The 72,089-nt window shown below is 47.0% G+C and overlaps 1 protein-coding gene across 1 annotated transcript; it reads left to right on the forward strand.

Annotated features, from left to right (window-relative positions):
- Window positions 1-27,608: 27,608 nt before the first annotated feature.
- Window positions 27,609-39,062, forward strand: LOC140389260 (extracellular calcium-sensing receptor-like). The gene is made up of 5 exons (XM_072473439.1): window positions 27,609-27,881; window positions 34,646-35,482; window positions 35,652-35,879; window positions 36,553-36,676; window positions 38,149-39,062. Exons 1-5 carry the CDS (start codon window positions 27,624-27,626, stop codon window positions 39,060-39,062), a joined length of 2,361 nt encoding a protein of 786 aa, XP_072329540.1. The 5' UTR covers window positions 27,609-27,623.
- Window positions 39,063-72,089: the final 33,027 nt, after the last annotated feature.

Below are 72,089 nucleotides of genomic sequence, written 5' to 3' on the forward strand. Positions count from 1 at the left end.
GGATTTACCTTCAAACAGCCGCTCCCAATCCACATTCCCCAGCTCCTGCCGAATTTTGGTATAGTTGGCCTTCCCCCAATTTTGCACTCATCCTTTAGGATCACTCTCGTCTTTGTCAATGAGTATTCTAAAACTTACGGAATTGTGATCACTATTCCCAAAGTAATCCCCGACTGAAACTTCAACCACCTGGCCGGGCTCATTCCCCAACACCAGGTCCAGTATGGCCCCTTCCCGAGTTGGACGGAGTTGACGAGAACAGTGTCTTGTTGCTTTGACAATTCATTTCTAGCTATAAAATGAAATTCCACACGGTGGAGCTGGCGAAGAGGCGGGCTGCCTTCAACCAGGTGAAGAGGGCACTGTACATTGGCAAGGTGCAGTGCGGCATTGTATATCCAGCGAAGCTGAGGGTGACTTACAAGCTCAGGGACTTTTATTTTGGAACGGCGGAAGCAGCGGAGGAGTTTGCGAAGGCAGAAGGACTGTGGCAGAACTGACAAATTGAGGAATGGCCATGTGCCGATGTAACCTCATGACTGTATTTTCTTCTTTTTTTTTGTATCACTGCGCGCGGGTGTAGAGATTAAAGGAGCCAATGTGGTATATATTTGGACAAGGGAAGGGACGGGACTTTCACTTGAAATGAGAGTTCTTTGGGGTGTAGGTGGATATGCGGGGTTTGTGTGCTAAAAGGGGATCTTTGGGCTTTCCTAGGGCCGGGCAAGGGGGAAAGGGACCCGGGCGGGGGCCTCCACGCTGGCCGGTTTAAGCCGGCCAGTGAACGGGAGTGAGGTGGGGGGAGGGGCTGCGGCCATTGGAGCCTGACAGAACGGGGTCCGAGTGGTCTAGCCGGGGTGGAAAGTTGGGGGGAGGGAACCGAGGTTGGGGGAGGGAACCGAGGTTGGTAGGAGGATTTTTTCAAGAGGCATTGGACGGGAGGAGCTGGAGACTTGGGGGGGGGGGGGGGTTACAACTTTGGGGTATCATGTACGGTACTCTCTTAGATGCTGGATGGCGTTGGTTGGGGGTGGGGTGGGGGGGGCGGATGGGTGGAGAGCCGTGTAGATTAAGGGTGACTACGGGTAATCCCTGATTCCTTTTTGTCATTTGTTTATGTAAACGGGCAGGTTGAGGTTTGGGGGTTGGTGGGCGAATGGGATCGTTGTTATTATGGGGATTGACATATCTTGTTGATTATTGTTTATTGTTGATGGGTGTAAATGTGGGAAAAAATGGGAAAAAGGAGGAGAATTAAAAAAAATTTTTTTTTAATGAAATTCCATTGCCAAAAAAAACAACCTAATGAGTCACACTTATTATCTGAAACCTTACAGACAATGTGCTGGCCATTCCATCACCATCCCCTGGTATGACCAGTTCTACCATCAGGGCAGATCCAGCAGAGGTGGCGCTGCAGTCATACAGAGTAAGGAGGGAGTGGTCTTGGGATTCCTCAATATTGATTCTGAAGCCCATAAAGTCTCATGGCATCAGATCAAACATGGGTAAGGAAACCTGCTACACTTATTACTTGCTGCCCCCCGGTAACTGATGAATCAGTGCTCCTCCATTTTGAACATCACTTGGAAGAGGCACTGAGGGTAGCAAGGGCACAGACTGTACTCTGGGGGAGAGACTTCAATGTCTGGCACCAAGAGTGGCTCGGTTGCACCACCACTGATCAGCCAGCCAAGTCCTAAAGGATATATATACCAGGCTGTGTCTGATGTAGGTGGTGAGATAAACAGTAAGGAGGATGAATTTACCTCAAACTCACCAATATTCCTATTAAAGATGCATCTGTGTAACAGCAATGTTGGTAGGTATTACCACCACACAGTCCTTGTGGAATCAAAGCCCAATTTTCACACAATGGCTACTCTTGATCAAGTCCTGTGCCACTACTTTGAATGGAATGGAATGGAATGAATTAAATTAATTGACTTAGCAGCTGGAAACTGGGCAGCCCCGAGCCATGTTAACCATCTGCAGCAGTTAAATTGCATTCAGCCGTATCAGGTCTGGCATATCCTTCACTCTGTCATTACCATCATTCCGGGGATCATCCATGCTTCAATGAGGAATGCAGGAGGGTAGGTGGAGGACCAGGCATACCAGTGCTACCAAGTGGCATATATTTAGTAAAAACTGCTCTCTAATGCTCAATTTGTGTTCGGCTAGAAGCCTGGCTCCAGACCTCATTATCACCTTGGTACCAACATGGACAAAATAGCTGAATCCAGAGGTCTGGTGAGAGCTACTGCCCTGAATATCAAGGCAGCATTTGACAGAGTGTGAATTAAGGGACCCAAGCTAAACTGAAGTCAATGAAACTCTGGATTAAAATTCTCCACTGGTTAGAGTGATCCAGAGCACAAAGGAAGGTGGTTATTGTTGAAGTCAGATTTAGAAAGAAGGTTTTTAGACAAAAGATACTCATTGGCTTAGATGCCTGTATAAGAGGCAATTTTTTAGGAATAGATAGTGTATAAACAATGCGTGTGATTTTAGAACCTAAAAATTACTAATATCAGAAAGGACAGACATACAATTAAAAGAAGTTACACAAAATGGCTGTTGGCTGAGTTAGCAATACTAAAGACACAAAATGGCCTTCAGCTGAATTAGTCACATTCCTGAACAACCATTAGCTGGGGTAAGTTGCAAACTTGTATAAATAACATAATTTAATTAGACAGCAGAGTTAGTCAGGAAGATAAGAATGATTGATATTAAGGCATTGAATGGGAAACAGACATGGGAGATTCTAGGGAGTACTTCACCAGCGAGTGATAACAGCTCCACAGGAAAAGGAGCATTATGTAATCTCGCCAGCCCAAGTTCACCGAAAGATCATTTTAACAGTTAGTATGAGTGACTTCTTCATGAAGTTGGGGGCTGCTAAGGTACCAACTCACTTTATGTAATTTCAAATTTAATTGCATATATAACTAATGTATGTAATGTATAACCAATATTATTGGACAAGGTCCAGCCAAAATGGGCTGTGTAGCTGTTTTGAAAAATGTATAAGAATGGATGTTTTCCTTTGTTCGGTGGAGAGACGGTCTGGGACTTTAACAGACGCCATCTCCCCGCCGACGAAATAAACCATTTGATGCGATGACCAGTAGCCCTGGGCGTTGAGTGATTACTTTGAGATCCTCTCCCTCTAACAGTTATGAATGTGGCGGCAAATCAGCTCAGTGCTAGGACATCACTGCAGGAGTTCCTCAGCGGAACGTCTGAGCCAGACCACCTTTAGCTGCTTCACCAATAATGGTCCCTCCATCTTAAGGCCAGAATTAAGGATGATTGCACACTGTTCAATATCATTTATTCTTCCTCAGCTACTGATACAGTGTGGCCTGCATTAAACAAGATCAGGACAACATTTAATTTTGGGTGGTTTATTAACAAAGTAACATTTGCTCCAAACAACTGCCAGGCAATGACCATCTCAACAAGAGAGGATCTAACCATCACCTTTGACGTTCAATAGCATTACTGCTGAACCCCCGATTAACAACATCTGGTGTCACCATTGACCAGAAACACAACTGGACCAACCATTTAGATAATTTGGATGCAAGAGCACGTCAGAGGTTGGGAATTCTTCAGCCAACAACTCACTCCACGGCTTCTCAAAAACTGTCCGCCATCAACAAGGCAAAAGTCAAGAGTGTGATGGAATACTCCCCAACTGCTCGGTGAGTGCAGATGGAACAACAATAAAGAAGATCGATACCATTCAGGCCAAAATCAGTCTGCCTGATCATCACCCACCTAGTGCCTTAAACATTCACTTTCTCCACCAACAGCTCACAGTGACAGCAGTGAGTGTGATGTACAAGATGCACTACAGCAACTCACCAAATCTCCTTCATTAGCACCTTCCAAACCTTGCAGCCTTTACCATCTGAATGGGCATGTGCAGCAGTTATGTGGGAACACCACCGCTTGCAAGACCCCCACTCCCCCTCTCCACCCCCCCCCCTCCTCTCTCTCTCTCTCTCTCCCCCCCCCCGGGTCCCGGGCGCTGTGTCACCGTGCCACCCCTTCCTTCGTGGGATTTTTGTAATGTCATCACTATTAGAATGTAGGAATCATTATCCTAATTTGCCTGTCAATTTGATTCACAATTTACAGTTAGTAATGTGGCCTCTTGTCCCACTGTGCACAAACCTCATCTCGCTTTCGGTTAATGAATCAACCAGTTTAACAAACGTATGTTCGTTACCTAATAATAGTATTGAAGCAGGGCAGTGGTAGGCGGCATGACATTTTTATAGTGAAGGGAAGCCAAATTTGGAAGAAATTTTGAAACTAATAATTAATTACAACCGAGGGGTTTGAAATAAAAGATTGCTTGGGCAGTCGATCAGATACCGTTAAGGAAATGTTTATTGGGTGCAGCTGGTTGAACCTTTGACATTGTGTAAACCATTTGGTTCATTCATGAGGTAGATTGCATTGCTGGAGCAGTCAAGGGGATGTCATATTGTCATAGAATCATAGAATTTACAGTGCAGAAGGAGGCCATGAATTGTAGTACAATTCATCCGAACAGTTTAGGTTGTGTTTAATTTGGTTTGAAATTCTATATAAATCAAAGGACTTCCAGTTTGGGGTTTCTCAACACATTACATGGTTTTCTCTTTGCATATTAACATGTAACTAATTTATGTACATAATGTACATAATTTATATATTTCAAATATAGAACCATCGTTTTATCTTTATATTTAAATGAATAAATGAACGCAGGTTCAAACATATGGTTACAATTATCCCCTGGTTAATAACAATTCCAATCCACGTTCTGTGAAAATTACCTTGTCATCGTAGAGATTGTCCATGCTGAAATGATCATTCATACCGCATGGAAAAGCCATCCGAAAGGGACATTTGAAAACAGCCTGCCTTTACATAACATATTTAATGTAATAGAATGATCAAGGCTCGTCAAAGGAGCATTACAAAGTAAAAATTGCCACCAAACCACGTAAGGAAATATTAGAGCAGATGACCAAAATATTGGACAATGACATAGGTGTAAAGACTGTCTTAACGCCAGAGAGTGAGGGAATGAGGCAGAGAGGTGTAGGGAGGGAATTCCACAGCTCAGGATCTAGGCATCTGAAGGTGTGGCCAGAAATAATGGAGTTAATGGATTCAGGAATGCTGAGGAGGTCAGAGCTTGCTGAGCTCAGAGGCCTCTGAGGGTTATGTGACTGGATGAGGCAGAGATAGGAAGGGCAGAGGATTGAGGGATTTAAAAACATGGATGAGGTTGCCCTTTCGGTGGATTGGTGGTCAATGAGCCTGTGGAATTCTATGATAAAGCACCTTTCAATGTCCTGCGTGCCCGTAATGTGTTTTATAAATACAAATCTTTCCTTATTTATTAAGTTTTGGATGATCTCAAGTCTCCAAGTGTAGAATTTCGCAGACCAGTCAGTTCATTGGAAGAGCTGGAATCACTATTATTCCGATCAGTGAATATTTTATGGGTCATACCACAGGGGACTGAACATCTGAAGCTGGATATTCACTTTGCAGAACTGATGCACTGGTCAATATTTGTTCCTCAACCTGCCACCTAAGTTCAACTCTCCCATCCTCCAGGTTATTTGGCCATTACCGCATCTCTGATTTGGGGGAAGCTTGCGCAAATTGGCTAAATAGGAATGCTCCATTGGTTGAAACATTCTTTGTGAAGCCCTGATATTGGGAAAGATGCTCTCTCAATGCAAGTTTATATTTTAGGCACTAGAACAGAACAGGCACGATGTGTAGATTTGTTATTATTTTTATTCTAATATATAGGTCTCTCACAGGTTTGGACGCTGCATTTGAAGATAATCATTTCCGGCAGATGGGACAAACCATGTTTCGTCAGTCAAGTGCGGGTAACGGACTATCTGGACCTCGGCATATCACAGAAAGTATAGAAACAAACTTATTCTCTTGAAACACTTCCAGTAGCAATGTAAGATCTGGAAGTTAAACTGATTATATTATTTGTAAACATTGAATACCATTGACATGACTGTGGTACAAGATATAAGGTTTGGACTGCAGTAATGGTTCCTGAAAATGACCAACAAAATTAGCTCATGTTTAATGTTTAAAGGGCTGTACAGTTGCTGTACCACAAGTGCTATGGCTATTTATCTCTAGGTGCGCAGGGTTAACTGGATCATAGGATTTAAATCACATTCCCCTGAACATATACAATTCAACTAAAGGCAATCAATGCGACCACCTGAGTGGCAGAAGCATTACATTATCCCTCCATCCCTCCTTCCCTTCCCCCCTCTCTTCCTCCCTCCCTCCCTCCCTCCATCCATCCAACCATCCCTCCATCCCTCCAGCCCACCATCCCTCCCGCCATCCCTCCATCCATCCATCCACCCATCCCTCCCGCTCTCCCTCCGTACCTCCCGCTCTCCCTCCGTCCCTCCATCCCTCCCTCCCTCCCTCCATCCCTCCATCCCTCCGTCCATCCCTCCATCCATCCCTCCCCATGGCAGCCAGTCATTGCACAGTCTCAGTGTTGCATCTCTCAATACCTACACCTATGGTGCATAGAGACTCCAATGCTGCAATTTTGTTGTCTCCAAACCATATCCAGCTTTACCATTTAATTTTGAATAATAATAGTACGTCAGCAGGTGTTACGTATAGCAAAGACTCAACACCTCAAGGATATCAAGCTATTTGGAACAAAGGTAGAAAAATAGCGTTGACGTCCAGATGAACCTCCATCTAAATGAATAGCACAGCAGGTTGGAAGAGTTAACTGTCCCAGTTATGTCCCTATAACTTTGATGCTGGGACAGAATTATGCATCGACAAAAATATGTCAAGGGCTGTGGACATCGATGGCTGGGCCAGCATTTATTGCCCATCCTTAATTACCTTGAGAAGGTGGTGATCAGCTGCCTCCTTGAGCCGTTGCAGTCCATGGGATGTACTGTGCTGTTGAAAATCATTGGCCGACTTCCGGGTGCGGCGATGACCAGCTGAGTCGCACATTTCGGCAGCTCCCTGTGAAACGGACTTTTGGGCTCTTGATAGGAGCCCCAACGGCAATTTTGACGGCTAAAAACACTGTGCGGTAAACCAGAAGGGAATCCCCCCTGGATACGGATGGAAAAAGGAGAGGGAAGTGGCCAGATTGCAGTGGATCCTTTAGAACAGCGGCAAGGAAGGCAAGCAAAAACCAAGATGGCATCGGAAGGTGGCAGTTTAACATGGGGCCCTGAACAACAAGAGTTCTTGAAATGCTGTGTGGAAGAGATCAAAAAGGAAATGAAGAAAGAGCTGTTGGCCCCGATACTACAGGCGATCGAAGGGCTAAAGGAGGAACAAAAGACCCAGGAGCGGGAGCTTCGGGTCGTGAAGGCAAAGGCAGCCGAGAATGAGGACGATATACAGGGCCTGGTGGTGAAGACGGAGACGCAGGAGGCACATCAGAAACGATGTGTGGAAAGGTTGGAGGCACTGGAAAACAACGCAAGGAGGAACAACCTGAGGATTCTTGGTCTTCCTGAAGGTGTGGAGGGAGCGGACGTCGGGGCATATGTGAGCACGATGCTGCACTCGTTAATGGGAGCGGAGGCCCCGGCAGGTCCGTTGGAGGTGGAGGGAGCATACCGAGTGATGGCGCGAGGACCGAGAGCAGGAGAAATTCCCAGAGCCATAGTGGTGAGATTCCTCCGTTTTAAGGATAGAGAAATGGTCCTTAGATGGGCGAAGAAAACTCGGAGTAGTAAATGGGAGAACGCGGTGATCCGCGTTTATCAAGACTGGAGTGCGGAGGTGGCGAGAAGGAGGGCGAGCTTTAATCGGGCCAAGGCGGTGCTTCATAAAAAGAAGATAAAATTTGGAATGCTGCAACCGGCAAGACTGTGGGTCACATATCGAGAGAGGCACCACTACTTTGAGACGGCGGATGAAGCGTGGACTTTTATTGTGGAAGAAAAACTGGAATGAGCGGGTTATTAAAAAGAACGTTCGAACAAAGTGGTGGGGCGAATGTGGGGGGCAAAGAGGGGTTTTATGTACTAATCCTGCGATGCGGTAACTTTTCTCTCTCCCACAGGTGGTGATGGGGGGAGGAGGGGAGGTGGAGGAGATGGGGCGTTGGCCATTGGGGGCGGGGCCAAGGGAGAAGCGCGGGCTTGGTTCCCGCGCTATGATAATCATGGCGGGAATAGAGAAGCAGGAAGGAGGGGGCGTCGCACGGTGCGAGCCGAGGTCACGGGGGGAAGCCGAGGTCAGCCAGAGTTTGCTGACTTCTGGGAGCAACATGGGGGGAGTAATTACGCTAGCGGGGGATCTAGCGGGGGGGGTGGGAGGGGGGAATTACTGGGTTGCTGCTGCTGGGGAGAGGGGGGAGCTGGTATGGGAGAGGATGGGCGGGGGGGCACCGCCTGGGGGAGATACAGCTGCGTGGGAACCGGGTGAGGAGCTGGAAAAAGGTGATGGCTAATCGACAAGGGGGGGGGGGGTAGGAAGCCCCCCAACTCGGCTGATCACGTGGAACGTGAGAGGGCTGAACGGGCCGATAAAGAGGGCACGGGTACTCGCACACCTTAAGAAACTTAAGGCAGATGTGGTTATGTTACAGGAAACGCACCTGAAACTGATAGACCAGGTTAGGCTACGCAAAGGATGGGTGGGGCAGGTGTTCCATTCGGGGCTAGATGCGAAAAACAGGGGGGTGGCTATATTAGTGGGGAAGCGGGTAATGTTCGAGGCAAAGACTATAGTGGCGGATAACGGGGGCAGATACGTGATGGTGAGTGGCAAACTACAGGGGGAGACGGTGGTTTTGGTAAACGTATATGCCCCGAACTGGGATGATGCCAATTTTATGAGGCGGATGCTAGGACGCATTCCGGACCTAGAGATGTGAAAGCTGATAATGGGGGGAGATTTTAATACGGTGTTGGAACCAGGGCTGGATAGGTCGAAGTCCAGGACTGGAAGGAGGCCGGCAGCAGCCAAGGTACTGAAAGATTTTATGGAGCAGATGGGAGGTGTAGACCCGTGGAGATTTAGCAGACCTAGGAGTAAGGAGTTCTCGTTTTTCTCCTATGTCCATAAAGTCTACTCGCGAATAGACTTTTTTGTGCTGGGTAGGGCATTGATCCCGAAGGTGAGGGGAACGGAGTATACGGCTATAGCCATTTCGGATCACGCTCCACACTGGGTGGACTTGGAGATAGGGGAGGAAACAGGAGGGCGCCCACCCTGGAGAATGGACATGGGACTAATGGCAGATGAGGGGGTGTGTCTAAGGGTGAGGGGGTGCATTGAAAAGTACTTGGAACTCAATGATAATGGGGAGGTCCAGGTGGGAGTGGTCTGGGAGGCGTTGAAGGTGGTGGTTAGAGGGGAGCTGATATCAATAAGGGCACATAAAGGGAAGCAGGAGAGTAAGGAACGGGAGCGGTTGCTGCAAGAACTTTTGAGGGTGGACAGACAATATGCGGAAGCACCGGAGGAGGGACTGTACAGGGAAAGGCAAAGGCTACATGTAGAATTTGACTTGCTGACTACAGGCACTGCAGAGGCACAATGGAGGAAGGCACAGGGTGTACAGTACGAATATGGGGAGAAGGCGAGCAGGTTGCTGGCACACCAATTGAGGAAAAGGGGAGCAGCGAGGGAAATAGGGGGAGTGAGGGATGAGGAAGGAGAGATGGAGCGGGGAGCGGAGAGAGTGAATGGAGTGTTCAAGACATTTTATAAAAAATTATATGAAGCTCAACCCCCGGATGGGAGGGAGAGAATGATGGGCTTCTTGGATCGGCTGGAATTTCCCAAGGTGGAAGAGCAGGAAAGGGTGGGACTGGGAGCACAGATCGAGGTAGAAGAAGTGGTGAAAGGAATTAGGAGCATGCAGGCGGGAAAGGCCCCGGGACCGGATGGATTCCCAGTCGAATTCTATAGAAAATATGTGGACTTGCTCGCCCCGGTACTGACGAGGACCTTTAATGAGGCAAAGGAAAGGGGACAACTGCCCCCGACTATGTCTGAAGCAACGATATCGCTTCTCTTAAAGAAGGAAAAGGACCCGCTACAATGCGGGTCCTATAGACCTATTTCCCTCCTAAATGTAGATGCCAAGGTCCTGGCCAAGGTAATGGCAATGAGAATAGAGGAATGTGTCCCGGGGGTGGTCCACGAGGACCAAACTGGGTTTGTGAAGGGGAGACAGCTGAACACGAATATACGGAGGTTGTTAGGGGTAATGATGATGGCCCCACCAGAGGGAGGAACGGAGATAGTAGTGGCGATGGATGCCGAGAAAGCATTTGATAGAGTGGAGTGGGATTATTTGTGGGAGGTGTTGAGGAGATTTGGTTTTGGAGAGGGGTATGTTAGATGGGTGCCGCTGTTGTATAGGGCCCCAGTGGCGAGCGTGGTCACGAATGGACGGGGATCTGCATATTTTCGGCTCCATAGAGGGACAAGGCAGGGATGCCCTCTGTCCCCATTATTGTTTGCACTGGCGATTGAGCCCCTGGCGATAGCGTTGAGGGGTTCCAAGAAGTGGAGGGGAGTACTTAGGGGAGGAGAAGAGCACCGGGTATCTTTGTATGCGGACGATTTGCTACTATACGTGGCGGACCCGGCAGAGGGGATGCCAGAAATAATGCGGATACTTGGGGAGTTTGGGGATTTTTCAGGGTATAAATTGAACATGGGGAAAAGTGAGTTGTTTGTGGTGCATCCAGGGGAGCAGAGTAGAGAAATAGAGGACCTACCGTTGAGGAAGGTAACAAGGGACTTTCGTTACCTGGGGATCCACATAGCTAAGAATTGGGGCACATTGCATAGGTTAAATTTAACGCGGTTGGTGGAACAGATGGAGGAGGATTTCAAGAGATGGGATATGGTATTCCTGTCAATGGCAGGGAGGGTGCAGGCGGTTAAGATGGTGGTCCTCCCGAGATTCCTCTTTGTGTTTCAGTGCCTCCCGGTGGTGATTACGAAGGCTTTTTTTAAAAGGATTGAAAAGAGCATCATGGGTTTTGTTTGGGCCGGGAAGACCCCGATAGTGAGGAAGGGATTCTTACAGCGTAGCAGGGATAGGGGGGGGCTGGCACTACCGAGCCTAAGTGAGTATTATTGGGCCGCTAATATTTCAATGGTGAGTAAGTGGATGGGAGAGGAGGAGGGAGCGGCGTGGAAGAGATTAGAGAGGGCGTCCTGTAGGGGGACTAGCCTACAGGCTATGGTGACAGCCCCATTGCCGTTCTCACCGAGGAACTACACCACAAGCCCGGTGGTGGTGGCTACACTGAAGATTTGGGGACAGTGGAGACGGCATAGGGGAAAGACTGGAGCCTTGGGGGGGTCCCCGATAAGAAACAACCATAGGTTTGCCCCGGGGGGAATGGATGGGGGATATGGAATGTGGCAAAGAGCAGGAATAACGCAACTGAAAGATCTGTTTGTGGATGGGAAGTTCGCGAGTCTGGGAGCGCTGACCGAGAAATATGGGTTGCCCCAAGGGAATGCATTCAGGTATATGCAACTGAGGGCTTTTGCGAGGCAACAGGTGAGGGAATTCCCGCAGCTCCCGACACAAGAGGTGCAGGACAGAGTGATCTCAAAGACATGGGTGGGGGATGGTAAGGTGTCAGATATATATAGGGAAATGAGGGACGAAGGGGAGACTATGGTAGATGAACTAAAAGGGAAATGGGAAGAAGAGCTGGGGGAGGAGATCGAGGAGGGGCTGTGGGCAGATGCCCTAAGCAGGGTAAACTCGTCGTCCTCGTGTGCCAGGCTAAGCCTGATTCAGTTTAAGGTATTACACAGGGCACATATGACTGGAGCACGGCTCAGTAAATTTTTTTGGGGTGGAGGATAGGTGTGCGAGGTGCTCGAGAAGTCCAGCGAATCATACCCATATGTTTTGGTCATGCCCGGCACTACAGGGGTTTTGGATGGGGGTGACAAAGGTGCTTTCAAAAGTAGTAGGAGTCCGGGTCGAACCAAGCTGGGGGTTGGCTATATTTGGGGTTGCACAAGAGCCGGGAGTGCAGGAGGCGAGAGAGGCCGATGTTTTGGCCTTTGCGTCCCTAGTAGCCCGGCGCAGGATATTGCTAATGTGGAAAGAAGCCAAGCCACCGGGGGTGGAGACCTGGATAAATGACATGGCGGGGTTTATAAAGCTAGAGCGGATTAAGTTCGTCCTAAGGGGGTCGGCTCAAGGGTTCACCAGGCGGTGGCAACCGTTCGTCGAATACCTCGCAGAAAGATAGACGGAAGGGGAAAAAGAAGGCAGCAGCAGCAGCCCAGGATCGGGGGGGGGGGGGGGGGGGGAGAGGGGGGGGGAGGAGGAACCAGAAGGACTCTCAGGGTTGTTAATATATACTGTATAGTATGTATAGGTCGTTGCTACAGATAATTATATATTGGACTGTTAAATAATATTTTTGGAGAGTGTTACTTGTGACAAGGCAGTTGCCAATTAGGGCTAGTTTTCATTTTTGTTATTTATTATTTATTCATTTTTTGTTTATAAAATAGGTCATTGTTATTTGTGTTGTTATAATATTGTGTAAAGGATGCACAATGGACTGTGTTGGTTGACCAAAAATTTTCAATAAAATATTTAATAAAAAAAAAAGAAAATCATTGGCCAATTATCCCCATTCGTTATAGCACCTGAAAGCTACAATAAAGATCGACGCAAAGTCAGACACAGTCTGGCAACTAAAGGTTGGATGTCAGGAACTGCATGCAGACAGAAGTTTTTTTAAATTTAAAAATGTTAATTATCTCAGTTACTGATTACCAACTTGTAGTTTATTCCAAGCGATTCTCTTCAGCCAAAAATGTCTGAGACATTGCATTGAGTGACGTTTGAAACTTTAAGTCATGTAATATTAGCCTCAATTCATGATACATCTGTTATATTTCAGCTCTCATAATCTCAATAAACCTGTTCGTCTTATAACTGTGACCTCGCTTTCTCCCACTTATCTTCCTGATGGTTGTACCCTCAAAAAAAAAACCTGTTAAGATTTATTAAATGTGTCACAATTTATTTTGACTTGAAGTTGTTGTTGATATTTCAAATCTCGAGGTCAACTTGAGATACACGTAAAAATAGTAACAGTGGCCTTGCAGTGCAGTAGGTAGCGTCACGTTTTGAACCAATAGCTCCGGGTTCGAGTCCCATTCAGGACCTGATGGCCATGGATGGTGCATTCATAACAGGACCAAAGAGGTTGGTTGTTAACCTGCAAATTGCCCCAACAAGCTGATGGCAGACGGGAGAGGCTCCTGATTGGCCATGATTAATGCGGAAGGGCGCTTTCAAATTACAGCCTCTGACTTCAATGTGGCGACATGTTATAGGAAGACAGGCCTTGGAAAACATGCATCTTTAGACACCGAAAGCTTCAAAGTTTAAACATAATAGAACAGCAGGGAACTTCTAATATAGCTGGAAGAATAGAAACATAGTACAGTTCAATGGGGACGAACAACTCCTAAATTCTGTACAGTACAGCAGAACATTGTCAATCTATATGTTTCAAACTCAGGTACAGGATCTAGCTCTGGGGAACGGAGGAGAATTGAAATAATGTTTCCCTGGGTGAATACCTGGACAATAGTGATGAAAACACGTTTAGGTTTAAAGTAATTACAGAAAATTCAAAGGTAATACAGTGGTTAGCACTATTGCTTCACAGCGCCATGGCCCCAGGTTCGATTCCTGGCTTGGGTCACTGTCTGTGCGGTGTCTGCACGTTCTCCCTGTGTCTGCATGGGTTTCCTGCGGGTGCTTGCTTTCCTCCCACAAGTACTGAAAGACGTGTTTGTTAGGTGAATTGGACATTCTGAATTCTCCCTCTGTGCATCCGAACAGAGGGTGGCGGATTGCGGCGACTAAGGGCTTTTCACAGTAACTTCATTGCAGTGTTAATGTAAGCCTACTTGCGACAATAAAAATAATAATTATTAACTAATCAGAACAAAGCCATTTTCACCGACCAGAGAGGGGTAAATTAGCTCTCCACTCACTCGTTCTTTTAAATTCCTGAGAATATACACCCATTCTGCTCAATCTCTCCTCATAGGGCAGCCCTCTAACCGCAGGAACGCACAGAGTATTTTAAGTGTTGGTTCACTAAGGTCTTAGAGAGTTGCAGGAGTACTTCCTTATATTTTTTTCAAAGAAGGTAGAGATGATCGATAACCTTCTGTCACTGGGTGATGAATCTTTGGAATTATCTAAAAATCGTTGACGCTCAGTCATTGAATATATTCAAGATCGAGGTCAATAGATTTTTCAATACTAACGGAACATGGATAACCCAGGAAGCTAGAGTTTTCATCCATGATCTTGCTGGGTTGATGAGCAGGCTCGAAAGGGTAAGTTCCAGCTTCTTGTGCTTCTTATTCAGCTTTGTTTCTTCGGCAAACTCAAATATGCTACTCTGGTAGACCCAGTCCCCTCACGTAAGTCAACGATGTAGATTTTAAATAGCTAAGGTCCAATCACTGATCATGTTGACACTCCACCAGTTGCAAACTGACATGTTCATGCCTACTCTGTTTTCTGTCCATTTACCAATTACTCATCCATGATAATATATTACTCACAATCTTATAACTGTGTCCTCTCTTTCTCCCACTTATCTTCCTGATGGTTGTACCCTCAAAAAAAAAAACTGTTAGATTTATTAAAGCCAATTTCCCTTTCATAAAATGTGGAGAACTATATTATCTTTTTCTAAGTCCCTTTTTAAACCATATGCTTGGTAATAGATTTGAACACTTACCCGGCCACTGATATTAACCTAACTGGCCGATTTCCCACTTTTGAAGCATTAAAGTTATGTAAGTTCGAGGCATCATTTTGACTTATATACTAATTATGTTAATTTGAAACTTAACCCATATAGGCAACAGGAGACCGTTTGGTGAAGTAATTCAGGAAATCTTGAATAATTTGTAGATTAATACTTATCAAAGACATGGGGGGACTTGACTAGCATACAACTGCTCTCACTGTCCAGTACTGCCGCCGGCACAAGTTGATATTATTTTTGTTCTCTCTCTGTAAGTTCTGATTCCCTCTGGGCAGCAGGCTCTTGATGGGTGAAATTCTCATTTATTGCATTCTGATTGGCCTACATGATGTAAAACTGTTTCCTAATAGCATTAAGGGGTGGTCAATTTATGATTGGTCTAGGTGGGCATGATTACTTTCTCATTGGTTTCTCGAGTGGTAAAGCTACTTATAATCCTTGAAACTAATAAAGAAGATTTAAAAACGTTCGTTATATAATTCAAATATGGATTGTAGGTGAGAATAGTGTTGTGAGTTCTGGTATCATTTGAGATAACACAGTATGCAATGGCTGGGAACATGGATTCATCAGTCGCGATGTCTAACTGCGCTAGACTCTTATCATTATGTTCTTGTTCAGGCAACAGCTTTGCTATAGTGTGTTTTTGTTGTATCAATCAGCGTTTGGTGTAAGTCAATTACAAATACCCAATAGCTTTGCAAAGCTCACAAACTTACAGCGACTACACAGTCTATATAAAATGTATATAAAGTCAATGCTCGAATGTGATTGGCATGCTGATTATAACACAACACATTAAACTAACAGATATTAACATTTAAAAGAACTATAGTTACAAACGCTAATTACAGAACTTAATTCTAAACTTACAAAATCAAAGATGGTTACACACTGTGAAAGTAAGTAATTCTTCCCTTAAAGATCACAAGTTAAACTTCACTAATTTAATGCTCAAGGCTAAATGCTTGAATACTTGTTATTTGTTGCACAATAGGTTTTGAATTTTAAAAATGGAGCTGATAATTTTAAGTACTTTGAGGTGGATAGTTCCATGTCAGTAATCGTTCGACCTTGACATCTTGCATCACTGGCTGAAGGGCCATATGTTTCTTCTCTCTTGTCAACTTTTATTATGATGTCAATACCAAGTCAGGTGATGCGCTGGTTTCCCAGAATTCAGCACAAGACCATACCGCGTTGACTTAATTCGATTATTTCACTAATGCCATAACTAAACTACAAACTAATTGTAATAAATTAGCAAAACTAATCTTTCTTACAGTAATTTGCACTTGCATTCACAAAAGAAGGGCATGAGGTTATTAATGAGTGGGAGAGGTGCTGGAAATTATAAAATGGATGGAAAGCCAATTGGCAGCACTCTAAGTTAACAGACAGCTAGTCCATGCGGGATGCATTGTAGGTTGCTGAGGAAAGATATGATGGAGACAGAAGATGCTCTGCCCACAATATTTAATAAATTTTCTGCATATTGTGCTTTAACTTGGAGGATTGCAAATGTTATACCTCTGTCAAAAAGGAGGGGTGTATGAATCTGGTCACTACAGGACAATCATCATAACGTCCGTGGGATGAAAACTACAAGTGACCATTGTCAGAGACAAATTGATTCACACTTCGAGCACATGGGGGAATAAAGGACCAGGTGGGCGAGTTCAGTAATAGTAAGTCATGCCTGATTTCCCTGTTTGAGCTATTTGATGGAGTAACAGAGGTGATTCATGGAGCTAGATCTAGTAGATGTTGCCATTTTAGCGTGGCCAACCCACCTAGCCTGCACATCTTTGGGCTGTGGGGTGACACCCATGCAGACATAGGGAGAATGTGTAAACGCCACACGACAGTGATCCGGGGCTGGGATCGAACCCGGGTCGGCAGCGCCATGAGGCAACAGTGCTATCCACTGTGCCACTGTAATCCCTGTTTTATCCCATTTTTGATTTGTGAATTCTTTGTTTACTCATTCTTACTCCCAATCACTTTTTCTTCATGCAATTTACACATCACATTAGTAATCACTCTATCTTATTCATAAGCATTGAACAAAATTCCTTCTCATCTGTATCCCTAACTTTTAAACCATCACTCCCTATCTCAGGAATGCACATTCCTCATAATAAAGTGAAATTATTCTCCTCTGTATCCCTAACCCTTTAAATGACTGTCAGCATGCCCAGTTTAAAGGTCTGTGAGATTAAAGTAAAAGTTTTCCTTTTAAAGAGGTGGAAAATGTGAAATGGTTTTCACACAGTCAATTTCATTGCACTTTAATGCATAGAAATATGTGTGTAATGCTAGGAGACCGAAAGCTTTGACCTGGATTGTTCACATTCAATTTCACACTCCATTGACTGCTGAAAGCTTTTTTGATTCAAAGGGGAGAATCAGATAATTTATTTTTATTGCTCTGCAGGGATCCATCAACGCAAGTGTTTCCCTAACCACATTTATTTTAAAAAATACAGTTAGAGTATCCAATTATTTTTTTCACAACTAACAGGCAATTTTACGTGGCCAGTTCACCTATCCTGCACCTCTTTTTTTTGTGGGGGTAAGACCCAAGCAGTCACGGAGAGAATGTGGAACACAGTTATTTTTAATGAATCTGCCTCTTTGTTCTCAAGTGCTTCCTAGAAAGTCAAACTGTGGGGGGTTGCACTGCACTTTCTAGGAAGCACTCATCTCACAGATCTTTAACCTTCAGTTACATGGATTCTTTGGGGAAGCTGATGACTTCAGAGAAAGTTAACTGGAGATTTGATAGCAGCGTTTAATATGATCAGAGCTATGAACTGTGTAGATAGAGTGAAAATATCCCCATTGCTTGAAGTATCAACAACCAGAGTACACCGATTTAAGGTGAATGACACAAATAACAAAGATGACAGTAAGCCAACATATAAGGCTAAAGGTTAGAAAATAGTAAATGGATAACATTCAAAGCTCTGCAGGTAAATGCATGTAGCATTCGTAACAAAACATAGATAGCCATTATAGAGACATAGCTGCACGATGACAAGGCTGGGACTGAAATATTCAATGGTACATGACACTTCAGAAGGCCAGGAAGTTAGGAAAATGTGGAGGGGTAGTAAAGATAGTACCTTACTCAATGTAGGAGTTGTTTACAGCCCCCCAAATGGTAACAACACTGTAAGTTAGGATACGCAGGAAGAAGTAATGGTGCCTGTCATAAACGTATGCCAATAATCATGTGTGAGTTTAAACTACATAGAGATTAATCTACATATAGATAAAGGGCACAAGAGGAGCGGGAGTTTTAAAAAAGCGCGAGAGGAGCCGAGTGTTTAAAAAGAGCGTGAGAGGGTTTTATTTCAGTTGGTTGGTGCAGATTCAGTGGGCAGTAGTGATGCTGTGATTGCTGGAGTTTTTTGAGGATGGAACGAGCAGAATGATGAGGGAGAATCAGTGGATGTGGTGTACTTAGATTTTCAGAAAGCTTTTGAGAAAAGCCTATATAAAAGGTCAGTGTGCAAAATTAAAGCACACTGGATTGGGGGTAATAGATTGGCATGGATTGAGGATTAGCTAGCAGGCAGAAAACAGAGAGTAGGAATTAATGGGTCGTTTTTGAGTAGCAGGTGGTGACTGAAAACAGGCATGCAAGTGCAGCAAGAAGGCAAATAGTATGCTGGCCTTCATGCAAGAGGGCTTGAGGGCTATACAGCTGTATAGTGCTTTGTTGAGACCACACCTGGAGTATTGTGTGCAGTTTTGGCCTCCTTACCTAAGAAAGTATATACTTGCCTTAGAGGGAGTGCAGCAAAGGTTCATCAGACTGAATTCTAGGATGGCAGGATTGTTGTATGAGGAGGCATTGGGTCATCTAGGTCTGTATTCACCGTTTAGAAGAATGAGAGGGAATCTTATTGAATCATATAGAACTCTGACAGGGCTGGACAGACTGGATATATGGACGATGTTTCCCTTGGCGTGGGGCCTAGAACAAGGGGCTACAGTCTCGGGATACAGGGTAGGCCACTTAGGACTAAGATACCTGCACGCAGAGGGTGATGAACCTGCGGGACTCTCTACAACAGAAGGTTGTGGACGCCAAATCACTGAATATATCTTAGAAGGAAATAGATAGGCTTCTAGATTCTAGATTTTTATGACAATCGACAATAATTTCATGGTCATCATTAGGCTTTTAATACCAGCAGTGGAATTCTCCGTGAGCAGGCTCCTCCAGGCCGCTGGTGGCACATCCACACCCAGGGGTTTCCTGACGGCATGAGGTGGCCACAAATGGGAAACCCCATTGGCTGCTGGGGGAACGGAGAATCTCGCTGTTGGCGGAAAACACGGCCGGCAGGCCCGAGAATCCCACCCCAGATTTGTAATTAAACTCAAATTTCACCATCTGCTATAGTGGGATTCGAATGCGAGGTTCACAGAGTATGACCCTGGGTCTCTGGGTTACTAGTCCAGTGACAATACAATGGCACCACTGCCTCCCCATGTATTGCAGTTAAACAACGGAATTCACCATCGGCGGGATCCTCTGGTCTGCCGGCAGTACACCCATGCCCGTAGGGTTTCTGACGGTGTGGAGTGGCCACAATGGCAAACCCCACTGGCCGACTGTAGGAATGGAGCATCCTGCAGCCGAAGGGGAGGGGGGGGGGGGGGGGGGGGGGCACCCCACAGGAAAATGCAACTGGCGGGCTGATGAATCCCGCCCATATGATGTGCAAAACAAACAGGGTTTAAAAGAAAGACTAAACTGTTGCTTAGCACCCAGGGCTCACACTGAAAAGTATAAGCACTGGTATTTCAGTTGGAATGAGGTATCTGTGAAGAAAGCAGCTCCAGCACACACTGCCAGCACAGATGCAAGACAACTGGAGTAAGGGGCAGAAAGCAAGTCTCAGACGGGAGAATTTTACAAATCAGAGGATGAAAAAGTCGCAGAAAGACTGAAGTCAAAAGGAAAAAGTACCGGAATCTGAACAATATGCTGTTAAAGAAAGAGGCAGAGGGGCTACCAGTCACAGACAAAGATAAAAGGTGCAGACCTAGTGAAGTCAGCTCGCAGGAAGCCAGACTGAGAGTAATCCTAAGGTTAGCGACACCTTATTACAGCCCGAGAGGCAGTAGTGTTCTGTTGGCATGGCTGGGTACCAGAGAATATTTGAGGAAGCTTGAATGCACATTGCAATCTAAGGCAGTGGAATCTGAAAGGGGAGATTGAAATCCTGGAAGTGGATCCTTGGCAAAAGCATCCGAGGGGAAATATTGTTTGACTGAAGATTCCAGGGTGTTTTTTTTTGAGAGTGCAGTTTGGAAACACTCTTAGAGTTGCAGTGAGACCTGTTGTATCACAGTGTGACAAGAATTACCCATTTAACTATTTGTCACCGGAGACAGTTTGATTCCATTAAACATACTGAGGCCCTATTTCTTCCCAGCCAAAAGCATCTAACGCTCTCAAATAATTTGATCAAAGATTTGATCATTTTTTTCCTCCACTATAAACGTTTCAGTTAAATTCCTCTTCATGTAACAACCTGCCGCGTTGCTTTCCATTTATGTTTTTACTTCCCGTTTTATTCCTTTTAGTATTACTGGGCCTATTCACTGAGCTCCCCTCAGTCACTTTACCTTGTCCTGTCGCCCTCCTTGATTTTTGACTCTGGTTTCTCAGCCTTACACTTTCCCCCTTGCTGCCTTTTGTTTCTGTTCCTGTTTTACACCCTTCTGACTTCCTGCATCGGTTCCCATCCCCCTGCCACATTAGTTTAAGCACTCCCCAACTGCTCTAGCAAATAGCCCCCCGAGGACATCAGTTCCAGTCCTGCCCAGGTGTAATTCTGTCCAGTTTGTACAGGTCCCACCTCCCCCAGAACTGGTCCCAATGCCCCAGGAATCTGAAACCCTCCCGTAACACCATCTGTCTGCGTGAGTTTCCTCCGGGTGCTCTGGTTTCCTCCCACAGTCCAAAGATGTGCAGGTTGGGTGGATTGGCCATGATGAATTGCCCTTAGTGTCCAAAATTGCCCTTAGTGTTGGGTGGAGGTGTTGACTTTGGGTAGGGTGCTCTTTCCAAGAGCCGGTGCAGACTCAATGGGCCGAATGGCCTCCTTCTGCACTGTAAATTCAATGATAATCTATGATTAATCTAGGACAAAGGTTCAGCACAACATCGTGGGCCGAAGGGCCTGTTCTGTGCTGTATTTTTCTATGTTCTATGTTCTATGCTGGAATCTATCTTCACGGAAGAAATAGCGAGGCATCTGGATGGAAATTGTCCCTTGGGTAGACGCAGCATGGGTTCATAAAGGGCAGGTCATGCCTAACTAATTTAGTGGAATTTTTTGAGGACATTACCAGTGCGGTAGATAATGGGGAGCCAATGGATGTGGTATATCTGGATTTCCAGAAAGCTTTTGACAAGGTGCCACACAAAAGGCTGCTGCATAAGATAAGGATGCATGGCATTAAGGGTAAAGTAGTAGCATGGATAGAGGATTGGTTAATTAATAGAAAGCAAAGAGTGGGGATTAATGGGTGTTTCTCTGGTTGGCAATCAGTAACTAGTGGTGTCCCTCAGGGGTCAGTGTTGGGCCCACAATTGTTCGCAATTTACATAGATGATTTGGAATTGGTGACCAGGTGCAATGGGCGGGATTCTCCGCTGCCGGGACTAAGTGCCCGCGCCGTCGTGAATGCCGTCAGGGGGCCAGCACAGCGCTGGAGCGGTTCACGCCACTCCAGCGTCTTTCCGCGGCGCCAAGTGGGCGCCGCACCAACCTGCGCAGTTGGGGCAGCCCAATCTTGCGCATGCGAAGTTGGGCCGCGCCATCCTGTGCATGCACGGGTAACGTCTTATGCGCGCCGGCCCCTCACCAACATGGCGCCGGTGTTCTGGGGCCGTGCGTGGAATGTGGTAGGCCCGGGATGGGGAGAGGCCGGCCCGCCGATCGTTGGGCCCCGATCGCGGGCCAGGCCCCATCAGTGCCCCCCCCCCCCCCGGTGAAGAGAACCACCCCCCCCCCACAGGCCGCCCCCCCCCAGTGTTCCCGCAGAGTTCCCGCCGGCAGCGACCAGGGGTGGACGGCGCCGTCGGGAACTTGTTGTGTTGTCGCGACCACTCGGCCCATCCGGGCTGGAGAATCGCCGCTCGCCGTTTCTGGTGATTCTCCGAGTGGCCCGGCATGAATCGCACGGCGCTGGTTTCAGGGGTGGTGGGTGAGAGAATCGCATGCGGCAGTCAGGGCGCCGTGGCGCGATTCGCGCGGCGCCCCGGCAATTCTCCCAACCGGCATGGGGGGGGGTGGGGGGAGAATCGCACCCAATGTGTCCAAGTTTGCAGACGACACTAAGATGAGTGGTAAAGCAAAAAGTGCAGAGGATACCGGAAGTCTGCAGAGGGGTTTGGATAGGCTAAGTGAATGGGCTAGGGTCTGGCAGATGGAATACAATGTTGACAAATGTGAGGTTATCCATTTTGGTAGGAATAACAGCAAAAGGGATTATTATTTAAATGATAAAATATGAAAACATGCTGCTGTGCAGAGCGACCTGGGTGTGCTAGTGCATGAGTCGCAAAAAGTTTGCTTCCAGGTGCAACAGGTGATTAAGAAGGCAAATGGCGTTTTGTCCTTCATTGCTAGAGGGATGGAGTTTAAGGCTAGGGAGGTTATGTTGCAATTGTAAAAGGTGTTATGAGGCCACACCTGGAGTACTGTGTTCAGTTTTAGTCTCCTTACCTGAGAAAGGACGTACTGGCGCTGGAGGGTGTGCAGAGGGGATTCACTAGGTTAATCCCAGAGCTGAAGGGGTTGGATTACGAGGAGAGGTTGAGTAGACTGGGACTGTACTCGTTGGAATTTAGAAGGATGTGGGGGAGATCTTATAGAAACATATACAATTATGAAGGGAATAGATAGGATAGATGCGGGCAGGTTGTTTCCACTGGCGGATGTAAGCAGAACTAGGGGGCATAGCCTCAAAATAAGGGGAAGTAGATTTAGGACTGAGTTTAGGAGGAACTTCTTCACCCAAAGAGTAGTGAATCTATGGAATTCCTTGCCCAGTGAAGCAGTTGAGGCTCCTTCATTAAATGTTTTTAAGATACAGATAGATAGGTTTTTGAAGAATAAAGGGATTAGGGTTATCGTGTTTGGGCCGGAAAGTGGAGCTGAGTCCACAAAAGATCAGCCATGATCTCATTGAATGGCGGAGCAGGCTCGAGGGGCCAGATGGCCTACCCCTGCTCCTAGTTCTTATGTAAAATACCACCGTTCCCACGCCGGCGTGGGGACATAGCCCCAGAATCGGAGAATCCAGCCCGAGTCTCCCAAATGGAGAATTTCACCCACTGGCAATTCATTTTTCCACCGGCAGCGCACCCCTGGTTGCAGGTTTTCTGGCAGTGTAGACTGGTTTCAATGGAAAATCCCATTGGCAAGCAGTGGAAATATTGAATCCCGCTGCCAGCAAACGGTGCGCTGCTGAGAGACATATGGCAGTTTTGCTGTCTGGAGTGACACATGTGCCCCATCAGTCACCCCCTGGACCTAGTTCATGCCTGTGATGGTGGCAAATCATGCTGCCCGGCTACCTGGTGGGCGTGGTCCACATTGAAGGTTATTTAGTGAGCCGCCTGGGCATATAGAGCATCTGTGATTGTGATCCACCTATGTACAGAGGTCTAGGAGATCCCAGCTAGGTCCCTACTTGGTGCCTGAAAGGGCCCTATGGCGTAAAGTTTCAGGGCGACCATCACCTTGCTGGCCACCGGGACCGGGTGTTCTCACCCGGTTCCATGTACACCATAATGCGGTAGAGATGTTGCAGTCTCCGTGCACAGCCACAGTCATTGACGACATGCTTGGTCCAGCAGGCCCTCGAATGCCAGCCACAGCCGATATACATGAGGCCTGATCTAGCACCCCCTTCACACCTCCTCTTTGTTCTCTTGGATGTCCAGCTCTGCAGTCTCATTGGCTGGCCCCTACTCCTCTGGGGCAGGCTCCTGTTCTGTAATGTCCTCCTTGAACTGCTCCTGTTTGTGCAGCCTCAGTGCATCCACAAGGGCCTCTGCGGTATGGGAGATGCCAACCATTCCTGGCTGAACTGCAAAAGCCACTGTCTGCAGGGATAAAAGCCAGACATGCTAGCATGGTGAGTGCTCCCATGCTCATACAAGTCCAGCGGGCCACAGCGTGGCTTACACTAAAGCTGCTGTCCCCGCATGCCCCCCATTTCCCTCCTCCTAATCCTCCCCTCCCAATCCCACCCCCACCCCGGCAGTTTCCCCCGACACTTTGCCTTCCGCACCGCCGGCACCATCAGTGCCTGGCACGGGGGGACCTCTCACCCCACCACCCCACCCTGCATGCAGGGGTACAGGTGGATGGCACTACCCATGCCGGCGCTATGCTCTGCGGCCCCTGTCCTGCACCCTCATGTGGGATCACCTGTGGGTGACCCTCTTGGTTGGGCCGTGTGATACCCCTCCATCAGAGTGATACCTGGTTATGGCAGTTTACTGGCTCCATACTTGGTGGGATGTGTGCACGCAAGGCCCATGGATGAGGCTGGGCAAGGGGCTTTGCACCTAGTGGGACAGTACCTGCGGTGTTCTGTGGGTCCTGTGTGTGCCACATGGATTGTGCCTACCTGTCAGGGGCAGGATGGATGGGAGCAGGGGTGCATGGGCAGGCAGGACTTGGTGAGAGCTGGTGGTCCTGCGACGTGGGCAAGCTGATAGTGTCGCTGGTGGGGCATCTGCCCTGAGTGTGCCAGGCTGAGTGATGAAGGCCACTGTGCATGTGCCCGCTGTTAGGGGTGCTCGCCACTCTTTCCCTGCTCCACCTGCAGTGGGGCAGCACCTCGGATGGGTGCACTGAGGTGGACCACCGGCTGCACTGGACCTTGCCTGTCCCATTAGTGGGTTGGCTGGGGCTGGGGGTTCCTAGGGGGGGGGGTGTCCTGTTGGGGGGGGGGATACCCATATGGCCAGTGCACTCTGCACATTTACGGAACACAGTGCGCAGTCAGTAGAGTGTGCAGCAGATGGTTGCCTTGTAGGCCGTGGCAATGGCAGTGTGTGCTCGGACACACCAAACACATGGCCCATCTCCTGATTGCCCCCGCTACTGCCCCTGGCCCTGGCAGATATCCCCCAGACAGTGGAACAATTGTCAGCCCACTGTCGTGGGTTTGGACACTTTTCTTACCTCCTCTGTCTCCCTCAGCAGCCAGGGCACCAGGTCCCTGCTTTTTAATGCCATGAGTGAACCCTGCTGGTGTCACATCTGCCTCGCTCATTGAGAGGCCAGAGAGGACTGGGCCAATCCCGTTAATGATATGTTAGTGCATGCTACTGTACATTTTGCATGCCCATGCCCATGCCCAAATGCGTTCATGCCACCAGCTGGACACCGGAGCATGGTGCTCCGTTGGGCACCTGGCACCGGGGCCGGGATTCTCCGAGCCGCAATTGCGCTCCGTGCATGGGCGGAGAATGGGGCGTCACGGGGGGGGGGGGGGGCCTTCAGGACGGCCAGGCTCACGATCTGGAGCCACCGATCGGCGGGCGGGTGCAATCTGGGGAGGGCCTATATTGTCGGGGCCGGCTCGCTGGGTGGGTCCATCATGTTGCCTTGCGTGCGCGGATCTGCTGCCGGATGTGCAGGACCCGGTATCGGCAGCCGCAGCTGCGAGGACTACTCCGGGGACCTGCTAGCCCCCTTCAAAATGGACTTTCCTGGAGAAAGTCCAGAGTGATTCGCGCCCGTTTTCTCGCGGGCGTGGGGACATCGGAGAATTCCGCCCAGACCTCGATTCTCGGCTGAAGCCCGATTCTCCACCCCTTTATCTTCCGAGTTCGCTGATTCCTTTGTTTTGGGCCTATTCGCCCCCCCACCCCACAATCCACCCTTGGAAAATGGAGTGGGCGTTGGAGGGATTTTTGTTTTGCACACGGAATTGCACTTTTCTTACACTTTGGGTGGGCAACACGCCCTAGAGTGGAAATTGAATAATTGAATCGAGGAACAACTACAACAGCAAATATCAGACATGTATTTTATTTGAAATTAGTATGTTTTAGATCGCAGGGAAGAGCAAAATTAGCGAGGAGACTTTGGTAATTCTGCATTGTGCACTCGAGAAAAAGCAATAGGACGAGGAGGGATATAGCTGCAAATGTATTCTAGTTTATTCCTGACACTGCTAACAGGTTTCCAATTATAGACCATGAAAGAAAATCCACAAGCGCCAACAAATCCCTGCCCTCATTACCCAGGTGCAGGTCCCAAATGATACACTTATAACTAGAGTTCTTATTCAATTGGGTATACTTGGTTGTAATAAAGAGAATATTTAATATATTTCTCCATTTCTCTTCGGGTGGAGTTTTCTTCTGGGAATTGTCAGGGAACAATACAATATTTCCACATTTAAAACAGATTTAGGGTAATATCACCCAAGTACAGGTCATATACGGCAACATATAAATCCCTTCCAGTTGCCCCTAGCTCAGCTCGCTGTTCGGCTCTATCAGGATGAAAATGCACCTGTCTTTAACCGGGGGGATATTTGTATCCGTCCTTGCTTCGTTGTGGGGAAATGATAACAATGTCTGCAAACAGTGGGGCACCTTTGATTTGCCAGGCTTCTTTAAGGCCGGGGATGTTGTCCTGGGTGGATTATTTAGTGTTCACTCCAATGCGGAGCATGGGGAGCTCTCCTTTCTGAACCAACCGGGTGCGATAAAATGCAAAAGGTGAGTTAACCTGTTGAATTGGTCAGTTTCTGTCAAACTGTGCATTATATTTAATGAAGGCCACTATTTTAGTGACGGTTCTATTTAAGCTCCGGAAATTGACAAGTGAACAAAGGCAACAAAAAAAAGCAATTGCTGCTAAAAAGTTATTTTTATAACTTTCGATGTCGAATGTCCCCATGAAATGCATGACATTTAAAAAAATATGTTTATTAAGAAATGTTCCATAACAGTCGATACAGCCCGAAACGTCAAACAGAACAAAGACACAACTTCATGAATGATGACATTTTTATTTTACTAACGTGCCAAATTAAACAGATGGCTAAAGAGTTGTAATGATTGATTACTCTGCTATCAGCATGCGAACATTAGCGTACCTATGTCCAGGAATCACAGTTTAGAGTTCATTTTACAAGTTTACGTTTGTCCTTTAGATCTGAGATTGTTCCAAACCAAATCTTATTATTTACCTGTTATCAATAGGAACTCGATTCCGAGAATGGTGACATCAATATTTTAGACGATTTCTAAAGAGGTGTTTATCTTAAATATATGTGTTTCCTCAAGGGAGGGGCATCAAGTCTTCACTCCGCCGAGTGGTTTATTTTTCACTATTGCTTCTTAGTAGCAGACCAACCAGTCAATAATTCATCTTTTTAAAATGTATGATTTTATGGGTATGGGCGACATTTGTTGCTCGTCCTTAATTGCCCTCGAACTAAACGGCTTGCTGTGCGGATTTTATCAATTGGCGCGGTCCGATTTGAACACATGCCCTCAGAACATGAATCTCTGGATTATTAGTCAGCGCATGGCCACTCTGCCACCATCTCCTCGTGTTTGCTCCTGTGCTCGAGCGCATTCTGAGTTACACCTGCACCAATGTTTTGCTCACCAAATATTTGCGTCAATATGTACTCAAGGCGCCAATCTGTGTTGTGTTCCGCAGCTTTGAGTTCAGGGAGTTTCGCTTTGTGCAGACGATGATATTTGCCATAGAAGAAATAAATAACGATTCGTCCTTACTCCCGAATATTACACTGGGCTACAGAATTCACGATTCGTGTGCTCTGGCGCATCTGTCCATGAAAGCAACTCTCCAGATGATCAACACAGAAGGAGCAGACTCTTCAGAGGCCATCTGTAAAACATCCTCGGCGGTTTCTGCTATTATTGCCGATTCTAGTTCATCGCAATCTGTAGCGATAGCAACTTCAATTAGTCCTTTTAGAATTCCCGTGGTAAGTTCGACATTGCAAGTTTTATCGAATGTCATTTTAAAATTTCCAATGCAAAAGTGGTGAACCGTGTGTTTGACATCGTACAAAAAGAGAAAACATTGGACAATGTCAGCAAGCCTGACAGCATCTGTGGCGAGAGGAGGGAGCTGACGTTTGGAGTCTGGATGACTCGTTGTCAAAGCTGAGCTTTCCGATTCCAGCCTCCGCAGTAATTTGCTTTTATCTTATGTTTGACATCATACCATAGTTTCAGGAACAGACTTCCGTTAGTAACTTTAAAACTGTAAGAGCACCATGTTACCTGATGAAAACGAACCCTACAAGGCTGAAAAGGCAATTTTGTAGAAGCAGTGTTGAATACAGTGCGCTCGTTATGTCGCCACAGCGATTAAACTATGCATGGCCGGAGGTTTAAATTCAATTATTTTTATGAGAGTATAAAACGGTTTCATGTGAACTTTGGAAGGAGGAATGGAGGCATAGACTATTTTCGAAATGGGGAAATGCTGAGGAAATCCGAAGCACAAAGGGACTTGGGAGTCCTTGTTCACGATTCTCTTAAGGTTAACGTGCAGGTCCAGTCGGCAGTTAGGAAGGCAAATACAATGTTTGCATTCATGTGGAGAGGGCTAGAATAGAAGACCAGGGATGTACTTCTGAGGCTGTATAAGGCTCCAGTCAGACCCCATTTAGAGAACGGTGAGCAGTTTTGGGCCCAGTATCGGGGGAAAGATGTGCTGGCTTTGGAAAGGGTCCAGAGGAGGTTCACAAGAGTGATCCATGGAATGAAGAGCTTGTTATCGAGGGAAAGATGTGCTGGCCTTGGAAAGGGTCCAGAGGAGGTTCACAAGCGTGATCCATGGAATGAAGAGCTTGTTGGACAAGGAACGGTTGAGGACTCTGGGTCTGTACTCGTTGGAGTTTAGAAGGATGAGGGAGGATCTTATTGAAAGTTACAGGCTACTGCGGGGCCTGGATAGAGTGGACGTGGCGAGCATGTTTCCACTAGTAGAAAAAACTAGAACCAGAGGACACCATCTCATACTAAAGGGACGATCCTTTAAAACAGAGATAAGGAGGAATTTCTTCAGCCAGAGGGTGGTGAATCTGTGGAACTCTTTGCCGCAGAAGGCTGGGGAGGCCAAATCACTGAGTGTCTTCAAGGCAGAGATAGACAGGTTCTTAATTAATAAGGGGATCAGGGGTTATGGGGAGAAGGCGAATGGGGATGAGAAAAATATCAGCCATGATTGAATGGCGATGCAGAGTCGATGGGTCAAATGGCCTAATTCTGCTCCTATGTCTTATGGTCTTATGGTAGACACTTGTCGGAGAGACAATAACTAGGGCCACGCCCATAAGATAATCACTAGAAAATCCAACAGTGATTTCAGGGTAAACTGCCCAGAGAGTGGTCAGATTGCGGAAGGCGCTCCTACAATGAATAGTTGGGGTGATCAGCATGGGATGCATTTCAGGAGAACAGTGAAGTAGAAAGCTGCCCGTCTAAACTAAAATCTTCTACATTTCCTGGGTCCGTATTCCTCTATTCCCATCCTATTCATGTATTTGTCAAGATGCCCCGTAAACGTCACTATCGTCCCTGCTTCCACCTCCTCCTCCGGCAGCGAGTTCCAGGCACCCACTACCCTCTGTAAAAAAACTTGCCTGGTACATCTCCTCGAAACCTTGCCCCTCACACCTTAAACCTAATTGACCCCTCTACCCTGGGAAAAAGCCTCTGACTATCCATTCTGTCTATGCCCCTCATAATGTTGTAGACAAAATGAATGAAGGTTGCAGTAGCAGGACGGCGATGGTGTTACAATGGTGGAAATAGGTGGTCTCAGCACGGTAGCCTTGTGGATAGCACAATTGCTTCACAGCTCCAGGGTCCCAGGTTCGATTCCGGCTTGGGTCACTGTCTGTGTGGAGTCTGCACGTCTTCCCCGTGTGTGCGTGGGTTTCCTCCGGGTGCTCCGGTTTCCTCCCACAGTCCAAAGATGTGCAGGTTAGGTGGATTGGCCATGATAAATTGCCCTTAGTGTCCAGAAATTGCCCTTAGTGTCCAAAATTGCTCTTAGTGTTGGGTGGGGTTACTGGGTTATGGGGATAGGGTGGAGGTGTTGACTTTGGGTAGGGTGCTCTTTCCAAGAGTCGGTGCAGACTCGATGGGCCGAATGGCCTCCTTCTGCACTGTAAATTCTATGATATGCTGATGTTGCTGAATGATCATTGGTGGGAGGAGGTTTCTGTGATATAGAAGCACCAGATTGACCTATTGAGCCCAGTGCCCTGTTTTCACACAGCAATGGGGAATTATATAATAACGCCTGTTCATAATTATCATCACAAGCAGGAATGCTGGGGGAATGCCGCTGTTACACATAGGGACAACTCATATATGAATTGTAATGAGCAAATTCCATGGATTTTGCTCCTGCAATAACTTATGTTTATGTTGAGTCTTCATGTAACTAAACATTGTAAAATGCTTTACGGGATTAATATAAAACAAAATATGACAATGAGCTACATTAGAGGGGGCATTAGGTCCGCTGACCTAAAGTTTGCTCAAGGATTTAGTTTCATGGAGCAGAAAAACGAGGGTGAGGGATGGAGCAATGCAGAAAAGGAATCCCGGAGCTTAGGGTCTAGGCAAATCACAGAATTCCGACAGTGCAGAAGGAGGCCTTTCGGCCCATCGAATCTACACCGACCCTCTTAAAGAGCACTCTACCCAGGCCCGACTCCGCTGCCCTATCTTCATAATCAGACCTAACCTTTGGACACTACGGGTCAATTTAGCATGGCCAATCAACGTAACCGGCACATCTTTGGATGGTGGAGCAATTAATGTCGGGATGCTGCAGAGACGAGAAATTTGATGGGTGCAGATATCTGGGAGGGTTGTGGGGCTGGTGGAGATTACATATATTAGGATGTGTGATGGCTGTGTGATATTCAAAAACAAGGATGGGAATTCTAAAAATAAACGGGGTTTGGTGCGGGTTAGGGTCTGGGCAGCAATGTTTTGGCTGACCTTATGTTGACGTTGTATAGATTGTCCCAGGCTGGCCTGTAGTGCTTTCAAATAGTCAGGTTTAGAGGCATCAAAGGGATAAAGGACAAAGAACAAAGACAGGTACAGCACAGGAAGAGGCCCTTCGATACTCCAAGCCTGTGCCGACCATGCTGCCCGTCTAAACTAAAATCTTCTACATTTCCTGGGTCCGTATTCCTCTATTCCCATCCTATTCATGTATTTGTCAAGATGCCCCGTAAACGTCACTATCGTCCCTGCTTCCACCTCCTCCTCCGGCAGCGAGTTCCAGGCACCCACTACCCTCTGTAAAAAAACTTGCCTGGTACATCTCCTCGAAACCTTGCCCCTCACACCTTAAACCTAATTGACCCCTCTACCCTGGGAAAAAGCCTCTGACTATCCATTCTGTCTATGCCCCTCATAATGTTGTAGACAAAATGAATGAAGATTGCAGTAGCAGGACGGCGATGGTGTTACAATGGTGGAAATAGGTGGTCTCAGTGAATGCGCAAATATGTGGACAAATTGTAGGGCAAGGAGGGCCTATGGCAGTGAAACTACATGGACGTTCCTCAAGCTCGCCCTGTAGCAGAGCCAAAAAACTGTTTCCCTGAATTTTCGCATCTTCCACTAATGTTACAGTGTTTAATGGGGAGGAACTCTGTGAAGATACACTTTCCCTAAGAGAACTGTGGGTGCACCTATGCCGCATGGGTTGCAGCAGTTCAGGAAGACAGCTCACCTGCACCTTCATAAGGGGATGGGGAATAAATGCGGGCCGAGTCTGCAAATTAATTTTTAAAGATGTATTTTAGAAATGCACCCATGCTATTTTAAGCACCACATTGGCTCAGAGAGAGCAGCAAAACTTCCGAATCGGAGGAGCCTCTGGATAGTTAGAGGCTTTTCCCCAGGGTAGAGGGGTCAATTACTAGGGGGCATAGGTTTAAGGTGAGAGGGGCAAGGTTTAGAGTAGATGTACGAGGCAAGTTTTTTACGCAGAGGGTAGTGGGTGCCTGGAACTCGCTACCGGAGGAGGTAGTGGAAGCAGGGACGATAGGGACATTTAAGGGGCATCTTGACAAATATATGAATAGGATGGGAATAGAAGGATACGGACCCAGGAAGTGTAGAAGATTGTAGTTTAGTCGGGCAGTATGGTCGGCACGGGCTTGGAGGGCCGAAGGGCCTGTTCCTGTGCTGTACATTTCTTTGTTCTTTGTTCTTTGAGCGTGGGCTGGAGAGTCACTCCAGAAGCTTAAACTATTTGTCCTGTACAGAGGGTGTCCAGTTAGTGGCGTCATTTTTCAGGTGAGACCTGAAAGCTGGAGCCATATCCCTTTTAACCTGGTCTACCCCGAGAGGTCCTGATAACATTAGATTGCCCAACCATGTTAACCCCACTTGGCCCAATTTCCCATCAGAATAAATGGTTTAGCAAAGCCCAGAGTCCAGTTGGATGAAATCCAATGGATTTCCCAAGCCCCAGCTTTCCGTGGAGCAGGTGGGGATAACCTCTTTGTTTCAGGCTGATAAAAAGTTCCATTGACACATTTGCAAGAAAAACAGACGAGTTAGCAGATCAAAAATGAACGCTGAACTGAAGGGGTGAAAATAAATGATAATCCAATTACAATTTGTGGGACCTTGATTTGCGCCAATTGGCTATTTTCTGCTCTAGAACAGTGACCGATGGCAGGAATATAAACCGCCCCCACCCCCAGGGCTATGGGCACGAGAGGAGCAGGGCTACGCTAAGACGCTAACATATCAGAAATCTGAAACTCCACCGCCGTTCACGCCTGCTTCCGAATTTAATGACGGGTGTTGTGGGGTCTGACAATTAACCTACTTTCCAATACACTAAATCAGACTGCATGCATCAGATTTTGACAATTACATTTAACTGTTAAAGACAGGGGGCAGGATTCTCCATTCCCGCGCTGAAGTGGCCGCGCCGTCGTGAACGCCGTCGAGGTTCACGACGGTGCGAAACGGCCCCGATCACGACCGATTCAGGCCCTGACAATGGGCCAGGATTGGGGCCCCGTCATCTACACGCGCCAGGCCTTGTCGCCCGCGTAAAGGCGGCGCCGCATACATAAGAACATAAGAATTAGGAACAGGAGTAGACCATCTGGCTCCTCGAGCCTGCTCCGCCATTTAATGAGATCATGGCTGATCTTGGTGGACTCAGCTCCACTCTCCGGCCCGTACACCATATCCCCGAATCCCTTTATTCTTTAGAAAGGCATCTATCTTTTTCTTAAAAACTTTTCAAGAAGGAGCCTCAACTGCTTCACTGGGCAAGGAATTCCAGAGATTCACAACCCTTTGGGTGAAGAAGTTCCTCCTACACTCCGTCCTAAATCTACCTCCCCTTATTTTGAGGCTATGCCCCCTAGTTCTGCTTTCCCCGACCAGTGGAAACAACCTGCCCGCATTTATCCTATCTATTCCCTTCATAATTTTATATGTCTCAATAAGATCCCCCCGCATCCTTCTAAACCGATCGCAGGCCACCCCACATTTGAGGTACCCCCCGGTGCAGGATCTCCCCTCGCCACCCCCCCCCCCCGCAGGCTGCCCCCCCAGCAGCAGCGACCAGGTGTGGACGCCGCCGGGGGGAACCCGCCGTTTTGGCCTGGCCGCTCGGCCCATCCGGGCCTGAGAATAGCGGGGGTGCCGGAGAATCGCCATTTTGGGTGTCTCCGGCGATTCTGCGGCCTGCGGCCCGCGGAACTCGACCGGGCCGTTCCCGCCGCTTGGGAGAATTGTGGGAGGGCGTCGGACCGGCATCCTGGGAAATTTTGGCGGCCCAGGCGATTCTCAAAACCGGCGTGGGAGTTGATAATCTCGCCCAGGGTTTCCAACCAGCTGGGGGCACCCGGACCGCTGTTGTGGGAAAGATCAGGAGGAGTGTTCCCCCAACCTCAATCAGACTTGCTTCCCACCTGGGGGTCTACCCCCCCCCCCCCCCCCATGATATCTTCCAATTCCGCAGTCTCCTCTCTGCTTGTGATGTCTTTAATCTCACCACGCCCTCTCCCTCCTTCACACCTCTCTACTCCCTGGATGCTGACCGCAGAACTACCCACCTCCGACAATGATGACAGACAATTGTCATGATGATTCCACTATTAAAACCCGCTGGCCCTCCGCATTTTCCGAGATCCCCTCTCCCGATTTAATAATAATAATCGCTTATTGTCAAAAGCAGGCTTCAATGAAGTTACTGTGAAAAGCCCTAGTCATCACATTCCGGCGCCTGTTCGGGGAGGCTGGTACAGGAATTGAACCCGCGCTGCTGCTTTGTTCTGCATTGCAAGCCAGCTCTCTAGCCCACTGTGCTAAACCAGCCATTAGGAAAAAAATAACAATAATCGCTTATTGTCACAAGTAGGCTTCAAAGAAGTTACTGTGAAAAGTCCCTAGTTGCCACATTCCAGCGCCTGTTTCAGGAGGCTGGTACGGTAATTGAAACCACGCTGCTGGCAGTGTTATGCATTACAAGCCAGCTGTTTAGCCCATTGTGCTAAACCAGGCCCTGTAATGAGAAGCACTTGATGTTTCTGCCCGATTTATCCGAAAAATATAAGGGCGGGAATGGGCTGAACGGAATATATTGCGGCAAAATCCATTGATCTTGGTTCAAGCGAAAGCAATAACCAACAAGATATTATTTTACTTCATTGTAACTCATTTTGATTGTCCATAGGTGAGCTACTTTTCCACGTGCGCCTGTCTCAGCAATAAAGTGGAATATCCTTCCTTTGTACGAACAATCCCGAGTGATTACTTCCAAGCCAAAGCCTTAGCCCAGCTTGTGAAGCGATTTGGGTGGACGTGGATCGGGACGATTAGAAGTGATGATGACTATGGGAACTTCGGAATGCAGGCTTTCACAGAGGCTGTGCAACAATTGGGCGTCTGCGTTGCGTATTTTGAGTCTTTTCACAGAAAATACCCGAGGGAGAGATTGCTCAAAATGGTAGAGGTCATAAAGAAATTTAGCACCAAAGTTATCGTGGCATTTCTTGCGCAAGCTGATATGGCCATTCTCCTGAGTGAAGTTGCTCGACAGAATATCAGTGGCATCCAATGGGTGGGGAGCGAAGCCTGGATTTCCACTTCACTGGTCACTCCCCAAGAAAACAGGCAATTCTTAACTGGAGCCATAGGGGTTGCAATCCGTAAAGGAGATGTGCCCGGCTTAAAGGAGTTTCTCGTGAACATCCGTCCTTCCGTTTACCCGCGAAACGCTTTGATGAAAGAGTTCTGGGAAGCAAGTTTCGACTGTATTCTGGGACCGACCGAACACAAATCGGAAGCATTGGAATCCCCCTCACTGAAAACTGAATGCAAGGGGGAGGAACAACTTCAGCAATTGACCAATGCATATACCGAAGTATCAGAGTTCAGGATTACCTACAACGTGTACAAGGCGGTGTATGCTCTAGCCCACGCACTGCACAATATGCTCATCTGTGAACGAGGAAAAGGGCCGTTTGAGAACGGAAAATGTGCAATGATTTCAGCTTTCGAACCTTGGCAGGTAAACGGAATGCGTTGCTCTTGGCATTGAAAAAAAATCACTGAAGTCCGGCTTCTAAAAACGGTTTGGCCACTCTGAAACCATGTTTAAGTATTGAATATTGAAATAATTCTAAAGAATGCAGGTGAGATTTATTTCCTAATGCCTATTCATTTTCTCTCTATGGCAGCTCCTGCATTATATAAACTCTGTCAATTTCGCAACCAAAGCTGGTGAAAAAGTGCATTTCGATGAAAACGGAGATCCGGTTCCAAGGTATGACATTGTAAACTGGCAGCCCAATGACTTTGGCGGCGCTGATGTTTTGACTGTCGGGAGGTACGATGGGTCGGCGCCTCCAGGGAAAGCACTGACATTAAAGGAAGAGGAGATTGTGTGGAGTGGCGGAAAGAGCGAGGTAAGATCACGGCTACAGTTGGGCACACATGCGGAGGAAACTCCGTTCCCGTACCAGCCTCCCCGAACAGGCGCCGGAATGTGGCGACTAGGGGCTTTTCACAGTAACTTCAGTTGAAGCCTACTTGTGACAATAAGCGATTTTAATTTCCTCGACAAGAAAGTGAACAACCGATTAGCCAAAGAGGTTGCTTTCTTTTTCCCGCCAAACTTATAATTCATTCAGAAAATTTGCATGACAAATTATTTCAACTTGAATATTACAAGAAGTGCAATAAAATTCGACTTGTCTTCATACATTTTATTCCATTCCTCGGTGCCTCCATATAGTATATCTCTTTATATTCTCATTTTAGATTCCATGGACAGCCCGAGAGCAAAGCATTGCAAACTGAAGAATACAGAAAGTGGGAATAAAATTCAATTTTCATCCAAACATTTTCCTTTCTTGTGTCCGTCAGTATAATTTCAATACTCTTGATATTGGCAAAGTACATTCAATATCCGGCATCCAACTTACCTCTTATGCCCCCCAAAATTTCATTCATAAAATATCTCAAAGAACATTGCAAAACAATTCAAAATGGCCACTACAGAAAGTGCAGTGATGTTTAAAGTTGACCATGTTGCACTCTGCGCTACTTCAAATCGCTTCCTTTCTGCTTTAAAACAAGATTCCACGAGCAGTGTGCTCTGAAAACTGCCCCCCCGGAACGAGAAAAGCAGCAAAAAAGCACCAACCGCTCTGTTGTTTTGACTGCATCCCGTGTGCCGATGGAGAAATCAGCAACACTACAGGTGTGTAAAGTTCAGCCGCTTCCTACTCATTCGTTGCAAAGCGGTTGCTCAAGACCTTTTCACAATGTACATTAATGATCTGGAAGAAGGAACTGAAGGCACTTTGCTACATCTGCAGATGGCATAAAGGTTTCATAGATTATCATAGAATTTACAGTGCAGAAGGAGGCCATTCGGCCCATCGAGTCTGCACCAGCTCTTGGAAAGAGCACCCTACCCAAGGTCAACACCTCCACCCTATCCCCATACCCAGTAACCCCACCCAACACTAAGGGCAATTTTGGACACGAAGGGCAATTTATCACTGCCAATCCACCTAACCTGCACATCTTTGGACTGTGGGACGAAACCGGAGCACCCGGAGGAAACCCACGCACACACGGGGAGGATGTGCAGACTCTGCACAGACAGTGACCCAAGCCGGAATTGAACCTGGGACCCTGGAGCTGTGAAGCAATTGTGCTATCCACAATGCTACCGTGCTGCCCTTAAAGAATATTTGTAGTTGGCAGGATTCTGAGGAGCAGGTAGGGTTGAGGAAGTGGGGGGGGGGGGGGCTGAAGAAGGACTTGGACAGGCTAGGAGAGTGGGCAAAGATGTGATAGATGGAATACAATGTGGAAAAGTGTGAGGTTTTGCACTTTGGAAGGAGGAATGGAGGCATAGACTATTTTCTAAATGGGGAAATGCTTAGGAGATCAGAAGCACAAAGGGACTTGGGAGTCCTTGTGCAAGATTCTCTTAAGGTTAACGTGCAGGTTTAATCGGCAGTTTGGAAGGCAAATGCAATGTTAGCATTCATGTCGAGTGGGCAAGAATACAAGACCAGGGATGTACATCTGAGGCTGTATAAGGCTCTGGTCAGACCTCATTTGGGGTATTGTGAGCAGATTTGGGTCCTGTATCTAAGGAGGGATGTGCTGGCCTTCGAAAGGGACCAGAGGAGGTTCACAAGAATGCCCCCTGGAATGAAGAACTTGACATATGAGGAACGGCTAATGTTTCTGGGTCTGTACTCATTGGAGTGGAGAAGGATGAGGGGGATCTTATTGAAACTTACAGGATGCTGCGAGGCCTGGATAGAGTGAACATGGAGAGGATGTTTCCACTTGTAGGAAAAACTAGAACCAGAGGGCACAATCTCAGACTAAAGGGACCATCCTTTAAAACCGAGATGAGGAAGAATTTCTTCAGCAGAGGGTGGTGAATCTGCGGAACCCTTTGCCGCAGAAGGCTGTGGAGGCCAAATCACTGAGTGTCTTTAAGACAGAGATAGACAGGTTCTTGATTAATAAGGAGGTCAGGGGTTATGGGGAGAAGGCAGGAGAATGGGGATGAGAAAAATATGAGTCATGATTGAAAGGCAGAGCAGATTCGATGGGCCGAGTGGCCGAATTCTGATCCTATGTCTTATGGTCTTAAGGCCCCGAAATAAATTATTTCCCTGTCTTCTCCCTTTTGCTTTTTATTAGATTCGATACGCTGCATCAAATGCCCCCCCGAATATTGGACTGGTCTGAAGCGAGATCAATGTATACCGAAGCAAATTGAATACCTGGGGTTTACCGAAATAACAGGAGTTGTATTGATGGCACTTACAATAGTTGGGGCGGTCCTCACAATGGGTGTAGCCGCTCTTTTCTTCGTTTACAAACGCTCTCCTATTGTTAAAGCTAACAACTCCGAGCTCAGTTTTTTCCTGCTGTTTGCGCTCACCTTGTGTTTCCTTTGCTCGTTCATTTTCATGGGCGAGCCAACATTTTGGTCTTGTATCTTCCGCCACGTGACATTCAGCATTACTTTTGTCTTTTGCGTTGCCTGTGTTCTGGGGAAGACAGTTGTTGTAGTCATGGCGTTTAAGGCCACAGTTCCGAACAGAAATATGATGAAATACTTTGGGCCCACACAGCAGCGGCTGACCGTGTGCGCCCTGACAATGGCGCAGAGTTTCATCTGCACAATCTGGCTAGCTACCTCGCCGCCTTTCCCACGTAAAAACATCAACTATTTTAAGGATAAAATCATTCTGGAATGCGATGTGGGATCGACAACCGCCTTCTATTGTGTGCTGGGCTTTCTGGGCCTTCTCTCCTGTGTGTGTTTTGTCGTTGCATTTCTAGCTCGAAAACTGCCCGATAATTTCAATGAGGCCAAATTCATAACCTTTAGCATGCTTATATTTTGTACAGTGTGGATAACCTTCATTCCAGCCTATACAAGCTCGCATGGGAAGTTTACGGTAGCCGTCGAGGTGTTCGCTATTTTGGCATCCAGCTTTGGTCTTCTTGTCTGCATTTTTGCTCCTAAATGTTACATCATTTTACTAAGACCAGAATATAATACTAAGGAACATGTGATGGGCAAAGTGAATTCCAAGAAATTGTGACAACCATTCGACTATAATTTAACGCTAATACAATTTGCCATTATATAATTTGGCTTTAGTGCAATTAACAGAGCTACCGTGCCTTGTTCAAAGCATTTGTTATTGGTGTTTAATTATTTGCATTATAGAATGTTTACTACAATTTAAAAATAAAATATTTGCACCATCTCCATGCAATAAAATGCCAAATTAATATAAATCTATCCAATTTCATTATTATTACACTTTGGGACTAAAGAAAAAATGTGACACACCATTTAATGAACTTGTAGATTTGCGGTTATTAAAGAAAGACGATCAAAAGTGAAGTAGAATTCACCAATTTTCGGTATTTCCAAGATAATTTTGCAATCGTTATACTTAACGTTTACCAGATCTCAGGTAGCAATGTGAGCAACATTGAAAACAGGAGAAGACTTCAAACCAATTCCTCACAAATACTTGTCGTGTTGTACGAAGCTGTAAAAGGCGTTAACGTTTTTTCAGAGGATAGCACTTTTACCTCTGGGGCAGAAGATTGTGGATTCAGAGGCCCCACTTCGGAGATTTAAGTAATTATCTCACCCCACACTCAATGCAGTGCTTAGAGAGCACATCAATTAAAGAACCTTGCCCAGACCCCGGCTATAATCTTCCAAAGTTCTCTCATTTGGGGAAATGAATGCCACTCGCTATTTAAGAGAGTGAAGAGGAAAACCAGAGAATGATAGACCTGTTAGCTGAACATCTGTTATCCGTAAGTTGCTGGAGTCTATCATTACGGATAGGGTGACCTTGAAAATTTGCGACTGATCCTGGAGAGTCAACAAAGATGTGTAAAGGGTAGGTCACGCCTAACAGACCTGGCTAATATTTTGAAGAGGTGACAAAAGTATTGGAGAGGGGAATGTTTGTGGAAGTTATTTCTAGGGATTCCCAAAAGACAATTGATGAAATCTCTTGGAAGAGACTGTTGACTAAAGCTGGAACTCATTGAATTGAAGAAATTTAATAACTTGGTTAGGAAATTGGCTGAGGGACAATGGGCAGAGTGTAGTGGAAATGGAAGGTCCTCTAATGAGCAGAATGTGACACATGGATGTGGGACTCTCACTATCCACCAATGTTAGCAACTTTGCCGATGGAACGGGAAGCACCATATCCAAAGTTGCTGATTATGGAAAGATAGGCAGTGTTGTAAGCAGTCTGGATGGAAGCACACAATTATAAACAGATATTAAGTGAATGGGTGAAACTGGCAAATAGAGGTAATGTAAAGTCATCCACTTTGAATCTACAAAGGATTGGACACTGCTTTCTAAATAGTGCAATGTCAGAAACGGTGGAGGTCATTTGGGAGTCAATTTACATACATCATTAAACCGTTTTAAGAAGGTACCGAAAATATTCAGGAAATCTAATAGAATATTGACCTTTCACCTGAGGAAGGAGCAGCGCTCCGAAAGCTAGTGACATCGAAACAAACCTGTTGGACTTTAACCTGGTGTTGTAAGACTTCTTACTGTTTCTATCTAGTGGAATGAGTACAATGCAGCAGAAGTCATACTCTAGTTATAAGAAGTCCCAGTTAGGCCTCACCTGGCGGACTGTGAGCATTTATGCAAACTTCGAAAGGATACGTTGGGATTGGAGGATGTGTAACATAGATTTACCAAAATGATAGCTCGACTCAAGAATTAACTTCACAAGATCATTAATTGGCCATTTAAGGGCCCCAATTGGCGACGGGGTGGGAAGGTCATCTATAGGCGATCCTGCCCACAAGGTATTTGTGGAAGGGATGAGGAGGTGGCGGAGTTCAGGGTCACCAACATTCGGCTTTCCGTCTCCAAGCGCGGTACAAGTTTCAGCAGAAGATTCCAGCCTGTAGTGCATAATTAATGCTCGTGATATTCAACCAGAGGCGGGTGGAGCAGTCATCATTCGGGGAGCCCCAAATCAAAATCAAATCTTGTGTTTGCTTATGGGCGCCCAGAATGTGTCTGTGTGCGTGCAGACCAGAAGGCAAACCTTATGGCAGACCTTCTTTCTGATCAACGGCTCTGAGAAATTAAATCACGTTTATTAGAGACTAACAGCTGTATGTTGCCGCCAGAAGCAGCGGGAGAGGTGGCGCTGCCAGCAATGCACCCAGGGAGAGGCCCAGGATCATGGAGGCCTCAGGTTACTGAGGGCAGGATGGGGTTGATAGGTTGCGGGTTGCGGAATAGGTGAATGGAGCGGAAAGAAACTGTCAGCAAGTCAGTGGGTTGGCTCTCGACAGGCCACCCCCCCACTTCCGAATGCTAGGTCCCGCGATCAGGCACTGGGTACCTGATAATACATGTCTCCGCACGCACACAGACACATTCTGGGGGCCCATAAAGGGTAGCAGTAGAAGGGTGTTTTTCTGAATGGAAGGTTGTGACTAGTGGCGTTCCACAGGGATCTGTGGTGGGCCTCTGTTGTTTATAGTGTGCATAAACGATTTGGAGGAAAATATAGCCGGTCTGATTAGTAAGTTCACGGATGATACTAAGGTTGGTGGAGTGGCAGATCGTGTTGTCGATTGTCAGAAGATACAGCAGGATGACTTCCAGGTGCGGCGATGACCAGCTGAGTCGCACGTTTCGGCAGCTCCCGGTGAAACGGACTTTTGGGCTCTTGATAGGAGCCCCAACGGCAATTTTGACGGCTAAAAACACTGTGCGGTAAACCAGAAGGGAATCCCCCCTGGATACGGATGAAAAAAGGAGGAGAAAGTGGCCGGATTGCAGTGGATCCTTTAGAACAGCGGCAAGGAAGGCAAGCAAAAACCAAGATGGCGTCGGAAGGTGGCAGTTTAACATGGGGCCCTGAACAACAAGAGTTCTTGAAATGCTGTGTGGAAGAGCTCAAAAAGGAAATGAAGAAAGAGCTGTTGGCCCCGATACTACAGGCGATCGAAGGGCTAAAGGAAGAACAAAAGACCCAGGAGCGGGAGCTTCGGGTCGTGAAGGCAAAGGCAGCCGAGAATGAGGACGACATACAGGGCCTGGTGGTGAAGACGGAGACGCAGGAGGCACATCAGAAACGATGTGTGGAAAGGTTGGAGGCACTGGAGAACAACGCAAGGAGGAACAACCTGAGGATTCTTGGTCTTCCTGAAAGTGCGGAGGGAGCGGACGTCGGGGCATATGTGAGCACGATGCTGCACTCGTTAATGGGAGCGGAGGCCCCGGCGGGTCCGTTGGAGGTGGAGGGAGCGTACCGAGTGATGGCGCGAGGACCGAGAGCAGGAGAAATTCCCAGAGCCATAGTGGTGAGATTCCTCCGTTTTAAGGATAGAGAAATGGTCCTTAGATGGGCAAAGAAAACTCGGAGCAGTAAATGGGAGAACGCGGTGATCCGCGTTTATCAAGACTGGAGTGCGGAGGTGGCGAGAAGGAGGGCGAGCTTTAATCGGGCCAAGGCGGTGCTTCATAAAAAGAAGATAAAATTTGGAATGCTGCAACCGGCAAGACTGTGGGTCACATATCGAGGGAGGCACCACTACTTTGAGACGGCGGATGAAGCGTGGACTTTTATTGTGGAAGAAAAACTGGAATGAGCGGGTTATTAAAAAGAACGTTTGAACAAAGTGGTGGGGCAAATGTGGGGGGCGAAGAGGGGGGTTAAAAAGGGGGGAAAGAGGAGTTTTATGTACTAATCCTGCGATGTGGTAACTTTTCTCTCTTCCACAGGTGGTGATGGGGGAGGAGGGGAGGTGGAGGACATGGGGCGTTGGCCATTGGGGGCGGGGCCAAGGGAGAAGCGCGGGCTTGGTTCCCGCGCTGTGATAATCATGGTGGGAATAGAGAATCAGGAAGGAGGTGGCGTCGCACGGTGCGAGCCGAGGTCACGGGGGGAAGCCGAGGTCGGCCAGAGTTTGCTGACTTCTGGGAGCAACATGGGGGGAGTAATTACGCTAGCGGGGATCTAGCGGGGGGGAGGGGGGAATTACTGGGTTGCTGCTGCTGGGGAGAGTGGGGAGCTGGTATGGGAGGGGATGGGCGGGGGGGCACCGCCTGGGGGAGATACAGCTGCGTGGAAACCGGGTGAGGAGCTGGAAAAAGGGGATGGCTAATCGACAAGGGGGGGGGGGTAGGAAGCCCCCCAACCCGGCTGATTACGTGGAACGTGAGAGGGCTGAACGGGCCGATAAAGAGGGCACGGGTACTCGCACACCTTAAGAAACTTAAGGCAAATGTGGTTATGTTACAGGAAACGCACCTGAAACTGATAGACCAGGTTAGGCTACGCAAAGGATGGGTGGGGCAGGTGTTCCATTCGGGGGTAGATGCGAAAAACAGGGGGGTGGCTATATTAGTGGGGAAGCGGGTAATGTTCGAGGCAAAGACTATAGTGGCGGATAAGGGGGGCAGATACGTGATGGTGAGTGGCAAACTACAGGGGGAGACGGTGGTTTTGGTAAACGTATATGCCCCGAACTGGGATGATGCCAATTTTATGAGGCGGATGCTAGGACGCATTTCGGACCTAGAGATGGGAAAGCTGATAATGGGGGGAGATTTTAATACAGTGTTGGAACCAGGGCTGGATAGGTCGAAGTCCAGGACTGGAAGGAGGCCGGCAGCAGCCAAGGTATTTAAAGATTTTATGGAGCAGATGGAAGGTGTAGACCCGTGGAGCTTTAGCAGACCTAGGAGTAAGGAGTTCTCGTTTTTCTCCTATGTCCATAAAGTCTACTCGCGAATAGACTTTTTTGTGCTGGGAAGGGCGTTGATCCCGAAGGTGAGGGGAGCGGAGTATACGGCTATAGCCATTTCGGATCACGCTCCACACTGGGTAGACTTGGAGATAGGGGAGAAAACAGGAGGGCACCCACCCTGGAGAATGGACATGGGACTAATGGCAGATGAGGGTGTGTGTCTAAGGGTGAGGGGGTGCATTGAAAAGTACTTGGAACTCAATGATAATGGGGAGGTCCAGGTGGGAGTGGTCTGGGAGGCGTTGAAGGCGGTGGTTAGAGGGAAGCTGATATCAATAAGGGCACATAAAGGGAAGCAGGAGAGTAAGGAACGGGAGCGGTTGCTGCAAGAACTTTTGAGGGTGGACAGACAATATGCGGAAGCACCGGAGGAGGGACTGTACAGAGAAAGGCAAAGGCTACATGTAGAATTTGACTTGCTGACTACGGGCACTGCAGAGGGACAATGGAGGAAGGCACAGGGTGTACAGTACGAATATGGGGAGAAGGCGAGCAGGTTGCTGGCACACCAATTGAGGAAAAGGGGGCAGCGAGGGAAATAGGGGGAGTGAGGGATGAGGAAGGAGAGATGGAGCGGGGAGCGGAGAGAGTGAATGGAGTGTTCAAGACATTTTATAAAAAATTATATGAAGCTCAACCCCCGGATGGGAGGGAGAGAATGATGGGCTTCTTGGATCGGCTGGAATTTCCCAAGGTGGAAGAGCAGGAAAGGGTGGGACTGGGAGCACAGATCGAGGTAGAAGAAGTGGTGAAAGGAATTGGGAGCATGCAGGCGGGAAAGGCCCCGGGACCGGATGGATTCCCAGTCGAATTCTATAGAAAATATGTGGACTTGCTCGCCCCGGTATTGACGAGGACCTTTAATGAGGCAAAGGAAAGGGGACAACTGCCCCCGACTATGTCTGAAGCAATGATATCGCTTCTCTTAAAGAAGGAAAAGGACCCGCTACAATGCGGGTCCTATAGACCTATTTCCCTCCTAAATGTAGATGCCAAGATCCTGGCCAAGATAATGGCAATGAGAATAGAGGAATGTGTCCCGGGGGTGGTCCACGAGGACCAAACTGGGTTTGTGAAGGGGAGACAGCGGAACGCGAATATATAGAGGCTGTTAGGGGTAATGATGATGGCCCCACCAGAGGGGAAACGGAGATAGTAGTGGCGATGGATGCCGAGAAAGCATTTGATAGAGTGGAGTGGGATTATTTGTGGGAGGTGTTGAGGAGATTTGGTTTTGGAGAGGGGTATGTTAGATGGGTGCAGCTGTTGTATAGGGCCCCGATGGCGAGCGTGGTCACGAATGGACGGGGATCTGTATATTTTCGGCTCCATAGAGGGACAAGGCAGGGATGCCCTCTGTCCCCATTATTGTTTGCACTGGCGATTGAGCCCCTGGCGATAGCGTTGAGGGGTTCCAAGAAGTGGAGGGGAGTACTTAGAGGAGGAGAAGAACACCGGGTATCTTTGTATGCGGAAGATTTGCTACTATACGTGGCAGACCCGGCGGAGGGGATGCCAGAAATAATGCGGATACTTGGGGAGTTTGGGGATTTTTCAGGGTATAAATTGAACATGGGGAAAAGTGAGTTGTTTGTGGTGCATCCAGGGGAGCAGAGTAGAGAAATAGAGGACCTACCGTTGAGGAAGGTAACAAGGGACTTTCGTTACCTGGGGATCCAGATAGCCAAGAATTGGGGCACATTGCATAGGTTAAATTGAACGCGGTTGGTGGAACAAATGGAGGAGGATTTCAAGAATGGGATATATTATCCCTGTCACTGGCAGGGAGGGTGCAGGCAGTTAAGATGGTGGTCCTCCCGAGATTCCTCTTTGTGTTTCAGTGCCTCCCGGTGGTGATCACGAAGGCTTTTTTTAAAAGGATTGAAAAGAGCATCATGGGTTTTGTGTGGGCCGGGAAGACCCCGAGAGTGAGGAAGGGATTCTTACAGCGTAGCAGGGATGGGGGGGGGGGGGGGCGGGGGCTGGCACTACCGAGCCTAAGTGAGTATTATTGGGCCGCTAATATTTCAATGGTGAGTAAGTGGATGGGAGAGGAGGAGGGAGCGGCGTGGAAGAGATTAGAGAGGGCGTCCTGTAGGGGGACTAGCCTACAGGCTATGGTGACAGCCCCATTGCCGTTCTCACCGAGGAACTACACCACAAGCCCGGTGGTGGTGGCTACACTGAAGATTTGGGGACAGTGGAGACGGCATAGGGGAAAGACTGGAGCCTTGGGGGGGTCCCCGATAAGAAACAACCATAGGTTTGCCCCGGGGGGAATGGATGGGGGATATGGAATGTGACAAAGAGCAGGAATAATGCAACTGAAAGATCTGTTTGCGGATGGGAAGTTCGCGAGTCTGGGAGTGCTGACCGAGAAATATGGGTTGCCCCAAGGGAATGCATTCAGGTATATGCAACTGAGGGTTTTTGCGAGGCAACAGGTGAGGGAATTCCCGCAGCTCCCGACACAAGAGGTGCAGGACAGAGTGATCTCAAAGACATGGGTGGGGGATGGTAAGGTGTCAGATATATATAGGGAAATGAGGGATGAAGGGGAGACTATGGTAGATGAACTAAAAGGGAAATGGGAAGAAGAGCTGGGGGAGGAGATCGAGGAGGGGCTGTGGGCAGATGCGCTAAGCAGGGTAAACTCGTCGTCCTCGTGTGCCAGGCTAAGCCTGATTTAGTTTAAGGTATTACACAGGGCGCATATGACTGGAGCACGGCTCAGTAAATTTTTTGGGGTGGAGGATAGGTGTGCGAGGTGCTCGAGAAGCCCAGCGAATCATACCCATATGTTTTGGTCATGCCCGGCACTACAGGGGTTTTGGATGGGGGTGACAAAGGTGCTTTCAAAAGTAGTGGGGGTCCGGGTCGAACCAAGCTGGGGGTTGGCTATATTTGGGGTTGCACAAGAGCCGGGAGTGCAGGAGGCGAGAGAGGCCGATGTTTTGGCCTTTGCGTCCCTAGTAGCCCGGCGCAGGATATTGTTAATGTGGAAAGAAGCCAAGCCCCCGGGGGTGGAGACCTGGATAAATGACATGGCAGGGTTTATAAAGCTAGAGCGGATTAAGTTCGTTCTAAGGGGGTCGGCTCAAGGGTTCACCAGGCGGTGGCAACCGTTCGTTGAATACCTCGCAGAAAGATAGATGGAATGGAAAAAAGAAGGCAGCAGCAGCAGCCCAGGATTGGGGGGAGGGGGGGGGGGGGTGGGGAGGAGGAACCAGAAGGACTCTCAGGGTTGTTAATATATACTGTATAATATGTATAGGTCGTTGCGACAGATAATTATATATTGGACTGTTAAATTATATTTTTGGAGAGTGTTACTTGTGATAAGGCAGTTGCCAATTAGGGTTAGTTTTCATTTTTGTTATTTATTATTTATTCATTTTTTGTTTATAAAATAGGTCATTGTTATTTGTGTTGTTATAATATTGTGTAAAGGATGCACAATGTACTGTGTTGGTTGACCAAAAATTTTCAATAAAATATTTATTAAAAAAAAAGAAGATACAGCAGGATATAGATAGGTTGGAGATTTGGGAAGAGAAATGGCAAATGCAGTGTAATTCGGACAAATGTGGGGTATTGCATTTTGGTAGGTCTAACATAGAGGGGAAATATACTGTAAATGGCAAAACTCTTAGGAATATAGAAAGTCTTAGAGATCTGGGCGTGCTTGTCCACAGATCTTTGAAGGTGGCAACGCAAGTGGAGAAGGTAGGCAAGAAAGCATACGGAATGCTTGACCTCATTGTATGGGGCAGCGAGTATAAAAACTGGCAAGTCATGCTACAGTTGTATAGAATCTTGGTAAGGCCGCACTTGGAATATTGCGCACAGTTTTGGTCGCCACACTATCAGAAGGATGTGAAGGCTTTGGAGAGTGTGCAGAGGAGGTTTACCAGGATGTTGCCTGGTCTGGAGGGTGTTAGCTATGTAGAGAGGCTGAATAGACTCGGTGGTTGAGGGATGACCTGATAGAAATCTACAAGATTATGAGGCGCATGGATAGAGCAGATGGGCAGGCATTCTTTCCCAGGGTGAAAGGGTCAGTTCCAGGGCACATAGATTTCAGGTCCATGGGACAAAGTTTAGAGGAGATGTGCGAGGCAGGTTTTTTATGCAGAGGGTGGTGATTGCCTGGAATGCATTGCCAGAGGAGGTTGTGGAAGCAGATACATTAACGGTGTTCAAAAGGCATCTTGACAAACACATGGACAGGACAAACACAAGAAAGTGCTGAGAGATTTTGGCAAATGTTGGTATCATGACCAGTACAGGCTTGGAGGTTCGAAGGGCCTGTTCCTGTGCTGTTTGTTCTTCATTCTAGAATTCCGGTGGGTCTTCCCATGAGGAGATGACATGAGGCCCCCCAGTAAGCGAGATCCCTGTTACCTGCATTAATTGCCGTCCAGTGTGTTAGCAGTTTGGAACTAATTTCAGCAAACGGAAAACGATCCTAAATTAATTGTTCATTTCAAAACTGAGATTGATTATTTTTGGTACCTAAAAGTATTATGGAATTAAGTCTCATGTCAACAGTGAACATGTTGAATAGTGGAACAGGCCAAGTGTGCTCACTGAACCCCTTCTGTCGCTATCCACTAATGTTTCTCTGCACTGTCAGAGGTCAAGTTTGTCTGTCTCACTTAAGTGGACCTGAAGGACCCATGCCAGAATTTTGATGAAGTGCAGAAATGATATAACATCTTTTTAGGAATTCCTGAAAAAGACACTCAAGATATTCCTTTCTGGATTGGATTGGATTGGATTTGTTTATTGTCACGTGTACCGAGGTACAGTGAAAAGTATTTTTCTGCGAGCAGCTCAACAGATCATTAAGTACATGGGAAGAAAAGGGAACGAAAGAAAATACATAATAGGGCAACACAACATATACAATGTAACTACATAAGCACCGGCATCGGATGAAGCATACAGGGTGTAGTGTTAATGAGGTCAGTCCATAAGAGGGTCATTTAGGAGTCTCGTGACAGTGGGGAAGAAGCTGTTTTTGAGTCTGTTCGTGCGTGTTCTCAGACTTCTGTATCTCCTGCCTGATGGAAGAAGTTGGAAGAATGAGTAAGCCGGGTGGCTAACTCTTTTAGTTTTATCTTTCCAAAGATAGCCAACATATAATTAATGAAGTAGTTGATATATTTATCTCTGTGCATTGTGAAGAGATGACACATTAATTAATTGCTAGTTACCTTTACACATGCACGAGACACTGCCAAAATGTTTATGAAAATACAAACAAGCTCAACAAATCTGGCATCATCTGTGGAGAGGGACACACATTTCCCTGATAGTTTCCCTACCACTGGCGTGTGACTCACTGATCTGTGGTTCCCTGGCTTTTCCCTACAACCCTTCTTAAATAGTGGAACCATTAGCTGTTCTCCAGTCCTCTGGCACATCCCCCTTGGCCAGAGAGGAATTAAACAATTTGGTCAGAACCCTTGCAATGTCCTACCGCGCCTCCCACAGCAGTCTGGGGCACAATTCATCTGGACCTGGAAATTTGTCCAATTTTAAACCTGCCAACACTGCCAATACCTTGTCACCCAAAACTCAATGTTAGTGGAACTGTTTGATGCAGGCCACTTAGGTGGGGGAACTGCGGGGATATGTATGGACGACTGTTAGAGGGGGCACGCTCCCCGCTGGATGAGACATGGGAAAAATCGGGGGAAGAACTAGGGACAGAAATAGGCTGGGACTCTGGAGTGAAGCATGAACAGGGCCAACTCCACCTCCACATGCGCAAGGCTAATACAACTGAAAGTGGTACACAGAGCACACTAACTTAGTCTACTTAATTTCTATTATTTGTTCAAGTATCATTTCACCATCACAACGTCAGAAATGGTGGCGGTCGTTTATGATTCTACTAGGTCCATCTCCAGTCATAAATCATCTAAAAAGGAAACATCCATGTCAGATTTCATATGCACCTGGATAATATCCACACTTCAGATTACAAATCTGGTATGAATACAAAATCAATTGAGCGCCAGGAGAGAGCGGTGAATGTTTGCCTTTTAGACTGGACAAAGTTATATCGTAGGGTTCCCAAGACATCGACGATGGAACCCCTGATCACCCTGAAATCCACAAATGACCTAGATTTGGGTATAGAGGGCAGACGCTGAAAGTTTGTGGATTATGAACGGTGAGGAGGATGAACCTTCAAGAGGTGGGAGAGATGGGGTGTTGGGGGGGGGGGGGGGGGTGGGGGGGTGTTGGGGTTGGAGAGGAGAGTAAGAGGTCAAGTTGTGTAAAGAAGCCGAGGTAATCTGTCACCCAGATGTGGAAAAGTTGGCACCAGCTCAAAACATTTGGGAAAGTGCACGTGGGTTTGGAATTGCCCCAAAGCTTCTGCCAGACCTCATTGCAACCTTGGTTCATGTGGTGACAAAATAATTGACTTAAAGAGTTGGCGGAAGAGTTGACGCCCTTGACATCTAATGCAACTGAAGGTGGTACACAGAGCACACCTAACTTAGTCTACTTAACTTCTATTATTTGTTGATAATAATTTCGTTGAGTCATAAGGAAACCTGGCCAAATTGAAGCAATTGGATGTCAGATAGAAAAGTGTCAACCGGTTGGTGCCATAGCAAGCACAAAGGAAATGGTTGTCACAGTAAGAAGTCTTACAACACCAGGTTAAATCCAACAGGTTTGTTTCGAATCACTGGCTTTTGGAGCACAGCTCCGTCATCAGGCGAGTGGTTGTGGTTATAGGTTGTCAATCATGTCACTCCAGGGCGTCACTTCAGTAATTCCTCAGGGAATTCTCCTCAGCTCAATAATCTTCACTTCCTCCTCCACTAGCACACAATGAAGGTAGCGTGTTTAATTTACAAGAAGCGTTGTAGCCAGACTCATTCGACAGTTGCTTCCAAATCCACGACCTCTGACACTCAAAAGGGATAAGGACTTGCAAGTTATGCACACCCTCCCCCACCCACCCATACACAGATCTCTCCTCTCACGGCCCCACGCCCCCCCCCCCCCCCCCCCCCCGCCACCAAGCCATCCAAACAGGGGCTGTTTAGCACAGGGCTAAATCGCTGGCTTTGAAAGCAGCCCAAGGCAGGCCAGCAGCACGGTTCAATTCCCGTAACAGCCTCCCCGAACAGGCGCCGGAATGTGGCGACTAAGGGCTTTTCACAGTAACTTCATTTGAAGCCTACTTGTGACAATAAGCGATTTTCATTTCATTTCATTTTTTCATTTCAAACTCCTGACTTAGAACCAAATCACTGTCTCTTCTCACTCGCGAGATCAAAAATATAGACGTCGGCCAACCTCATTGTGGGTGTATCTACACCACGGGAGCTGTGGCTATTTAAGATGGTGGCGCACCGTTACCTTCTTGTTGCTCTCTTTATTTGGTTCTAAATATGGTGGTCGATATGGTCGCTGTCCTTAATCCTAATTATGTTTGCTTTAGAGTCGCCAGGTATCTTTCGATACCGCGACAAGGTTCAAACCCGAATACTGATCAAAGAGCCGGTACACCAGTTAGTTAGTTCAAAGTCAATACTATTTATTTACACACACAGCAATATCTACTCATGCACGGAATACTACAGACTAAACTATCACGACTGCTAAAACCTATACTTAGCTTCGGGTGCCCACTCAGTCAGAGGAACAATGGCCGTTGTTCAGGTCTGAGGCTGCTGGGTTCGAAGGGGTGCAGGAGAACAGCTAAGGTTGTCCGTCTGGTAGCAAGCGTGGACCTTGGACTTACTTGCTTCTGGTGTAGTTGGTGGAAGGGTCTCTCCGCTTTAGAGCCAATTCCAAGAGAGCGATTCTCTCTCGGGACCTTCTTCTTATACCTGAAGGGGCTTCGCGCGCTTTTGGACGGGCCTTGAACTTGGCCCCAATCAATTGGGCCGTATCTTGATAACTTGTGTTGATCTTGACCAATAAAGGGGTGGGTGCCCTGGTGGCTGGGCGTTTACTAGGTGGCCATTGGCCTGGCTTTGTTTGTGCTTTCGGTTTGGGGAACTGGCGCCGTGAGGTCTGGAGCCAGATCCGTTACTTGAGTATCTCCCTTTGTTCCCGGAGATGGGCCATCAATATGCTAATGGTCTACAGTTTCAGTCTCGTCTGGGAGCTGCGGTTCCAATACACGTTGTCCATCCTTCCCTGCGATCTTTGCAAACATCCATTTTGTATTCTGGAAGTGGCCATCCCAGATGGCTCCATTCTCAAGAGCAATTCGCGATATCCAGTACGTGCTAGCCTTGTCAGCGACCATCACATTCTATGAACGAATACAAATAGCTAATCGATTGATTTATGTTGACGACAACGACAGGCTTAATCGGACCAATCAATAGAAACTATATGACACGATGGGACTCAGCTCTTAATGAGCAGAACCGCGTGTTGCTATTTGTCAATTCCACAATCAGGCCAGAAACAATCTAATTTATGCTGAAACTTGGGACGCCCAATTTGGGCGACCTTTGATCCCGTTATTTATGCGTCCGAAATCTGCCAGTGTTTTATCTTAATTCAATTGCTTACAGACAATATTATCACTGAGTGGAATGTAGGGCCCTGAATACATTCAAAAACAGACTGTTTGTAATTTCCTTACATGCAGCGAGAAGAATAAATCTCCTGCCAGAGGTATTTCCAATCCTATGGAAGCATCAAGCAAAATGCTTGCTGAATTACTCACAAAACACACAGGATTATGATTGACTTGGTGTCGCGTGTTCTTCTTCACTCATCCCGCAAGCCATGGGGTTCGAAAATAGGTGACTGATTTTCAACGTTTATTGCTTCGGGATCAAATTGACCGTCTTGGATTCAACATGAAGAATATAACTTTGATTAATATATATATACCAAAGATTAATATAATATATATAATTTTGATTTGCCCAAAGGATTGTGAGAATGGTGAATTGATGAAGCAGAACCCAATGGGGATGTTTTCATAATGAAGCTGTCATTATTTTTGTCTGTTCCCTGTTAAATTCTGCTGCTCTCCATTGAGGAAAAGCCAAGTACTAACTGATTTTCCTTTGGGACACGTAGCTAATTGATTCAAAGGCCCCGAAGCATTAAATTGAGGGAAGGTAGCTTCACAATATAAAGACAGCTGCAAGCGCAGTACTTTGGGATAACAGCAGTCACATTTAACGAGGATAGAGTACCTGCTTCTCTCTGGTGGTGCTATCTGTTCTTGCCCCTGTTCGCTTGTCGGATGAGCCAAGGTGCAAACGTTGGGGAGAATTTGACTTACTCGTGTTGTCTGAGGACGCAGACTATGTTCTGGGCGGGATTTTTAGCGTCCATGTCGATGTCGAAGATCATCTCTCAAAACTCAACCAAAAGCATTGACGTGTACACTGTTCGTAAAACTTTGTCGCATCTTTTTTGTGTGTTTCCTTTAATCTAATGTGTCCGTTAATTTTGTTAAAAACACCTGGAAAGTTATCTGTTACTGATTTCCGATTCGTTTTTCAAGATTGACGCATGTCAGTTTCTCATGATTCACGAGTGGGAAATCTAAAGCTTTATGAAATTTTGACGCAGACTGGATTGAAATATTGCAAAAGGCTCGGGTTATTTGTCAATTTCGAGCTCATTTGTGTGAATTCAATGTGTAAACATGGGATATAGCGGTGACACGTTCGGTTTTGCTGAGGGGGGAGGCTGGGGGGGGGGGGGGGCACGATGGAGACGCAGAGAACAGAAATATCTCAAATTTGAATCTGGGTCTGCGGTAAATTAACTGGGAGCTGTCCGTACTGTAGCCACAGCGCTCTGAAACTTACAAATTATCCTGATCGTTATTCCGTTTCTTCTGCTAAAATTGTCATTGTGGATCTCTGTGAGGGTAAGGTGCAGTGAATATATTCTCAACATTGACTGTCTAAACTCACACTGAAAATGGGCAGGTGGAAGAAATATGCCGCCGCTCATTCCGACTGAAATTGCAACTCGGTAAAAGTTAATTGCAGAGACGTAAATAGTTAGAATAGTTTGTACATTGGGTTAGAATAAAACCTTGTTTTTTTTATCTCTCGACATTATTAATTTGTTGTTGCAGAAACTGTGTAATTTACTCAGGAACTTTCATGGCTGACATTCTTTTTGAAATTGAAACCTATTGTTTTCGACTATGTTTATCGTTCCCCCAGCAGCAAGTAGAATCATAGAATTTACAGTGCAGAAAGAGGCCATTCGGCCCATCGAGTCTGCACCGACCCTTGGGAAGAACACCCTACTTAAACCCACACCTCCACCCACCCCCGCATCCCAGTAACCCCCACCAAACCTTTATGTTTGGACACTACGGGTAATTTAGCGTGGCCAATCCACCTAACCTGCACATCTTCGGACTGTGGGAGGAAACCGGAGCACCCGGAGGAAACCCACGCAGACACGGGGAGAACGTGCATACTCCGCACAGACAGTGACCCAAGCCGGGGATCGAACCTGGGACCCTGGAGCTGTAAAGCAACAGTGCTAAGATTCCGTCCAACTTCTGCGCTTGTTATCAGGCAGCAGATTTGAGTGCAACACAATGATCCAACTATCCATCATATTTTCCTTTCTGGGCAACTGAAGTGAACTGGTCTGAGCAGCTCTAATTAAATTTGACAAGGCTTTGTTATTTCACCACTCGACTTTTCCAAATCACTGCTGGCTGTCCGAGAATTTTAAAAATTACGTTTAAAGGTGAGAACTGAACAATCTATGTCATATCCTTATCAAAGCCATGCGACTCAACAGCAGATCCCATTGATCAGGATATTATTTCTAGCTTGGGATTCTTGTCTTCAAATTACGACTTACTTGCCCACTTCATTGTGATCCCTATTAAGAATTGTGGTGAAAAACTATTAACCAACACTAACCTGAGACGGGAGAAACTGATGCGGATAATAACTCTTTTTGTTAGATTTATTATCCTGAACCTTAGGCGAATGGATAAGTATTTATAGCAGCGTCTCTGAATAAGAGAGTAACTTAATCCTAATACACTGTTTTCTGCTAATTGTATTTGTTCTCCCGTTAGTGTTCTTAAGAATTAGTTTCTTCCTTTAAGTGACTGTCATGTCAATGAGACAAATGCAAATTCCTCTTTTTCATCTCTGCTTTCTGCAGCAGTCGGTTCAGACTTTTTTCGTTTTGTAAAAGCGATGATCTTCGCAATAGAAGAAATCAACAAGAACCCCATCCGCTTCCAAACATTACGCTGGGTTACTGGATTTATGATTCTTCTGGCATGCCCGCTGTATCAATAAAAACGGCCTTTGGTTTTAAAACAGGCCTCAAAGCACAGCTTCAGATTCTGCTTGCAAACAATCTCCCGTGGTTCCTGCCATTGTTGGCGATTCTGGATCACGTAAGAAGTCTTACAACACCAGGTTAAAGTCCTTCATGTTTGTTTGGAATCACTAGCTTTCGGAGCACTGCTCCTGCTTCAGGTGAACGATGAAGGAGCTACCGTCCGAAAGCTAGCGATTCCAAACAAACCTGTTGGACTTTAACCTGGTGTTGTAAGACTTCTTACTGTGCTCACCCCAGTTCAACGCCGGCATCTCCACATCTTTCTGGATCATCGCGTCTTTAGTCGCCCCCTTTCAGATTGCTGGGGTAAGTTGTTTCATTAATTAATATAACAGGTGCATGATAGTGGGAAGACGGACATGTGAATGTCCTCTTCCATTAAATCCTCGCTGATAGTCTCTGATAAAACTTCTATAAGCAACTGGATTAATTTCTTCACAAATCCGGCTAAAATATTAACCTTCTTTTGCTCTGTCTATGTTCGGCTTTTACCAATGGTTTTTATGCTTACCGCCGCTCAGTCAAACTGCCATGAACCAATTGGACTACTCATGGATACATGCCATATCAGCATTTGAAATATATTTTTATTCATAAAACTCATTCCCTTCAGCATGATCACATTAAACTAGCGCAGCATTTATGCACTTATCCCAACAGTAGTAGCAATTGCGTACAAAAACAGGACATACTGGACAATCTCAGCAGGTCTGGCAGCCTCTGTGGAGAGAGAAGGGAGTTAATGTTTCGAGTCTGGATGACTCTTTGTCAAAGCTGTCATCAAGTTGTCATACAGAGTCATCCTAACTGGAAACGTTAGCTACCTTCTCTCTCCACAGACACTGTCAGACCTTAATTTAATCATCTTTATTGTCACAAGGAAGCTTACATTAACACTGCAATGAAGTTACTGTGAGAAGCCCCGAGTCACCACATTCCGGCGCCTGTTCGGGTACACAGAGGGAGAATTCGGAATGTCCAAATTACCTAACAGCACGTCTTTCAGGACTTGTGGGAGGAAACCGGAGCACCCGAAGGAAACCCACGCAGACACAGGGAGAACTCCACACAGGCAGTGACCCAAGTTGGGAATCGAATCTGGGACCCTGGGGCTGTGAAGCAACAGTGCTACCCACTGTGCTACCGTGCTGCCCTGCTGCGATTGTCCAGTATTTTCTGTTTATGTTTCAGATTTTATCTGCTTTTATATTATTATAGTAGCAATTACGTTTTGGTGATTCAGATAAAAGTGATAAAACCTTATCATGCCGACTTAAAAAAAGGATTTTGTGTTTATGGACTGATTTCATATGTGTAATTGTAAATAAGATCAGCAGCAATTAATTCAATATAGCAGTCTCCACATTTGCTGTTGTCGCAATATTAAAGTCCAGTGCAAAATTGACAATTTGTTGAACCACGTGTATCCCAATGGCCAATGTTGCAAAGTTTGATCTGATATATTTATGTTCACCCGGATTACCTTAAACCCATCAGTGCATTTGTACAAGTGTTATTGAGATTTACTTAAATATATATGTTACTTTCAAATTTCCATGATCCTTTTCTCAAATCGAATCTATTTTTCAGTTATATTGTTGGGAAGTATATTTTTATTTGTATTTCTTGGTATAATTTTATTTGTATTTCTTGGTAAACAGCTTCTTCCCCGCTGTTTCCAGACTCCTAAATGACTCTCTTATGGACTGACCTCATTAACACTACACCCTGTATGCTTCATCGGATGCCAGTGCTTATGTAGTTACATTGCATGCCTTGTGTTGCCCTATTATGTATTTTCTTTTCTTCCCTTTTCTTCCCATGTACTTAATGATCTGTTGAGCTGCTCGCAGAAAAATACTTTTCACTGTACCTCGGTACACGTGACAATAAACAAATCCAATCCAACGTATAGTAAAGGGGTTGGGAATTGAAACATAACTAAGCAACACCGAAGCAGGCATGTGGGACTTCTTGCTGCTATAGACAAAAAACGTGTCGATGATTCATGAAGATACGCTAACGGTGTTTTATTATCTAAACTCTTTACGGCAAAACGCCGATTATTCTAGCAAGCAGCGATTACTGCAGATACATACTACGAATGTTAGGTGTGAATTACATACGTATACTGTGTATTATTTAGATGTATTGTCCAACCTTTCCTCTAGATTAGCTAAGTCGCTACATGTGCATGCCTGAGCAACAGATCTGCATATCCGTCGTTCTTTAGCACAATCCCGGGTGATTACTTTCAGGTGAAAGCTTTAGCTCAACTTCTGAACCATTTTGGATGGACCTGGATCGGGACAATTAAAAGCGATGATGACCATGGGGAACTTTGGGATGCAAGCTTTCACAGAGGCTGTGCAAGAGTTAGGCACTTGTATCGCTTTTTCACATAACATATCCAAGGAAAAATTGCTTCAGACGATGGACATTATAAATAAATCTTCCACCAAAGTGATCCTAGCCTTCCTTGCGCAAGCGGATATGAGCATTTAACTTCAGGAAGTTGTAAGGCAGAATATAATAGATAGCGAAGTTTGGCTCATCACGACAGTTATGCCTCCTGAAGAAAGTAAACAATTTTTTGTTGGCACGATTGGAATTGCGAATCGAAAAGTGCAAGTACCGGGCTTGAGAGTATTTTTAATGCAGGCTCGTCCATCTGACTATCCGGGAAACCCGTTAATGGAAGAGTTTTGGGAGAGAGTTTTCAGCTGTAATTTACAGGACGCTAAAAACACATTGGGCCATTTCAAATCTGATTCATGGGTTAAGGAATGGGCTGGAAAAGAAAACCTTCATTCTGCACACAACGATTATACCGATTTGTCTGAGTACCGAGTAACTTACAACGTATATAAATCCCACGCTCTTCACGACATGTGCTCATGTGAAAATGGCAACAGTTGTGCAAATATTTCAATCTTACAACCTTGGCAGTTAGATGTTTCTCCTAATATCCTCTGTACGAGCATGAAGTAACCGAATAATGTAGTATATGAATAATAAGGTCACGTGTAAGTAAAGTGTCTAACAATGTAACAATGGCTAACAATATGAGTATAAGCAAATCTTGCATCTGTAGACCTCGGGACGTCCCAAAATGCTTTGCGGCCAATAAAGTACTTTTGAAATGTAGTTATTGTTGCAATGTCCAAAGCGGTAGCCAATTGGACACATCAGGGTCTCACACGAAACAATATGAGAATGATCAAATCAGCTGTTTCAGCAATGAATGATAAATATTGTCCAAGGCAGGGATGCGCTGGTCTGCTCTTTGAAATTGAGACAAAATGTTGTTTCTTACTCTCTTCTGAATTTCTGATGTAGCTTCTACATTACATGGAAAGAGTGAACTTCAGAACAAAGATCGGCGAACATCTATATTTCTATAGCAATGGCGACCCAGAACGCCATATGACATTGTGAATTGGCAGGCGACAGACATTGGTGACGAGATTTTAACTATTGGGAACTATGATGGAGCTGCTCCCTCGGGCCAAAAATGTATATTATCCGAAGAGGCAATCGTATGGAGTGGGGGCCTGGCCACTGCAAGGATTCTTCTGACATTATCAAAAAAAATCAAAATGTTTCAGGTGTTAACTTAGAAGAGTCTATTTGTAATCTGAGCTCGCGTTGTAGCATCATCATATTATAAATCTACTTAGACCAGTGATTGGTCTCAGACCCCGATGTGAGAGTATAAGAACAGTTTCAAAAACAGAATTGACAGATAATATTGTTCTTTCAGTAGGTAATAAAATGAGACAATTTTAGACAGCAGGAACCGCTCACAACATCCAACCTGATGTCACCTGATGTTTGGCTTTTCGAATGTCCCCCTGGCATGTCCTTCAACGGCCATTGATTTCAATGATCCAGCCCTAAACTCCGGAATACCCACTGTAAATCTATCGTCTTCTCTCGGTCCCCCTTCCCGTTTAAGATTCTGATCGCATCTACTTCTCTTGCGTGAGACGTTGGTCACCTGCCCTAACCTCTCATTCTTTGACTATACGTGTCAGATTTTGTCGGATTTCACTCCAATGAAATACATTGTGTTTTAATGTGTTAAAGTCATTGTGAAATGGAAGTTTTGTCGCATCTTGGTTTATATTGATAAAGGCCTTTATCACAGCAGGGAATACAAGCAGGTGTCAGCCTTTCCAACAGACAACAAATTGGGAATGCAGAGAAAACAGGTTTGCCTATCTCTGTGTTTACCTTCATGGTATATAAATATATGCAATCGATTTGTTTACGTACTGCTAATAATTAAAATATTTGAAATCCGATTCCACCGCATCCTAATGTTAACTGAAATTGGTTAAAATACAACTGTTCCAAAGCGCAGCAACACGTCAAGGGTATTTTTGAAGAATTCTTTCAGCTGTTAAATACTAAACAGAAAGACGTGCACTTGGAGCATTCAAAACTCTTTATGGCAACAGAATACTTATTGCAGTGTAGCCACACAATACAGTGTACCGCAAATAGCTATGTGACAATGATCCAGATAATGGTCAGTGATAAATTCTCGAGCTATCTCTGTGACATCGATTTCCCGTTTCCCGATGTCAGTTTGAAGCTGGCGCCAAGACAAGACCTCAGAAAATATGTCATCAAGAAGGGTAAGCAACCTATTACAGAAAGCAAACCAGGAAGTAAAATGTAATGCAGTTTTGACTTTCAATTTCAATTTAGCAGAGGGTAAAATAAATAATTGGAACATACAGATAGATTATCATACAGCTTCTACAAATATAAAATGATTATCATACACCTTCTGCCATAGAAAGCATCCTATCTGGCTGCATCACAGCCTGGTATGAGTCGTGAACACCGCCCAGTCCATCACACGAACCTGCCTCCCATCCATTGACTTCGTCTACACCTCCTTGGGGACAGCGGGCAGCATAATCAAAGACCCCTCCCACCCAATTTACTAACTCTTCCAACTTCTTCCATCGGGCAGTCAATAAAAAAAGAGCACGCACGAACAGATTCAAAAACAGCTTCTTCCGCTGTTACCGGAATCCTGAACGACTCTCTTATGGACTGACCACATTAACACTACACCCCTGTATGCTTCACCCGATGCCGGTGTCTATGTATTTACATTGTGTACCTTGTGTGGCCTTTTATGTATTTTCTTTTATTTTCATGTACTTAATGATCTGTTTGAGCTACTCGTAGAAAAATACTTTTCACTGTACCTCGGCACACGTGACAATAAACAAATCCAATCCAATCCAATCCAAAAATATGTAAATTCTCAGAATAGAGAAATCTGATATTCCATATTTTCATGTTTAATTACAATTTTACAGAGAGTGAAATAAATGGTTGGGACATACACATGGGATTACCACACACCTTCAATAAATAAATTCTTTAACGCAATGGAGAAATTTGCCATTCCGCAAATGTAAAATTAATTTTTCCAGGGCCATGGAGCTGATCAGCATAATTATAATTAAAAAAAAAAAAATTTAGAGTATGCAATTCATTTTTTCCAATTAAGGGGCAATTTAGCATGGCCAATCCGCCTAGCCTGCACATATTTGGGCTGTGGGGGCGAGACCCACGCAAACACGGGGAGAATGTGCAAACTCCACATGGACAGTGACCCAGAGCCGGGATTGAACCTGGGACCTCGGCGCCGTGTGACAGCAGGGCTAACCCACTGCACCACCGTGCTGCCCCTAGCATAGTTATAATTTTAGCATGGCGCTAAAAGTCCAGTCACACCACATTCACTAAGTTATAACTTTTTCAAATGTTCTGTAATCAGCATTTAAGCAGGTATTTAATCAGTTTTGTGATTTTCCTTTGATTGCGAACTGTGGAACAGTTCATGGGGAAGTTTAGGATCTCTTTATATTTGCATTTATCTGTGCATGTGAGGCAAAAATGACGAATGCTGATAGTTTTGCTGTCATTACTACTGCAAAATTTGGGTTTGCATGAATTTAGTGATGTTGATTGAGTAATAAATATTTTCCAGGGCACCAGGGAAATTCCCTACAATAGTGCATCAGGTTATGAAAGTGACATTTTGCCCAATGGCTCCAAGTCAGTATTCAGGGAGCTCGGTGGTGCATTCAACGGTGAAGATATGGAATCATCCGAGGAGGCATTTTAGGGTGGAAGTGATGTCGGTGCTAATGCCGCTGAGCCAAAATCATGGGTTTGAGCCAGGGGGGATAGATAGTGTATACAGGAGGTGGAAGGAAGTGGTGTTGGTCAAGGTGAGGGATTTGTATTTGGAAGAAGGGCTCACCAGCCTGGAGGAGCTAAGGGAGAGGGTAGAGCTGGCAAGGGGTAGTGAGTTCAGGTATCTGCAGGTTAGGAACTTTGCGCAAAAGGCCTGGAGGGGGTTCCCTAGGTTGCCACCCTGCTGGAGCGATTGCTGCTTCCGGATGTGGAAGGGGAGGGAAGAATTGGGGATATATACAAGTGGCTGGGGGAGCAGGGAGGTGAGCGGGTGGTGAAGATCAAGGAGAAATGGAAAGTGGAGTTGGGAGGGGAGATCAATTGGGGAGAGTGAAGTGAGGCACTGCGATGGATAAACGGGACCTCCTATTGTGCAAGGATGATCCTGATACAGTTTACTGGATTCATATGACCAGGGCGAGAATGAGTGGGTTCTTCCAGGGGGTAGCAAATGAGTGTGAGATGTGTGGGCGGGGGCCAGCGAATCACGTGCACATGTTTTGAGATTGCGTAAAATTGGAAAGAGTCTGGGCAGGAGTGTTCACGGTCTTAGCCAGGATAGTGGAGGAGGAGGTGTACCCGGACCCTTTGGTGGCGATATTTGGGGTTTCAGAGAAGCCAGAGCTCATGGAGAGGAGGAAGGCCGATGTCGTGGCCTTTGCCTCTCTGATTGCACGACAGCGAATTTTGCTGGAGTGGCGGTCAGCATCACCACCGGTGGTAGCAACATAGTGGAGTGACCTATATGACTTGGTGCGGTTAGAGAAGATAAAGTATGAGCTAAGGGGCTCTGCAGGGGTTTGAGAAATGGTGGGGGATGTTTGTGACCTTGTTTGAGGAGCTGTTCATCGCAGGTTGGTGGGGGGAGGGTGAAAAAGGGGAAAAATCTGTACAGACTATATAGCTGATTGTTGGGAAGTATGTTTCCCGGGGTGTTTATTTATTGTAACCTGTTTTGATACATGTTTGTAACAAAATATATTTTTTTAAAAGAAAGTGACGTTTCACTTCCCACAAAGTGCACTGTTGAAATCCCGACAGACTGCATTCGAAAGACTGCATCACTGAAAGGACAAAAATCTACCTTTTGGCACTATTAATCACATGGCAAACAAACCTTCAAAATCTTACACCTTACTAAGTTCACCATTATTGCTGAACAGTCTCTTTGTCTTGTGGATATTGGTGTAATGTCAAAATTCTCCATTATGAGAAAAATCCTGTACATTTAAAAAATAATATTTTAAAAAATGTTAATGGGAAAATATATTCTACCTTATTACCAACTAAAAGTGGGCAATTCAGCGAGATTGTATTTCCTGGCTTGTGCTCATCATGAATACTTCAATCTAATTGGCTGGTTACTCTGCTTGATTCCACCAATGCTGCTAGAGGCCTGGCAAGCACCTTGACTTGACACTGAATTCAAATTCACTTTGGGAAATTCATATCTTTGTCACAAGAGTTTACTGAATCTTTTTGGAAAGCTTTCCTTGAGGTGGATGGTAAACACCCTCCTCTGTCGCTGTCCGCAACATCTGATTTGAAATACTTGTACATGGCCTCTGAAAATACTTTCACATATTTCTGCTGCGCACATGAAATCTGAGACAAACATTCGTTTTTTTTTCATTCCTGGCATTTGGGAGTCACTGCCATTTATTGCCCATCCCCTTGAGGGGGAAGTTAAGAGTTAACCACACTCCTGTGGATGTGGAGTGACATATTGGTCATATAGGACAGTAGATTTGCTGTTCTAAAGGACAGTATAGAACCACTGCATTGTTTCTGTCTTTACAAAATCGTGGTCATCATCAGACCTTTAATTACAGATCTTTATCTATTTCAAATTGGATTTGAAGCCAGGTCTCCAGAATATTATCCTGGGTCTCTTGTCCATAGTCAATACTATTGCGCCACTGCCTTCCCCAAACGCAAATGGGTGTTTGAACAATCTCTCTGCTTTACACGTGAACAACTGCAATGTGAAAGTTTTTGGTTTACTTTCATTTGCAATACTGTGCTCATCTTTTGAAGTTCTGTCTTAAGAAGAATATTGGGGTTTTTGGAAAACTCTAGCCATGGAATGGAAGCAATAGAGTTGTGATGAAAGATTAGGCACCCCTTGGTTCTAAAACCCTTCAAGGTTGTTGTGTTTCCTGAAGGGGGAATTATCAAAAAAACAAAAATTGCTTCAGACTTGAAACTGACCTGATTAAAAGTGAATCAAATACGTTATTAGATGAAAGGCAGTTTTCCTCTCCATCCGATGCATCCGAAGTCATGCCTCATCGCATCATAATTGCCTGTCCCCCAGATATAATTCTTGTCCTGCGGTATATACCTATCCCTTTCCATCACTAAAGTAAACGTAATCGAATTGTGGTCACTATCACCAAAGTGCTCACCTACCTCCAAATCTAACACCTGTCCTGGTTCATTACCCAGTACCAAATCCAATATGGCCTCGCCTCTCGTTGGCCTACCTACATACTGTGTCAGGAAACCCTCCTGCACACATTGGACAAAAACGGACCCATCTAACGTACTCGAACTATAGCGTTTCCAGTCAATGTTTGGAAAATTAAAGTCCCCCATAACAACTACCCTGTTGCTTTCGCTCCTATCCAGAATCATCTTTGCAATCCTTTTTTCTACATCTCTGGAACTTTTCGGAGGCCTATAGAAAACCCCTAACAGGGTGACCTCTCCTTTCCTGTTTCTAACCTCAGCCCATACTACCTCAGTAGACGAGTCCTCATCAAACGTCCTTTCTGCCACCGTAATACTGTCCTTGATGAACAATGCCACCCCTCCCCCTCTTTTACCAACTTCCCTGAGCTTACTGAAATATCTAAACCCCGGCACCTGCAACAACCATTCCTGTCCCTGCTCTATCCATGTCTCCAAAATGGCCACAACATCGAAGTCCCAGGTACCAACCCATGCCGCAAGTTCACCCACCTTATTCCGGATGCTCCTGACATTGAAGAAGACACACTTTAAACCACCTTCCTGCCTGCCGGTACACTCCTGCAACTTTGAAACCTTACTCATGACCTCACTACTCTCAACCTCCTGTATACTGGAGCTACAATTCAGGTTCCCAAGCCCCTGCTGAACTAGTTTAAACCCTCCCGAAGAGCAATAGCAAATTTCCCTCCCAGGTTATTGGTACCCCTCTGGTCCAGGTGTAGACCATCCCATTTGTAGTGGTCCCACCGACCCCAGAATGAGCCCAAATTATCCAGAAATCTGAAACCCTCCCTCCTGCACCATCCCTGTAGCCACATGTTCAACTACTCTCTCTCCCTATTCCTCGTCTCGCTGTCGCATGGCACAGGTAACAACCCAGAGATAATAACTCTGTTTGTCCTAGATCTAAGTTTCCGCCCTAGCTCCCTGAATTCCTGCCTTACATCCCTATCCCTTTTCCTACCTATGTCATTGGTACCTATGTGGACCACGACTTGGGGCTGCTCCCCCTCCCCCTTGAGGATCCCGAAAACACGATCCGAGACATCACGCACCCTGGCACCTGGGAGGCAACACACCAACCGCGAGTCTCTCTCGTTCCCACAGAAGCTCCTATCTATCCCCCTAACTATGGAGTCTCCAATGACTAATGCGCTACTCCTCTCCCCCCTTGCCTTCTGAGCAACAGGGCCAGACTCTGTGCCAGAGACCTGTACCCCATGGCTTACCCCGGTAAGTCGTCCCCGTTATTGCAATGAGAATTGAATACAAGTGTAGGGTGGTTATAGTTCAGTTATATGGGGCATTGGAGTGTCCACATCTAGAGTGCTGTGTTCTTTGTTGCCGCCTGCTTCACGGAATCAATCAAATGCATTGGAAGCAGTTATGAGAAGGCTTTCTAGACCAATACGTTGTCTTATGAGGAAAGGTTGGGCAGGCTAGGCTTGGATCCGTTGGAGTCTAGAAGAGTCCAAGACGACTTTATTTAAAATTATTAGATCCTGAGAGGACTTGACAGCCTGAATGTGGTAAAGGAGTTTCTCCTAATGGGATAATCCACAACTAGGGGCCACTGTTTAAAAATTATGCGTCGCCCATTTATGGCAGATGAGGAAATCTTTTCTCTCAGAACGTTGTGCAAATTTGAAATTCTCTTCTTCAGAAGGTGGCCGAGGCAGAGAGGCTTTGAATATTGTTAAGACAGAGCTAGATAGTTGACGAGCAACGTGGTGGTGGTGGTGGAGGTGGGGGCAGCAGGGGGGAGGTGGTTATCATGGGTAGACAGGAATGTGAAGTTAAGGTTGAAATTAGATCAGCCCTAAGGTTAGTGAATGGCTAAGCAGGCTCCAGGGACTGAGTGGCCTATTCCCTCTCCTGATTCCCATGTTTGTATCCCACACAGTGGGGTTTCTTGCTGTGCGACATAAAGCAAAGTCTTCTGGGTGGATGAGCAAACTAACCAGGGTACCTGATACAGAAGGCCATTAAAGTTAAGGGCTAAAAGTGAAAGTGGTAGCCAACTTTGAGAGTAGGGGAAGGTGATAGGTATGATAGTGATCTTAGGAATCAATGGCATTAGTTGCAATGAGGAATGAGTTTCTGCTCAAGGAGCTTGAGGAGCGAGGGTTCAAATTCGAATGGAAACCTGCAAAGTTAATCTCTGGAATGTCACAGGAAACATGTGAACAGGTATAGGCGCGATCAGAACAGGCAATTCAATGTGCGGCACAAAGACTGATGTAGAAGGCAGGGAGTTGCATTCACGGTGCTTGGCATCAGTGCCGTGGAAGAAACAAGCTGTTTTATTTGGATGGGTTCCTCTTTAAATCATACTGGGACAAGTGCGCTGGCAAATCTGTAACTAGGCCTAGCGTATTGAACTGAAAAGTGAAGATTAGAACATACAGTGCAGAAGGAGGCCATTTGGCCCATCGAGTCTGCACCGACCCACTTAAGCCCTCACTTCCACCTATCCCCATAACCCAATAACCCCTCCCAATTTTCTTTGGACACTAAGGGCAATTTAGCATGTTCAGTCCACCTAACCTGCACGTGTTTGGACTGTGGGAGGAAACCGGAGCACCCGGAGGAAACCCACGCAGATAAGGGGAGAACGTGCAGACTCTGCACAGACAGTGACCAGGCGGGGAATCGAACCTGGGACCCTGGTGCTGTGAAGCCACAATGCCAACCACTATGCTACCGTGCTGCCCAGTTTGAGGCTTCAAATTGGGGGAAATTTCCAAACTAAAGGGAAAAGCCACAGCCATTGGATCAGTGTGAAGGTTCGTCCGTCTCTTCAAGGGATGAGTGTTCAGCAAGGACTCCAGTTTTTCACTGTCTTGGGGTGGTGTTGTCTTACATGTGTTATTAAAACATGTTCTGGTTTGCAGATCCTTTTGCAGGCGTTACACATGAAGAGAGGGTGAGAGGGGTGGGTGAAGGCAGTGGTTTTGTGGCATGCCCACTCTGTCCTGCAAGGATCTCAATCTGTTCTCCTCAAATATTGACATTGCTCAATGACAGACAATTCTGCATTTTGATTTATTCAGTGTGATCTCTTCATATGTAGTCGGGTCCAATTTATAGATTCGGAGATTAATTTACAGAATGTCTTTGTGCCTAATTTGGGACACCATTTGGTGTGGGTTACTGTGTCCAGTTGCTTTAAATGATCACCTTTGTTCAGCCGGGATGCTCCTTATGAACCCCATGGTTGACCCAGCGAAGTTCAGGTCTGATGAGCATGCTCTCAATACCAGGTACGCAGCATGACGCAAAATCTTCAGTATTAAGGATTTTGTCCTGTCATTTGATATTGCAGGTCGACCTTAAGGTGAAATGCATCTAGTTGCTTCATTCGACATTTATAAGTTGTCCATGCCTCAGAGCTTTAGAGAAGTAATGTGAGAGCCGCTGCCAATTTATTGTTTTGTGACAGTCCAGCAGCAAGATATTTTAGAAGGCAGATTTCCCGTCTGCTCTTGAAAATCTAAACGGGAATGCAATCTTCCTGATCACAGCAGCCCCATAACCACTTACAAAGTAGGATAGATACTCTTTGACAGCCAGATTCCGAGCAATTTACTGGGCTGTGTTAATTGACACGCTGCAAAGTACACACCCAGGGCGCGATTCTCCGCTCCTGCGCCGGTTGGGAGAATCCTCGGCGAGCCATTTTTCCCCGCGACGCCGGTCCGACGCCCTCCCGCGATTCACCCAAGCGGCGAGAACGGCCGTTGAGTTCTGCGCGGCGCAGGCCAGAGAATCGCCCGGGACACCCAAAATGGCGATTCTCCGCTACATCCGCTACTCTCCGGCCCGGATGGGCCGAGCGGCCTGCCCAAAATGACGGCGTCCCGCCGGCGCCATCCACACCTGGTCACTGCCGGCGGGAACAGCGCGCGAACGCTTGGGGTGGCGGCCTGTGGGGGGGGGGGGGCGAGGGGGGTTCTTTCACCGGGGTAGGACTCAAACGGGGTCTGGCCCGCGATCGGTGCCCACCGATCGGCGGGCCGTCCTCTCTGAAGGAGGACCTCCTTTGCTCCGCGCCCCGCAAGATCCATTTTCTTGCGGGGAGGACAGCAACCACGCATGCGCGGGTTGGCACCGGCTGGCGCCGGCTCCCATGACGGACACCGTTGTGCTTTCTGGGGGGGGGGCTGCCAGGGGTTTGGAGGGGAGGGGATGGGGGAGGGATCAGGCCAAGCAGTCCGGGAGCCCCTGACATGACAGGGCGGTGCCCACGCTACGAGCGCTATAATGGCGGCCAACGTGTTAGCCACCCACCCTGGGCACTGGCTGAACACAGGGTTAACCGCTGTATGGATGGGTGCCGCCCCGCTCCCCGGCCACCCCACTCAACTGGCGACACCCACTGGGGGGTACACCCAGGGCCACACTGACCGCAGCCCCAAGTCAGGGAAGTGCCATGAAACGGTGGACCTGGCATCAGCGACGGTCACCAGGAGTGGGGGCACCGACGGGCTGGAGAGGGTATGCATGGCTGGGGTGCGCAGTGCCAACCGGGGCAACCATGTAGGCCATGGTACCTGGTTGGGCATGGGTGTGTGCGCCATGATGACATGTTTTCCCCTCATCCCCTGCAGAGTATAATGTTTGGTCACTAAGCAGCGATGTTGGCCGCCGTGGCGAGGGCCGCTGACCTGCATGCAGCCCTGTGGCAGCATCAGCGGAGGTGGCGCAGAGAGGTGGTGGAGGCAGCAGCAGAGGAGCGGGCTGCAAAGGGGCAGGTGGAAGCCGCTCAGGATAGAGGGCTGCTTGCCCGATAGGCCGAGGAGGAGGTGGAGGAACGGGACGAGGAGGAGGGGGAGGAGGAGGAGTGTCATGAGAATGTCACTTCAAGAAACGTTTGGCTGCTCATGTTACTGCAGTGATGTCAGAGTATGGGTGGAGCTGAGATCTGACTCTGCTTTTTAGTTTCACTTTGAGAAAAGCTTGTGTGTGTCTGTGTTTTTTTTGGTTTTGTTTCAGTGTTGGAGCTGAAGCCAGACAGATCAGGTGTACTGTTGATCTCTCTGCCATGAAAAGACTATCTCTTGATCATTTGGTGAATTCAGAATTGTAAATGTTCTCAGTAGTGAATTTAAACCTGATGTGCTTCTGTTAAAAGGAGTTTCTTTTGTCTTCTGGATGTTTTTTGGGAATTTATTAAGGATTACTTAATATTGTATTCTTTGGGGGTTGTACTTGAATTAATGTTTGCTCAGATGTTCACTATGTTTTAAATAGGTTAACTTGAGTTCATACAATAAACATTGTTTTGCTTTAAAAAATACTTTTGGATTTCTGCTGTACCACACCTGTAGAGTGGGCCGTGTGCTCCCCATGCCACAATCTATTAAAAGTTGTGGATCAGGTGAACTCCACGATACACTTTTGGGTTCTCTAAACCCTGGCCCATAACAGGAGGAACAAGATGGGGAAGAAAAGGAGGTGATGGTTCTTGTGCCAAGGAGGCATCGGATGAGGCCCTGCTTTGAGGAACTCCCGGACCGGGCATGCAGGAAGAGACTGCAGATGAGCCGGGAGATTGTTGGATATATCTGCCACATGATGGCACACCTGGCACCGCGTGGGAGTGGCAGAGGACACCCGCTCCCGGTGGCCGTCAAGATGATGGTCACCCTGAACATTTATGCCACGGGGCCGTTCCAGTCGCCGAGTGGGGACCTGTCCGACATCTCCGAGGCACCAGCGCACAGGTGCATCCATGCCATCACTGACGCCCTGCATGCCCTTGCCGACTGCTACATCCAGTTCCCAGAAGACTGCGCCCACTGGGATGCCCCGGGTCCAGGGGGGGTCCAGGGGGTAATCAATGGGGTGCATCTCGTCCTATAGCCACTGGAGGATAACAGGCTTCTGTTCACCAACCATAAAGGGTGCCACACCATGAACGTTCAGGTGGCCTGTGACCATCAGATGAGGATCCTGCACGTCTGCGCCCGGTACCCAGGCAGTGTGCATGACTCCTTCATATTGTCCCAATCTGTGATCCCCGGCATGTTCGAGGGATGATCCCCCTCATCTGCAGGGCTGGTTGCTGAGCGACAGGGGCTACCCGTTGCGGTCGTGGCTGATGTCGCCTACATGGATGCCACAGACCGAGGCGGAGACCCGCTACAATGATGTCCATTGTGCGACCAAGGGTGCGGTGGAGAGGTGCTTCGGGGTGCTGATGATGCGCTTCAGTTGCCTGGACTGCTCCGGAGATGCCTTCCAGTATGTGGCAAGCAAGGTTGGCCGCATCCTTGCAGTCTGCTGCATCCTCCACAATATTGCCCAGCGGAGGGGCAATGTACCAGAGGAGGATGAGGAGCAAGGGCTTAATAATAAAGGGATTCGGGGATATGGTGTACGGACCGGAGAGTGGAGCTGAGTCCACAAAGATCAGCCATGATCTCATTAAATGGCGGAGCAGGCTCGAGGGGCCAGATGGCCTACTCCTGTTCCTAGTTCTTATGCTCTTATGTAAGGGCAGGCCTCGTCAGACGAGGAGGATGTGGGGGAGGGGGGCAATGAGCAGGATGTGGTGGCTGGCCATGCACTGGAGGCTGCACTATTCTATAGGCAGGGCCAGCGAGCACAGGCCGCTTTAGTTGACAGACATTTCACCAATTAGGGGGCTGGGTTGCTCGGCAGGGGCACGGACACCACAATAACACACCCCTTCACCACCGATTACACTCACCTCCCACACCACCGAACACCCTCACCTCCTACACCATTGACCACCCTCACCTCCCACACCACCGACCACCCTCACCTCCCACACCACTGAACAACCCACATGCACCCCCCCTCCATTACATATACCTGCGGCACAACAAGTTCAGGGTTGGCAGTGACAGCAGGTCTAGTCCATGGGATGGAGGATGATGACGGCCCGCTCTGCAATGAGCCCCATGTTCCACATCATTAAACAATGCTTGACTCATGCCCACAGTAGCACCTTCGAGCTGGGTGATCGCTGGCTGGTCAGTCCATCACACCGTCCTATCAATTAGCTGGGGATGGAGTGATGGGGATGGTCAGGGAGGGGGGGCTGCATGGTCCACCCATTGGTCCTCACCTGTCCACCACCCCTCACCCATTGGCCATCACAGACCGCCCCACCCCCACACACATCAGACAGAGCACAGAGGCAGGTTTGAACGGTGTTAACAGGTGTTTAATATGAAGAGGTATATACAGTCTGTGCCTGAACCCCTACAATAAAACTGTGCCCTGAACCCGTGCCAACTTACCTGGTGTCTAACTTTCTGGCCTTACGGGCCCTTACACTACGCCTAGGTGGTTCCCGAGGTGGTACAGCAGGAGGCGGACTGCTGTGACTCCTGCCCTCTGACTAGAACATAGAACATACAGTGCAGAAGGAGGCTATCGGCCCATCTAGTCTGCACCGACCCACATTAAGCCCTCAATTCCACCTAAAGCCGTAACCCAATAACCCCTCCTAACCTTGTTGGACACTAAGGGCAATTTAGCATGGCCAATCCACCTAACCTGCACATCTTTGGACTGTGGGAGGAAACCGGAGGAAACCCACGCACACATGGGGAGAACGTGCAGACTCCTCACAGACAGAGACCCAGCGGGGAATCGAACGTGGGACCCTGGCGCTGTGAATCCACAGTGCTATCCACTTGTGCTACTGTGCTGCCCTCATTGTCTCCACCACGGACACCACCCGTGAGGCTTCGACCTGAGTAGCACGCATGATCGGCACCACTTCCTGCTCCTTCAGGCAGTTGACCTCCTCCATCTGCGCCTGAAGGCGCTGGAAGTCGGCCGCCATTCGCTCCTCTATTCCCTGGGTCTCTGCCTGCACCTGCACTATGGTGGGAATGGATCATCCAGGAGCCCGGGACCCGTCTGGTGGCAGCTGGTTGCTGGGGCCGGCCTGACCTCTGACCATCTAGTCCCTTGGCTTCTCCTGTCTCCACCTGCAGTATCGGGACGCCTGTGTGGTGCACACCAGTGAGTGTCTCAGAATCCTCCGCACTAATTTGCCCAACCAAAGTGATGTGCCTGTCACCTGTGTGTCTGTCCCCTGTGTGCCTGTCCCTTGTGTGCCTGTCCCCTGTGTGTCTGTGCCCTGTGTGCCTGTCCCCTGTGTGTCTGTCTCCTGTGTGTCTGTCCCCTGTGTGTCTGTCCCCTGTGTATCTGCCCCCTGTGTGCCTGTCCCCTGTGTGCCTGTCCCCTGTGTATCTGTCCCCTGTGTATCT

The sequence above is a fragment of the Scyliorhinus torazame genome, chromosome 14 (genome assembly GCF_047496885.1).
Source record: "Scyliorhinus torazame isolate Kashiwa2021f chromosome 14, sScyTor2.1, whole genome shotgun sequence".
Classification (NCBI taxonomy): Eukaryota; Metazoa; Chordata; class Chondrichthyes; order Carcharhiniformes; family Scyliorhinidae; genus Scyliorhinus; species Scyliorhinus torazame.

Coding starts and splice junctions, on each gene's coding strand:
- LOC140389260 (XM_072473439.1), top strand. CDS start 27,624: ATGATATTTGCCATAGAAGAAATAAATAACGATTCGTCCTTACTCCCG. Junction 35,483..35,651: donor CAGCTTTCGAACCTTGGCAG/GTAAACGGAATG, acceptor TCTCTATGGCAG/CTCCTGCATTATATAAACTC. Junction 35,880..36,552: donor GGAGTGGCGGAAAGAGCGAG/GTAAGATCACGG, acceptor CTTTAAAACAAG/ATTCCACGAGCAGTGTGCTC.